Below are 60,948 nucleotides of genomic sequence, written 5' to 3'. Positions count from 1 at the left end.
GAAAGAGGCAGGGAACTGCTAGGAAGACTGGGCTGGGCTTCGGAGCCACTAAGATTCCTTAGCTCCGGGGGACTCGCAGTTAGGAAGCCAGCCGGACAGTTATCATCTCAGGTTAGGTGCACAGAAGGTTTCCTTCTCGGGTGGTTGCGCAAGACGCGCAAGGTTTTATGTTCAGTCAAACGAGCCAGGTAATAATAAAATGGAACTTCCTAAAATTAGCACTGCCCCCGCCTCTGCCAGTCCTGAGGGGTTTGGGTCCGGCTGTTTTTGTTTTTCAAGTGCCAGAGATCAATACAGGGCTTCCTGCATGCTGAATAAGTGTCATGCCCTCTGACCTATACACCCACCCTAATTTTGGACGTTTTTTCAAAGAAAAGAAAAAAGAAAACTTCACTTTTCCTGGGCCTCTTTGATATTTATGGAAGTCAGCGAGTTGCACGCATGTAGTATATAAGCTTGCATCCTGGTTCCAGATTTTGCAAGTGTTCATTCAGAGTCCATCACAGGAGAAACCTCTATGAGCCCCCTATAGTAGAACAGCTAAGCAGGTTGTCGGGTCAAACAGGTGCCTTTAGTAAAGGGACACGGCAGGGAAGGGAGGGTTTAAGAAGGAGACAGGGGAATGAACCAGGGAAAAGCAAGAGCAGAAGGTCAAACGAAGGGTTAGCGGGACTCCGGGGAAGAAGGGGTTAACCCAGGGCTCGCCCCTAATAAGTCTACGGTAGTTGGCGACGGGAGGCGGGACTTGAGCACAGCCCTGGAAAACAACAGGCCTTCTCCAGCACCTTCACGGTTAAGGGGGTGGGCCCCGAGGAGAGCCACGTGTCGAAGCGCAAGGCTATTGGTTCTCCCGGAGTTGTTTGTGCGCGACCATTGGCGACGTCGGGGCGCCAGGACAAGCCGATTGGCTAGGCGTTGGAGGCACCGCCAGGGCAAGGGTAGGGAGGAGGCGGCCGAAGCTTGTCTCCCGGCTGAGCTGGGCTGAGCTGGGCCGTGCGGAGGGCCGGTGCCAGCGCCTCCAGTCCCGGGACAGCAGCGGGAGCCAAGCCCGAGCCGCAGGCACCGTCGCCATGCGCTGGGTCCGGGCGCTGTTGAAGAATGCGTCCCTGGCAGGGGCGCCCAAGTACATCGAGCACTTCAGCAAGTTCTCCCCGTCCCCGCTGTCCATGAAGCAGTTTCTAGACTTCGGTACGGAGTCGGCGTAGGCGGGCACCAGGGGCGGTGGGCGCGGGGAAGGAGACCCTGGCAATGAGAGGTTAACGTCTGAGGAAGAGGTCCTGGGTGACAGACGGGTTGGCTTGGAAGAGTATGAGCAGGAATGGGTAAACGGGCGAGGCAAGCCTGGCTTCCCACAAAGAGTTAAGAGTGCCCACTTCACAGTTAACTAAGAATGGGGGCGCGGAGAAAGCGTTGCGGGGGGGGGGGAGGTTCGTGGAGTGTAAGAGGCAGCGAGGGTATAGAACCGCATCCAAACATGATAGAGTTAGTCGGGGATCTCGGCCACTGAGAGTGGGCGGCCAGGAGTAAACAGGGGACATGCTGCTGGGAGTGCTAAGGAGATTCAGTCATGTGGAAGACCTGTGTTGTGCACGAAGGGTGGGGAATTTCTGGACACAACAAGGGAGAAATGCCGAGGCAGGTGGGAAGGGGGGCCCTTGAGTAGGAGGTGCTAACAAGAGGAGCTCCCCTGACTGGTGATCCTCCACCCCACAGCAGCTGCCCACTGGGCAAGGACACTTGAAGATCAAATCTGGTCTGGCCTGGCAGCAGTTCCAAGCTGGGCAAAGCCCAACTTACCATGAAGTAGTCAGGTGGCTTGCACCCTCCCATGGCTATCCCTGGCTTTCTGAAGATCACCTACTCAGTGTTCTGAGAGTAGAGGTGGCATTGGGGGCAGAGAAAGCTGTGCCAAGTGGTGGATGGAGACATTGTGTGGCCATGGCAGTCCCGTGGTGCCAGCTAGAGACATTGTGTGACCATGGCAGTCCCGTGGTGCCAGCTAGTGATCGGGAGTGGGTCCAGGTCTTTCAAAAGTTGTCTGTGTCACAGGACAGGGAGATGGCAGACAAGACTTGGGCACCTGTTCTCTAGGATGTGCCTTCGTTTCTCCCTGTTCGGTTAGAGTTGTGAGCTTTGGGTATGTAGGAAGTCCTCTAGGGCCCAATCCAAGTCACAGCAAAGGCACAGCTAGAAGGAGCTCACAATAGTCCAGTCCCCATGTATGGGAAAAACTGGTGCTGATCTACAGTAAATCTCAGAAGTAAGGCCTAGTTTTGATCATGGGTCTCCTGTCTCTAGATTGACACTGCTCATTCCTCTACTTCCTTATTCATCTTGACCCTGGACCAGCGTCTCCATTTGCCTCACAGATGGTCATCAACATGGCCAATTCCACATTGGCATTCATCTGTTTCCTCAGCCTGGATGACAGGGCCTGCCTCAGGGATAATGCTGAGTTCCTACAGTCCTGGGAACCTAGTCCTAGCACCCCAAGGAGGGAAGGTTTTCTTAGGTATCCCTGTGCCCCAGGCCAGTTCCCTAGGATCAGTGCCTACCTACAGAGATGGACAGTGAAGTGAATTAGGCCAGAGCAGTTTACAGTGAGCCCTTGGAACATCTTGTTTCCCTGGTTAAAACGAACAGGGTTTTAACTGAGGGTCAGTGGGTGATACATTCTGTTCCTGAAGTACCATCCTGATGACAGGATGTCTGGGGAAGGACTACAAGTGCTAGGAGGTCTGCCTTGCTGTATGCCACAGATAGGTCCTATGGTCATTTCAGCCCAGTCTCCACGTGTGCAACAGTTCCCACGGTTTGCAGCTATTGATTGACCTCTCTTTCAACTCTCAGGATCCAGCAATGCCTGCGAGAAAACTTCGTTCACTTTCCTCAGGCAGGAGCTGCCCGTGCGCCTGGCCAACATCATGAAAGAGATCAACCTGCTTCCTGACCGGGTGCTGGGCACCCCGTCAGTGCAACTGGTGCAGAGCTGGTGAGGCCCCTCACATTCCACCACCCTTCCATCCTCACCACATTCCTCCGTCAAAAGCTAGGACAGAGGCAAGGCACGGTGGCCCCAAGAGGCTGCTGGAGAGTTACCCAGGATCACGTGGACATCCTCAGCTTGAGCAGGGACAAAGGTCAAGTTCAGTCTGTCTCACCATCCTACTTTCTCTGGGAACCTAGGGTCCATCCAAGAAAGCGCAGCTTTTATAGCAAGAGCAAAAGTCATGTTGACATCAGCAGTAATCCATGGCCTGCTCCTGGAGCCCATGGTCCTGTTTGTCAAAGTAACTTGGGAAAACAAGGGAAAAAAGATGAAGATTCAGTTGTCCAAGTGACAAATCTAATTGTCTTGAATTAAACACAGATAATACAGTCCTTTCCCAAAGAGTTCAGAGGGCAAGGGTCAAAAGTTTATTACAGGTAGCCGTAGTAGGCATGGAGCTGAGTAATTGGAGGCCACTAGCCAATAGCCTGACATGAAACGTAAACAAAGGCGTATCTGTCACTGGGCATGTCCCTGGCTGATCAGCAATAGACTTTTGTGACAATTGGCCAGGAGTCTAGTCATCAGGATTTGTAACGTGGAACAACTGAGGATTCCCTGGGGTTTGGGAGTTTGTGTCATACCTTTGGGTCCAGCACTGTCCTGTGTCTCAGCTGATGGCAGCGGCTGACCATGCACCTCCGTGATAAAAGCTGCCTTTGCCCTGGGCTCTTCCTCAGCAGCTGAAACCATAGATAAGGCAGGACTGTGGTACCAGCTTCTCATCCCAGCTCAGAGGCTGAGGTTGGACAATCATGATTGTAAGGGCAGCCTGAAGAACTTAGTCTCCAGATGAACAAAGGGCTCAGTGGGAAAGCAGATTCCTGGTATAGATGAGGCCCTGTGTTCAAGTCTCAGACACACACACACACACACACACACACACACACACACACTCACTCAGCATCGGCAACAGTTTCCCACAAGGAGCCCAAGGCATTTCTGGGAAATGGCCAAGATGGGCTGAACAAAAAGCAGTGCAAACCTGTGGAGGAGTCATGATCAGGGAAAGGCTGATTTATTTAACCAAATGACATTATAATGTCTCCCACTTACACAAGTGCCACATGTTCACTTTGACGCTTGTAAAACACAAAACAAAAAAAGATAGAATGTGTTCTCCATTATTTTCTTTTATACCAGCCCCCGCTAGGGTGTCCTGCAGTTTTTTTGATGGCCTTCCAGCATTGTGTCTGGGCATGGATATGTCTCTCTCTGTTTTATTCTAGAGAGACGGGCTCCAGTAAGGGATAGGGCTGTACACACCAGGCCGGGAACATTGTAGGTGTGCGGTGCATGCTAACTGACAGCACGAAGAAAACTGAGCAGGGTGGAGGCAATTCCTGTCTTCCTAGTGGTTGGCAGGTTGAAGCAGGAGGATAATGTGTTCCGGTGTTCACGACCAGCCTGCGCAACATAGTGAAACATGTCTGAAGACAAAACACATGGGAAAATTGAAAAGAATACACTCAAGGGCTTGGATACTCAGAACTAGAAAAGGAGGGGCTACAGATAGACCTGAGAAGGTGAGGGGTAGGTGGAGGGCAGGGTTTGAATTTTAGGTGGCCCAACTAAGTTACCTGTCACTGAGCCCTGCCCTAGGAGGTTCAAGACCTCTGAGCCAGTCTGCGTGTCTTCCCACAGGGTGGCAGGGCTTTGGGGAGGAAACAGAAGGTACCATCTGTTCTCCCAGCCCTCCTCCAGTCTGTCCAGCTGACTGGCTTGGCTGACTCACCAGCTGGTCCCTGACACCATGACAAGATTTCTTAGACCCCTCCCAAGAAACTGTTCTAAGGCAGCCGGGAAGGTTGACAAATAGAGGGCTGGAGGAGGGCAGGGGTTTGCTGGACTCCCACCTGTGACACGGAGGTTAGTTTGACTTATTCTTCTCTCCTCCCCCCCACCCCGCCCCACACACAAATGCCAGGGCACAGCAGAGGGGTCGAGTCAGAGAAAACACGTCTCCAGCAGATGATTCAGCATGCAGGAGAGCATGCCAAGGGGTTCCTTGTCATGCACTAAAGAGAGCCACTGAGGGGGTTCGCAAAGCCAGTAGGCCTCAGTCACAGCAAGGGACGCTAAAATGGTAGAGCGGGAAGGCCGTGCTGGCAGGACTGGGTGTTTTCTATGACAGACTGCAGTTTTCTTCTGGGATAAACTCAAGGGGGCTGGGGTGGTGGAATGGTGGAGGTGAGCAGGGCCTTCAGGAGAAGAATGCTTGACTTCACAGGGAGCCTGGGAAGAGGGCCACTAGCCTGAGTCTGACGAACAGAGTGCAGAACCTCTCCTTGGGGATGTGGGTGAGGGGTGTGCAGAGGCAGGGAGCTGTTGGTAGCACGGTAGTTAATACACAGTCATAGTTAATGGAGCGCTAAAGGCCTGGGCTGGCGCTCAAACTGATGACTTTTCCCAGTTCAAAATAAACCAGATCAACTCTTAGCTGCTCAGACTTGGAGTAATGGGCCATAATTTGGGGTTTGCTGGAAGTTGGGGCTGCCCCCTAGGCTTGGCAACAGCATGTCTGTGACATATGTGACTTGGAGTCTTGATAGGTACCCCTCCAGAGCAGTAGGCCTTTCCTAGGCTCAGCTTCCTGGCCTGTATAGTGGGGTCTCACTATATGCTGTTTCTCAGAGTCCTATATTACTGAGAGTATGAAACACATTGTCTTTGTTAGGGTTACCATTGCTGTGACCATGACCAAGAGCATGAAGAGGCAAAGGTTTATTTGGTGTGTACTTTCACATCATACTCCATCACTGAAGGAAGTCAGTACTAGATTGCTTCCTGTGGCATGCTTAGCTTACTTTCTTATAGGACCCAGGACCACGAGCCCACGGCTGGCACCACCCAAATGAGCTAGACCCTCCTGCATCAACCACTAATGAAGAAAATGCTCTATAGACTTCCCCACAGCCCAGTGTTCTGGAGGCATTTTCTCATTTGAGGGTCCCTCCTCTTTGATGACTCTCATTTGTGTCAAGCTGACATGAAACTAGCCAACACACATGTCAAGAGCAGTACCAGCCGAAGCCCCATGCTTCTGGGCAGCTGTACCTGCAGGTCAAAGGTGCTGCAGTGATCTCAGAGGTCTCAGAGGCAATGCAGCAGTAAGAACCAAGGATAGACTCCTCTCAAAGACTAACACACATGAGGGCTTGTGGAACATCAGGGGTCCCTCTGTTTGCTAACACAGATGGTCTTGTAATCTTTATGACTTCCCCTCCAAGTGGGTCTCCTCCTCATCTCCAGATGAGAGATGGAGGCTCAGGAAGTAGAAAATCTTGGCTAAGGTTGGTTAGGGAGTCCTGGTGCATGTGGGATTCAGGTCCAGGCCTTGGGTTCTGGAGACTGTATTTGAGGGACAGGAAGAAGGATTTCTATGGGGTCATGCTGCAGGGCAATGATCTTCACGTTCCCATGCAAGTAAGTAGGCCTCACCTACAAAATGGAATGTCTCTTAGTGCTACCAGGGTGCCCAGGAGTTTCCAGTGGACCCCATCAAGAGGAAGACTACCTGAATAGGTGTAGGCAGGTGGGAGGGTGCTTCCCCAAACACAGCCAGTGAGCCACTGCTGTCACCGGGTTTTGTAGAGTTGTAAGGGGTGTGTGGGAGTGGATGATTCAGCAGGTACGTGTGTATGTGTGTGAGAGTGAACATCCTCCTTCCTGGCTTGTCCACAAGGTATGTGGACCCCAGGCCCTGCCTGTGACAAGTCCCACTCCTACCCCACAAAAGCCAGCCAGCCCCTGTCTCAAACAGAATGAGAGGCAGAAGGTCCACAGACAAGAGGTAGAGTCTGCATTAATACTAGCCTGTCCCTCAGTCCAGCAGCCCACCTGACCCAATAGTCTCACAGGGAGGGATCCCCAAGGTAATTTTAAAGCTAAGCCCTACCTGACCCTGAGCTTCTAGCTGTGAACCTCATTTTACAGTTGGGCTGGAGGATCCCAGTGGCCTTCAGTGAATAGCCAGTGTCCAAACCCAAGCCTGCTGCCCATTCAGAGAGTAACACAGATGTGGGATATTTCTGCCCTCTCCCTCCGTGCAGGTGGCCACCTTCTGTGACTGCCATCTGGTTCACACCATTGTCCTCAGCAGCTGTTGATGCTGGTACACACCCACAGACGCTTACTCTTTAGTATACACTTACTCCTGTGGCTCAGCAGTCTCTTTACTCCCACACTGCAGGTGGCCGCATGCCCTCCTCCCTCTCCTGGTTCTACTTCCCGCCTCTCCCCTCAGGCCTGCATTCCACTTCCTGGAGGGTATTAGCTAGGGAGAGTGTGTCTCTGTGTTATCTTGGGGCATTGGATACACTAGATTTTATCAAGGAGGAGGAGAGTAGGTTAGACCCTAGGCCTCCCTCTCTCAACCTGAACACACACCGGGTCCTTAGCTCTGGAGAAGGGCTACCTCAGAGCTAACATACCACCCCAATGTCTCTCTCTGGAGGATCCAGCTGTATCCTAGGGTGACATGGAAGGCCAGGCCCACTGGCACCTCAGGGCTAGAACCAAGGCCCCTAAGCAAAACCTCCCATGTTCTTCCCTGGAGAACCAGGAGTATACCCAGCATCATTTCCCTATGGAGACTAGCCCTTTGAGGAGCAGCCAGGGATGTGAGTCCCCAGCTGTCCCCTCAGTAACCCCGACAGTACTACCTTTATCAACATATCCAGGTGGCCCTTGCTCCAATGTCAGTGGTCATGTAACCAGTTTAATTTCTTGAAAGTTCACTGTACAGTCCTGCCTGGGCTTTGAGTGGGACCCTGCCCATTCCTGCCTCTGGGCATGCACAGAGCCTCCTACTTCTGACCCTCTGTCTTCCTGCCCCTTACCATGGATCTTGTGAAAGGATCATGTGGCCCACCCTCCAACTGCTCCCTCACCTCTTGCTGCCTCCCCACATTCACTTGTAGCCTCGCTCCCAAGTCCCCCTCTCCTTCAAAGCCCCTTCGGCTATTTGTGATGAAAGGCCCTGTGTGGGCCTCTGAGCCCAGGTAGGCAGCAGTGGTCAGGCCATAAAAGTAGCTCAGTGAACGTCAGCTGTCATGCCTCTCTAAGGAGACCAAGGTGGTCCTGATGCAGATTTCCAGGGGGAAGGCGGTCGGTCAGGAAGCCCGGTCTCTTCATTAATCCTCTCCACAGCTAGCCTGAAAGAAGAGCAATTCCAGTAGCTATTGTGTTGGGTTCTGGCTGGGAAGAACAGGAAGGAGCCCCAGACCAAGCCTGTTCCTGTTCCTGGTAGTGGAATAGCCTAAAGCAAGGCAGTAGCGGAGCTGAACAGGTGTCCTCAGCTGGTGGCAGGTTTTGAGTGACCATTGCTCAGAGTGTTCTCCGTGTAGTGAGAGGTAAGGATAAGAACTCCCACCTTTCCTAGTGAGGAAACAAGCCCAGAGTAGGTCCGTAGCTAACCCAGGGCCACACCGGAACCCAGGAGACCCTGAAAAAGAGCAGTTTGCGGAGGGTGTGGTGAGATCCGGAGCAGTGGCAACCCTGTCAGTGGTGGCAGGAGTTCTGGAGACCCACAAGGCTTTGCTGTATGCCCACACAGTTGGGACACTGCTCCGGGACTCACTCCTTCCTCTCTCTTCAGAGCTCTGGATGCTTTGGCATAGGTCCTAACCTGGAGTCTCCGAGGCAGCACTGGGCCTCAGGAGCTCACCATGACAGGACTCCAGGGCCTCAGACCAGAAGTATTTCTGCCATAGGGAACAGAGGAAGGCTGGTCCTTTCACAGTTCCAGAACAAGATACAGGCTGGGCATGCCTGTAGGGAAAGTGAAGTCATGGCTCAGTCCGGCAAGGGGACAGTGACACTAAATTGGCGCCATCTAATGCCTCAGGCAGACTTACCTCACCTGCAGAAACTCAAGGTACAGGCCCCATGGTCTTTATTCATTAACCTTTCCTGGTTGGAGAGGAGACCTGCCCCTCCCACCAGGCCTACAGGGGGAACACACAGCAGGGTGCATCCACTCCCACTCTGCTCATTGGCTTTGCAGGGCAGAATGAGCCTCCCAGGTCCTACCCAAGGCACAGGGAGTGCTTACTGTGGCCACACCTTTGTAAACTGGGGTCTTCCCTAGATCACCCTGGGAGAAGTCCTGTGCCAGTAGCTGGCCTGCCCGCTGAACCCGTTGTCCGCTAGAAGCCTTAGCCCCTATGGGAGATACCAGGATTTGGTCAGGAAAGGGGCTCAGCAAGGCAGGTAGATGTCTGAGCCCTCTGTTACTGTCGTCTTTGGGACAGCTGGGCCTCAGACCCCTGTTCTCTCCAGCCTCTAGGAGGGAGTGATTTCCAGACCCTCCTAAAGTTGCTGTTAACAGGGTTCTGAAGCAAAGACATGCACTGTTAAGGGAACTAGCAAATTCGAGGTTTCTTTGTACAACTTTCTGGGCTGTCAGGGTGACCCAGAGCAAATGAAACAGGGAGTTGATTGTCAGCCAGTTCAGCTCCATGTGCTACCTACCATAACATCTGCGGGGCTGAGAGGGAGCATTGTGTAGTCTCAGCTGAGCTCACAACCCCTCTGCTCTCACACAGGTATGTCCAGAGTCTGCTGGACATCATGGAATTCCTGGACAAGGACCCTGAGGACCACCGGACCCTAAGCCAGTGAGTGAGCACCCTCTTTAGGGACAAGAAGGCAGGTACAGGCAAGGACAGCTTGGTCAGGGCCCCAAGGATGGAAGGCCAGCTGGGTGCAGAAAAAGGCCCCGCTTTTAGGGATATGCCAAGAAATAGGGAAGACAGACTACTTCTGGGAAATTCAGGTCTGCTGGAAAAGATGAAGATACTAATTATCAGTATGCCAAGAGGATGTGGGGGAAACCCTGCCCTTGGGAACAAACCCTCGGAGGAACCGAGAGCTCTAGCTGTGAACAGGAAGATGGACGGACATCTGGGACAGTAGGGGTGGGCTTTAGGCGGGCAAGCACCATGTGTCTATGGGGCTGGGAAAGACAGAAAAAAGAAGGGAACTGATAGACTATTGGGAAGAAAGGAGAGCCGGGGTGTCCCCAAGCCTGAGGCTGGGCAGAGGCAAATGTTTGCCTTCTCTGAAGGTTCACTGATGCCCTGGTCACCATCCGGAACCGGCACAATGACGTGGTGCCCACCATGGCGCAGGGAGTACTAGAATACAAGGACACCTATGGTGATGACCCTGTCTCCAACCAGAACATCCAGTACTTCTTGGACCGTTTCTACCTCAGCCGCATCTCCATCCGCATGCTTGTTAATCAGCACAGTGAGTTCTGGCTGCTTCAGAGAGGGCAAGGGGCCCTGGCAGGGCATGCCAAGTAGGGCACCGCCCCCTGACAAGGAAGCAGGGGTTCCCCACTTCAGCCACTGCGCCCAGAGGCCTAAGTGGCGTTCAGAAACTGAAGAGTGTGGCTTAAGTCAGGTGTGGTAGCGTATACTTACAATCCTAGCACTTGGGAAGCTGAGGCAGGAGGGATCATACGTTTGAGGCCAACCTCAAAAAAAGTAAGTAAATAAAACTTTTTAAAAAAGTAACTGGCTCCTAAAGTAAAGTACAACATAGAGTTGAAATATATTGCTTTAAATGTTTGTAAGTGAAAAACATGCTCTGTGTTCTGAAAACAGTTTTATTATTGTATTGGTTTATTTATGTATTTACTTGTGCACATGTGGTGGTCAGAGAACGTCTCTCCTTCCATCACCTGGGTCTTGGGGCCTGAACAAGTTGTCAGGCTTAGCGCAAGTACCTTTACCCCCGAGCCATGTTGTCAGACATTTACACGCCACCACCTACCCACCCACGTCCACGCCCAACACGTTAAAAACTCCATTGTATTAATAAAAAAAGTTTGTGGTTCACCATTCCTATTCAGAGTTTTCAGTGCTGGCTGACAAAGCATGGCCGTCTTAAGGGAGGTCTTTATGTTCAAGGAAAAGCAAGCTGGTGAAGCTTCTAGTGCTGTGTGAAGATAAGAAAGCAAAGTGTACATTTAAAGCTGGGCATAGTGGCGCATGCTTTAGATTCTAGTACTTGGGAGGGAGAAGCAAGCAGATCTCTATGAGTCCAAGGCCAGCCTGGTCTATAAGGCATGTTCCAGGACAACCAGGACTGATATACAGAAAAACTCTGTCATGAAAATACATACATATATACACACAACACACATACATACACACATACACATATATACTTACACATATGCAGACATACATACTTACACGTATACACACATATGCACATGTATATACACATATACATACATATACATATATACACATGTATACATACACACACACTTAACAAGGTATAATGTGGAAGGAGCCTATGGAAGGACTACTGTAGGACTCAGAGGCTCTGGAAGGCCTGAGCTAGGGGGAAACAAGACTTGGGGGGCACAGCATGGAACATACAGAGGCCTGCAGATGAGGTGAACGGGGGTGTTTAGGAAGACGGAGGATTAGCTCCTGTGAGCTAGCCGACAGTGCCATTCCCTCTGCCCACAGCCCTCATCTTTGATGGCAGCACCAACCCAGCCCACCCCAAACACATTGGCAGCATTGATCCCAACTGCAGCGTGTCTGATGTGGTGAAAGGTGAGCCCCCCACCACAGGCCTGGCCCATAAAGGAGCTTCAGGAACCCCTCCCAGATAACCAGGTCAGAGGGCAAGCCATTCCCAGTGGGTGGGGGGCCATGTCCCCATGGATTTCACATGTTAGTGATGTCCAATGTCAGTGTCAAAGGGACTGCTGCTGGGTCAGCCACCTTTGACCTGAGTGGTCCCGTCCTATCTTCTCTCAGATGCCTATGACATGGCTAAGCTCCTGTGTGACAAGTATTACATGGCTTCCCCTGACCTGGAGATCCAGGAAGTCAATGGTAAGCTAATGAGTGTGTGTATATGTGTATGTATGTATGTATGTGTACATATATGTGTGAATGTTTGTGTACATGTATGTGTACATGTATGTGTGCATGTTTGTGTACATATATGTGTGCATGTACCCATGCATGTGTTCAGAGCAATGGGGACAGGCCAGAGTAGGGGAGCTGTGGGTCAAACTCCCCTAGAGAGGAGCTACTCTGTATTATTGATTTTTTGGATAACTGCTCACCATTTGGCATATGCATCACGTAAAGAAAGCAGTCAAGACCCCTGTCCTTGCAGAGCATACATTCTTGGTGCTAGGAAGGTGGGGACCTGTGATAGGTGACCTCTGAACATGCAAATACACCAGCTAATTTGAAAACCTCAGAAGTGGCAGGAGGGACAGGGCCAGGACTACGGAGTGTGAGGAGGGACAAGATTACCTCCTCAGAACCCAAGAACCAGCAGCTTCATCAACAGATGCCATTGGGTGGTCAGAGCCGGGACCCACTCTCGGGCCTCCCATGCAGCTACAAGGAAGAAGCTGGGTTGAGTTGGGCCTTCCAAGGGTGACTAACTGTGGCGGCTTGGAACGGGTGCAGCCACTTAGCCACCTAGGCTAGGTACAGCTGAGGAGAGAGGGAAGAATATGAGTTGCAGGGTTGCACTATAGATAAGCTTGTGGGAGGTGACCTTGCTATGTGACCCCCGCTCTTGGTCTTCACTCCCACAGCCACCAACGCCACCCAGCCCATTCACATGGTCTATGTCCCCTCCCACCTCTACCACATGCTCTTTGAACTCTTCAAGGTAAGAAGGTTGCCCTTCTCAGGGGAGGCCGGCCGGGCAGGTTAGCCCTCAGCCCCCAACTTCAGCAGCACCTTTGGGGCTGGCTTCTCTCATTGCATCATCCTTTATTCCCTTCCCAGAATGCCATGCGGGCCACAGTGGAAAGCCATGAGTCCAGCCTCACGCTCCCCCCCATCAAGATCATGGTGGCCCTTGGTGAAGAAGATCTGTCCATCAAAGTATGTGATCCTTGGCTTGGCCATGGGAGGCTGTAGGGTGGGGGTGAGAGTAGAGTGAGAAGTGGAACAGATAACCTTGGAGGGTAGCTCACATGTCCCTTGTCTCCCAGATGAGCGACCGAGGTGGGGGTGTCCCCTTGAGGAAGATCGAGAGGCTCTTCAGCTACATGTACTCCACAGCTCCCACACCCCAGCCTGGCACTGGGGGTACCCCGCTGGTGAGATACCTTCCTCCAGTCTTTTGGCTCAGGCTTTTTAAACTTCCAAGCACACTCCATCGTTCCCGCCCCTCCCCCCATGGCTGTGTGACAACAGTCTCCTGTTGTGACTCTAGGGCTTCCCACCTCTCTGCCGCTTGCTAATAGCCCCCTGCCTGCTGATCATCCGCCCATCTGCCTAGCTGTCATTTATCTTCAGTCCTCTCTCCTCTCCTTCTCTACTGCATTGCTAATTGCTGTCAACTCTGTCCCTGCTCCTGTGGAACATCCTGCTTCTGTGGAACAGGCAGTCCTGAGCTTAGGGAATAGACTCTAAGGAGCTTTTAACCACCCAGGCCTCTGGGTAGAAATCTCCTGTCCAGCGTCTCTTCTTGCTTCCTCCAAAGTTCCCCTGCCTGCCACCTGCTCCCATCTGCTTCAGAAATGTCCCTTCTTCACCCCTACTCCAGCACTCCTGTTTGTCCCCAGTCCAGCATCCCTGGCTCACTTTATGACCTGTGGCTCCTCTGTAGGCTGGCTTTGGATATGGACTCCCCATTTCCCGCCTCTACGCCAAGTACTTCCAAGGGGACTTGCAGCTCTTCTCTATGGAGGGTTTTGGGACAGATGCTGTCATCTACCTGAAGGTGAGGCCTGCCAGGGATGAGCTTGCTGCTTGCAGGTTTCTACCCATCCCTCATCCTTCCTGGCTCCAGACACAGAGCTGAGCCTTGGCTCCTCAAGCACTGTAACTTTAATGTGATAGTCTGCTGCCGGGAGTCCAAGGTCTGCGAATAAGGCACCTCTTGTAAGGAACCATAGGCTGGAAGGAAGGGTACTTACAGATCTTGAGCTTTGGTTGAGAGGAATGCGCCTTGGTGTCAATAGGGATCACACAGCCCAGCCTCCTCCCCCTTGATCCTTTTTACCTCCCTGACCTTTGAGGGAACAGCTTCATGGAATGGGCCAGGGCAAGACACAGAAGGCTTTGACCCTTTTAGGGGCTTTTCTGGGTCTAGGGTAATGTCTCAGCTAATGTCTGGTTATGGGGCTGACTTAGACCTGGGTTAGAATTCCGGGGATGGAGACCGTCGGGGCCTGGGTGGGGAAGGGCAGTAAACTGGGACAAAGGCCAGCATGAGCCTGATGGCATTTCTTCCTAGGCCCTATCCACCGACTCAGTGGAGCGCCTGCCTGTCTATAACAAGTCTGCCTGGCGCCACTACCAGACCATCCAGGAGGCTGGTGACTGGTGTGTGCCCAGCACAGAGCCCAAGAACACATCGACGTATCGGGTCAGCTAGGAGCCTTCTCTTCCTGGCACCTGGGAGGATGCTGCCACCTTCGGATCCAGCCACCACAGGGACCTTCCCTTTGTATTCCCTGGGGTACAGGGGTGAAACTGGGTCTCCCTGATGGCCAGATCTGTCTTCATAGAAGTCTCAGTGGCCCATTTGTGGTGGTCCCTAAGTGACAATATGTCTCTATGGAGAAACCTAGGGGGTTTCCCTGGAGCCTGGTCTCCATGGTGATGCTTGAGGGTTTGGGATGGCTCTACCCGGTGGGGTGCCCCAGAAACACTTCTCCCAAGACCAGAGCTGTCCATTTTCTACCAGACACCCTGGGTCCCCTTCGCTGCCTGCATAGTTCTGGCCTTCTAAGTGTCTGCCCTTGCTTGCCTTATGCCCACACCCTGTACAGGCACATTGGGCTGGCTTCTTTGTCAGTACCGAGAAGGATGGAGTGCCCTCAAGTCTGGAGAGAGACTGGGGAGATAGGGTCCACCCCTGACTCCCATCCTTCAGCCTCTCTCTGTCTGTACTCTGGACACTAAAGTTGCAACTGAGAACTTGAGCGTGGGTAACAGTTCTCACCCAAGGCCCATGGAGAAAGCCTAAGGTAACCTGCCCCGAGGTGATCTTAGTAATGTTTATGCCGCTTCCTAAAGCCTGGCCTGGCATGTCCTCACATTCATACCTCCCCTGCCCAGTCTACACCCACCCTATCCTGCCTGAACTTCAGACCCCAACTGCCCTATGCCCACTATGTGTGCACAGGTGACTCATCCCTAGGACACCCTATGTACATAGCCAGTTTTGTAATCTCGGACGCCTCGCCCTTCCCCTCCGCACACAGGGGTTAAAGCCGTGTGCCCCTCCCAGTGGCTGGGATGGTGACAGTGACATCCACAGTAAATAGATGAAATGTGACTGGTGTCCGGCTTCCTTGCTGGGGGAGGGGATGTCCACACACACACACACACACACACACACAGCGCCTGTGAAGACTGGTTCTCTAGGACTAACCATACTCAGGACCTGGCCTAGCTGGCAAGCTGAGCATGCCACCAGGCAGGGCCACCTGCTCACCCACAACACCTGGCACCCCACCATCCAATGGTACTCAAGGCATAGTTAGACAGAAAGGTCACTGGTGTGTGGTAAGTATTTATTGAAAGAAGTTGATAACCATCTTCCCCCTTCACATGCAGGTGGGCACACTTGGCTCCTGGTGGCTTCAGGGACAGTCCGGCCTCCACCCTCCCCACCCAGTCTAGGAAGTGCCAATGCTCCCATACCTTAGTTTCCCTCTGAGGCCCCACTCCCAGTGAAGATGACTGAGCCCAAACACAGGGCCCTGGCCTTGAGCCATTTTCCTGGGCAGGAGAGAGGGAGTTAGCATGCAGGTCCTGCCCACCCCTCCAGGATACTGGGAGGGGTGGGGGTTTCTCATCAGAAACCTGGGCCCAGTAGTTACTGACCAGCACCCAAGAAGCTGGGTCAGCATGACACCTGGACCCTCTTATCTCTGAACATGTCCTACAAAGGACATGTGCCAGTCCCACCCAGGGCTGGCCCAGTCCCCTTCTGTAGCCTAGCAAACCTAAGCCAGCAGTGTATATCCACTCTAGGCCCACTGAGGCCTTGACACACCCACGGCACTTGAAAAGCCAACAAACCAATCTGGCAGTATACAGACCACCTTTAGTTAGTGCCTCTTCACCATCTAGGCACTAGTGGGGGAATGTCCTGTGTCCCCAACAGCTCCCATTTTTTCCTGTCCTCAAAGAAGGCTCAAGTACTCTCTAAAGTGGATTCTAGCTTTGTGAAAGGGTCAGAGACCCACCCCTGACCCACTGGGAGAGGAGCAGACCTGTGCACTGGAACCTGCAGGGTAGCGAAGGGGAAACAGAGCGAGCTCCCTTCTCCCCCTCTGCGGTCCCTACAGAGGCCAGCTTACCCTTCCCTGCTCACTTTTCTCTCCTCTGAGGAGGTATCTGAAAATCCATCCTGAGTGCTACTGGCAGTGCCCCTGGCCTTTCTGGGGAGAACCGTTCTCCAGCACACAGCCACCTTCAAGAGCCGAGGAGACACAGCTGTCTCCTGTCTCCAGTCGGGTTGCCCAGGCTACACTCAGCCTAGGAATCCTGGCTACGGTAGGACCTCTCCTGCTAGATCACTTCCTGCTCAGTGCCACTTTAGTCAGAGGGCGGAGGTTCAGCCTGAACCAGGTTCCTCTGGGCTCCACGTTTGCTGCATTCCTGGCCTCTGCCCTCGTCATCTGCCACCTGCTTCCCCTGGAAGTCTGCGCCAAAGAAGTCCTCAAATTGGGTTTATTACTGGGCCCTCCCCCTGGGGTCTCCCACCAGAGGACTCAGTCCAAACAGGGTGAGAGGGGGCCACGTGCTCCAAGAGCCTGGTGCCTAGACCCTGCCTCCCTGGTGAAGCCCACGCAGGTGGCTGCAAGTGCGCCGGGGTGCCAGCCCCGCCAGCCAGCCCTAGCTCTTCTTGGCCTCGTGCTCGCGGCGCCGCAGCTTCTCCCGCTGCCGTGCGGTCTTCTCCTGTGCCTTCCGTTCCTTCTCAGCAGCCGCTGCCAGCTCCTTCAACTTCCGCTTCACCAGTGCCCGGTCATGCGAATTGCTAAGCCCCAGGCTCTGGGAAGAAAACCAGAATGAAGGAAAGAGGCCCAGAGCACTGCTCAGCAGACCCACTGGAGTCTGCTCTTAAGCGTGGCCTTTGCCTAGGGATTGGGCCCCAAGCTAAGAGGAATGGCATGCACTAGCCATTTGCAACCCCATTCTTGCCTCTAGGTCCTCAGAATAGAGAGTGACTTGTTCAAGGTCACATGGCTAATCAGATAGGTCCTTCCCCACTTCAAGATTTCTTCTGGGGCTCTCCCTACTTCCCAGGACCTGCAGATGTTGGAGGTCACCTCTCTATACTGTCCACTCAGTACAGCACAGCCCTCTGGTAACTGGGCCCTGAGAATGAATATGGGATGGAGCTGACCAAGAAAAAGGCCTGGCTTCTCAACACCAGATGATAGTTCAAAGGTCAAGGTCAGCCTGAAGTCCCAGGTTGGAGCTAGAAGGTCAGATGGAAGTGGTGGGTTCGAGTTTCAAGTCAGACTGAGGTGATGCACTACCCTGCAAAAGTGGTACCTTACATAGAGGTCAGACAGGAGGTCAGAGGCTAGACAGGGAAAGGAAACCCCGGGTCAGTCCAGGAGGTAAGTCAGGGTCAAAAGTCAAGACGGGGCAGTCTCTATCTCAGTCTGGCTGGTCATCACATCACCTCTGCACTCTGACCCACCTTCAGTTTGCTTCCGTCCAGCTGCAGGAGCTGCGGCCCATCCACCTGCCGGGCAGCAAACTCGGCAGCGTACTGTTCCAGGCTGAGGCTGTGCAGCCACTGGCCCACCTGCTGGCTGGTCCAGTGTTGGACGGCAGGGAGGGACTCATCGAGGAACTGTGGTAGAGACGGGGAGAGTAAAGGGAGCCCGGGCCTGTGGCTTCCCCCATCCCACCCCCAGCAGGGACAAAGCCAGCCTCACTCACCTCATCTGAAGACTGGGACAACGTGTGGTAGGGATAGGAGCACTTGGTCTCCTGTCGAGGGCCACCGGGGATCTTGGGGCTGCTGCTGGGAGGTGTGGAGTCATCGCTCAGGGTAGATTCCTACACAGTAAGGGATGTGTGCCGGGTAGTGAGTTTACCTCCCACCCCCAAGCCTATCACCTGACCAGATGGGGCTGAAATACTGCACTAGCCAGCTGCTGTTCAGTGTTCCAGGACTATGAATTCAGAACTAGGCTGCCAGACACAGGCTCTGAGGACTGAAGGAACACATCAGAACCTGAGCCCTCTAGGAGGGAGGTGGCTACCTAGAGGACATGGTCCTAGCCTTAAGTTAGGCAGATGAATTATCATCAATGGAGGGGTCTAGGTGCTGGTTTCTGTAGGCAGCTAACCAGGATCCCCCACCCCCAGGCTGGAGTATGTGTCCCTGTAATATAAAATTCTTCTCCTGGGCTGGAGAGATGGCTCACAGGTTAAGAAAACTGGCTGCTCTTCTAGAGAACCAGAGTTCAATTCTCAGCAACCATAGCAGAACACTGTCTACACGATAAATCTTTAAAACAAAAACAAAAAACCAATTCTTCTCCTGGGCCCCTTGCATCCTGGTTAATGGGTACACCCATTGGCCTTGGATCTCTGTGAGGACTTGGGCTGTGTCTCACTCAGCGTGGTGTTCCCTGGGACCAGCATAAAGGGAGGGACTGAGAAAGAAAGGTGGTTAAAGTATAAAGCTGCACATCAGAAGGGCCCCTCCCTGAACCCCACAATTTCTGATTCTCCTAAGCCCTAGCACCATATGCAGCTGCACACATCTGTGGGCGAGTCGCATTTTCCTGAACCCCATTTACTCATCTGTACAGCGCAGGTGATGATGGTTAACGCCACACACAGCAGTGGGCTTTGTAAAGTACAGCGGTCTTTGTGGACATAAAGAGACTTTAGTATTGGTTGTGTCCATGGTTCTCCTTTCCTAGGGTCTGAAGCTTTTGCCCATCCCCTTATCTCCAAAACTTCCCATCATGCATGTGGCCAGCTCTTGAGGGTGCAGCCCAGACCTGACTCAGGCAGAAGCAAGGGTTCCTCAGACTGAGAGAGTGGGTAAGGGGGCTCAGTGTTCCCACAGGAGTGCTGAGCGTCAGAAGCACAATAAACAAACACATGAAATACAAATGGGTATGAAAGCATGAGCCATGAATTATGAAGCCAGAGAGTAGGTGCAAGTCATGAGTTACTGGGTGGCTCTGTGGAAGGACACTATGGGCCCCCCAAAAAACCTGGGTCCCAGTCCAAGCCATGATGAAGTATGTCCTTGTCATGAACCTAGAAGCCAGTGTGGGGCAAGAAAGTCCTGAGGTTACACACTGAGGAGGAAGGCACACTCTTGCAGTACCAGAACTAAGAAGGTTAAGGCAAGAGGATTTGTAGTCCCAGGCCAGCCTGGGCTACAGAGTAAGACTGCCTCAGAAGGGAAAGAGAAAGAAGGGAGGGAAGGAAGAATGGATGAGAAGGAGAAAAAGAATAAAGACCCAGGCTTACCTGGGAAGCTGACTTCTTGGGGCTGAAGCCCTCATGTTTGGGAGAACAGGTCGGGGAGGTGGTGCTCCCTGAGGAAGCAGAGCCCTTGCCGCTGTCTGTGAACCAGGAAAAGGGCAGGAATGGGGAGCCCCCTGTCCTTCCAGAGCCTTCTACAGACTCCCTGTGGAGAAAGCATCCAACGTGATCTGGGTGTCCAGGAGGGAATGGGAGCTGGGGGTAGGTGTCTTGGGTCCCTCTCACCTGCTGCCCATGGACAGGCGGTTGCTCCCCTTCTCCTTCCGGCTCTTGCTAGTGGATGCCCGGCGGAGAGTGACCCTGTAAGGAGGCAGGGAATTATATAAGTAGGGCATACCTGCCCACTTGGTGCTCTGACCCCAACAGCTCCAAAGACTTGCGAAACATGCCCCCACTCACCCTAGGTCCAGGAATTTCCTGCGAGTCTTCTTATCCAAGCCGATGGTGGGGCTGGCAGGCTCAGGGGGGCTGGCATCCCGGCTGTCATCTTTGAAAGAGAAGGGGAGGAAAACAGCGAACACAGTCATCTGCTGGCCTCCCGCTGCTGTCCGTGTAGGGTGGTAGATATTTCTTGACTTAGAACTAGGCCATTTGGCTCTAGGGTTCTTCATTAGCTGTATGACTGACTGTGCGTCTTATTTCAAGCAGAGATGCACCAATTTTACAGTATCTAATGGGAGCTGATGCCCCTCCCTCTTACAAACTGCAAAAGCATTGTACATCTAGAAGGTAGGACTTTCTGTTTCTCATCATCGTTGTTGTTTTGAGACAGGGTTTCTCTGTGTTGCCTTAGTTGTCCTGGAGCTCACTCTGTAGACCAGGCTGGCCTCAAATTCATAGAGATCTACCTGCTTCTTGCCTCCTAAGTGCTGGGATTAAAGATGTGCACCACCAACACCCAGCCAAAGGCAGGACTATTAACATTAATTAGTTCTTTTCTGAGATAGGGTCTCAATGAAACCCAAGATGCCCTGGAACTCCCTATGAGGCCTTGGCTTCTGATTCTCCTGTCTTCACCTCCTGAGTACTGGGAAGCCAGGGTACATGACTATCTGGTATTCTGCTGTGATATTCATGCTGCCTGCATGCTAGGCATACTACTGATTTTATCTTGGCCATTTTCTAACCAACCTTTTAATCTTGGCTCAAATGTTACCTCCTCAGGGAAGCGTTTCCAGTCAGGTGAGGACTGTGCATATTTCCTGCATAGCTTTTTATTACAGTTTGTACGTTAATTACGGGATGATTTGGTTGTTTCTTTCCTAAGCTACACGTCCCCAGAGGCCAAGGACTGTCTTTACAATCTGTTTGGGTCCAGCGACTCTAGCATACAGTAAGCTTCTTCTGTAAATAAAGAACGGAACCCCTGCAGCCACCCAACCGCCTGGCCTAGCTGCGCCTCCTATGCTCGTCGGCAGGGGGCGCTGCGCCCACCGGGCTCACCTTCGCTGTGGGGCTCTGCTCGAGGGTAGCGACGCACGAAGCTAGGGGAGCTATCAGAGGAGGGTGCGGAGCGCGGTGGCGAGCCGGAGGTGGCGGCCAGGCCCTCATGTGAGGCGGCGTTATGCAGGGGCCGGTACCGAGCGAGTGGCGAGGGCGGCGGCTCGTCCTCATCCAGACTGCGCCTCAAGCCTGGTGGCTCCAGGCAGAAAGAGCCGCTGGCTGGGGAGCCTGGGCCCGAGTGCAAGGGCGAGCGCAGCCGGTGCAGCGGGCTACCGCAGCCGTCGGTCACCTGGAAGAGAGGCAACGGTTCAGCTCCCCCTCCTCACTTCCCAGGGATGGAGGCCAGTTTCCCCCGTCGGCTGTACAGGAGCACTAAGGAAGCTCTGTTTCTTGGGGTCTGGAGAGCGGGTTTCCTCGGACCCGGGGCTGGAGAAATGGATGATCACATGAAGTGAAGACATACCGCTTCATTTGCACATCCCACAGTTAATGGGACTTCCCGAACTCGTCTAGTCTCACCTTTTCCTGTACAAGAAGGTACAAGAGCCAGAAGTGAACTGCTAACTGACCTTTGTCAGATCTCCAGGGGCACATTTCCCCGGAAGCACGAGGGAGGAAGTATAATCCAGGGGTAGGATGTGGGTGCGTGTATGTTACCCCAACCTTGCCTCCGGGCCCATCAGAGCCTTCACCGTCCTCAGCGGAGCTGGCACTGCCACGTAGCCTGGAGCGAGAAGGCCGGTGTCTCCGGCCCTTGGCCAGCAGCTGAGCTCTGGCTTTGTGTAAGCTGCTGTCCAGTCTGGTGGTCTCTGGTACAGCCAAGTCCAGGTCTGCAAATGGAGACCAGAGTCACCTCAGATGGGCCATCCTGACTCAACATCCCAGACACTTAGCTGGTGCTTGGGAGTACCACCCACTGTGCCTGTAGGTTGAAATTCGGGTCTCCCACAGTTGGGTTAGTCTCCTCACCCCACCTGCTATCACCAGCCTATGTGCAGACTCTCACAGAAGCAGGGGCAAAAGGAAGCACACCATGTGGACCCTAGAGTTAGAGTAAGAGTCGTCAAGCATTGGAAGTAAGTGGGAAGTAGGAAGTAGAAATTGAATCTCTGGGTGGTCAAGAAACAGCTTTGTAGGAACAAGGACTAGGAGAAAAGCTGTGGAGACCAGGGGGATGAAGAGGCATCTGCCCTGTACCCAATGCCATACACCTCACTATCCTCCTTAAAGCTACCTGGATTGGGGGTGAGGGCCACAGCATCTGGGGAGGAGCATTACAGCATCTGGGCCACATTTTAGGATCAAAGAAGGCAAGTCACAATTGGAGCCACTGACTAGTAACAGTCTGGCGTCTGAAGTGTGACTCTAGGAACAGTCCCTCCTGGTGACACTGCCTTGCTGTGCCACATTCAAGACTGTATTTAAGAACAGCAGTGTTCTTCATAACCACACACCAGCGTCAGACTCAGGAGCAAATTTCCCATAAGCCCTGCAGCTTCTTTCTTGGGTCCTGGGCTCTGCAGCCCAGTGCCAGGTTCTGCTAGGACTGGAAGGAAGAGTAGGCACCCTGCTGGGAGTGAAGAAAGCACTCACTTTTTGTCCACCTGCCTAGTAGGGCAGCAACATTCTTGGTCTTTCCCTGACGTAGGTACTGGGGTCTCCCCAGGCTTCAGGATGGGTCAAGATGTTCCTGTTCCTGTTTGCTTCTCTCTTAGTATCTCTGGGACCCCACTCCATCCTTCACACCTTCTGTCTTGCCTGCTCCTCTCTCATCTCTTGACATCCCAAAGGCACCCCTACTGAATGGTCACTTTGCCTATTCCAAGCCCAGACTACTCCACTAAATGTCAAACCTAAGCACAGAAGCTCCCGCCAGGAAACCTACAAACCACAGCCCCCCAGTGCCCCTCCCTCCCTTCTTCCCTCATTGGCTTGCTTTAATCAGACATCTTTCCCCCTAGACCAATGGTCTATCTACCCAAGTCATCCAGGTTGGGCAGCTCTGAGCTACACTTCTCTCCTCAGCCCTCCTAAATCCTGCTCTGAGAGCAGGCCATAAGGTGCATTGTGTTTTTCTCTCTGCTTCTGAGGATGTCTGAGGGTATTATTATTATTATTATTTAGCTATGTGTACATGTTGGAGGGCATATATATATTGGGATACAGATAGCCTCACAGTTCAGAAGAGGGTGTCAGATCCCCTGGAGGTGGAGTTACAGGGCTGTTGTGAGTGGGAACCTGCTCCAAACTGCCCGAGCTCTTAGGTGGTGTCAACGAAATATTGTTTATGAGTGAGCACACACAGGAATACGTGTGCACACACAGAGAGGAGTGGGGGAGGGGCTGCAGGGCGGGGGGGGGGAGGAGAAGAGAGGTCTAGATCTCTGCCACCTCCTCTCCCCTTTCCCACTTAGAGGATTTTTAACACAGCAGCCAGAGTGATCTTGATTTGATGTGTCAGCTCTGTCAGTCCCCTGCTCTGACTGTCTCATGCAGAATCAGACCCAGAGTTCCCCAAGTGGCCTTCTAGGTTCAGTCTGTGCCCCACTTACATCTCTGCGAGTTTGCCTCCGCCTCCTCCTCCCAGGCTTCCTCATAGGGACCCAGCCTGCACCTCAAAGCCTTTGCACATGACACCCCTCCATATACTCCAAAGGACCTGGTGTTCCCTATATCATGGGTCACCCTCTGGCATCCTAAATGTCTTTGTTGTTTACACTTTTTGCCTCTTTCCATCTGTTGACTCCATTAGGACAGAGTTTTCTGTCTGTGACTAGTGCAGAGCAGGTGCCTAGTGAATACTCTTTTAAAGGAAGAAGAGGGGCCCAGTGGTGGCCTGTATGCCTTTAATCCCAACACCCAGGAAGTAGAGGCAGGTGAATCCCTAAATTCAAAAGAAAGGGAAAAAGGGAGCTGGAGAGATGGCTCAGTGGTTAAGAGCACTAACTGCTCTTCCAGAGGTCCTGAGTTCAGTTCCCAGCAACCACATGGTGGCTCACAACCATCTATCATGGGATCTGATGCCCTCTTCTGATGTGTCTGATGATGGCTACAGTGTACTTACATATAATAAACAAATAAGTCCTGAGAGAGAGAGAGAGAGAGAGAGAGAGAGAGAGAGAGAGAGAGAGAGAGAGAGCACATCAGGAGCTACCCATTCAGGGAAATAATACAATACAGACTAGGGCTAGTAAACAGAACCGGGAGATTTTTCTAAGGAGAGGGCATGGCATAGCTCTGGGTGTGAGGTGTTAAGGGATAGCCTGATTGAAGAAGTAAATAGGCTCAGAGGCCATGCCGACTGTCCAAGGGTGTGGTGAGGGGCTGGGAGGGGACGGCTGATATCAAGATTACTCTTTTGGATCCAGATGTGACTCCCTTCAGTTCTGAAGAACTGCCTGGTGCCTCTGGAAGCAGCCAGGAGCCGGTAATAGCTCACACTGCTCTAAGTGCCTCACAATTACCGGCCATTGAAACCTCCTACAATCTTGGAGGATGGGATTTGGGATCCCCAGGGCAGCCTTAATTTGCCCAAGAGCATAAAGCTGGCAAGAGCTAGCTAGGGTCAAAGACAGGCAGACTGACTTGTTTGGAGGCAGCAGACAGATCAGCTGTGAACTTTCTGAACAGAGAAAGAGGCAAGATTGCATCTAAGCTGTCATTTACTGGGTGGAGAAACTAAACTCAGACAGAGAGGTTTGATCAGCTGTGTGGAGGAAGTCAATGTGGGATCCGGGTCTCCTGGTCTCTGGGCCAGTGCTCTGACCTCCTCTCCGCTCCTGGTGCCCAGCCACGTGGACCAGGGTGATGGGTCATTGCTTCACAGGCAACATGCTATCATCCACAGTGTGGACAGCAAAGGGTCTCCCGAGGCCTTTCGGGTCCAAGGCAAGGTGCAGCAGGTCTCACCAGAGCCCCTCAAACCCTTTTCCCATCTGTTCCCTTCCTTGCCTCCCCCCTCTGGGTTCTGGGCAGTGGGAGAGATGAATATTTAATTGTCTTCATATGAGGAAGCACTCCAGGCAGCGCCCAGCTACCTCAGCAGACGGGGAAAACAAGCAAGGATTGGTGAGGAGCCTGGGGTAAGAGGTGGGAATAGAGGAGAAAGAAAAGCTCCCCCCCCCAAGGGAAGCTCATCAAGGTTGGGATGGACCTGTGTAGAGTCAGCCTCAGAGATAAGGAAGTGTTGTGTGTGTGTGTGGGAGGGGCTACATAGAGGCTGTGGTGGGAAGCAGTATTCCCAAAGGGCCTGAGGTAACAATACTGGCAGGGACCAGGACTAGTGGTGATGACAGGAGGGAAGAGAAGAGGGAGGGAACAGAAGAGGCAGAGACTGGAGAAAGCTAGAGAAGCTGGAGCCCTGTGGCATCCCATGGGTAGGAGCCCCTTGGCGTTGTCCTCAGGAATCATCCACTCAAATCAAGATGGGGGACAGCTTTTCCACAACACAGCCACACAGCCTGCAGACAGCTCTGTCCTGGTGGGGTGATCTCCCAAAATGGTAGTGTGTACATGGACACCAGACGACGCTAAAGGCATGGAGGTGTGTGTGTGTGTTGGAGAAAATGTATGGCATCATAGGTGGAGTTAACAGAGGTTTAGCGCAGTGACCAAGGATGTGGGGTTCCCGATTCTGCCACTAATTTTCCATGTGCTTTATGTTTATTCGTGTGTGTATGTGTGTGTGTGTGTGTGTGTGTGTGTGTGTGTATGAGTGTCTGTGCATGAATGCATAGAAGCCAAACGTTGGTGGCCTCAATTCCTCTCCATCTGAGATTTTGAGACAGGGTCTCTCACTAAGCCTAGAGCTAACTGATTTGTTTATAAATGGCTAGGCATGAAGCCCCGGAGAATCTTTCTTCCTCTCTCCAACACTAGGGTTACAGGTGTGCACTGCTCAGTCATCTTTTATGTATGTATTATGTATGTATGTATGTATGTGTATGTATGTATGCATGCATGCATGTATGTATTTATTTATGGACAGGATTTTTCTATGTAAGCCTAGCTGTCCAGGAACTCTCTGTGTAGATGAGGCTAGCCTCAAACCCATAAAGATCCAGATCCACCTGCCTCTGCTTCGCAAGTACAGGAACTGAAGGCATGCGTCACCACATACACCTTAGGCTCAGTTTTTAAGTGGGTGTTTGGAACTGAACTCAAGTCTTAATGCTGTCATATTATTTTTAAAAAATATTATTATGATTAGTGTGTACTTGAGAGTGCGTATATGAGTGTGCATGTCAGAGCATGTATGTGGAGGTCAGAGGATAACTTTGTGGAGCTGAGTCTCTCCTTCCACTTTCATATGAGCGGGGATTCAAACTCTGGCTACTCAGATAAAGCCTTCAAATGCTGCACCACCTCACTAGTCTCCACATGACCTTAAAAGCAGGTCACACCAGTATCTGCACCTTACACACCCTTGTCTGTACATCTAACATTATTTTGAAAATTAAACGATACACTGCCTATGAGATCACTCATTCACCATGGACTGAAGAACCCTAGGCATCCTATCTGTCCCCTCCCACCCACAACACAATGGCCACTAGACTAGAAGGAAGGGCTCCATGGCTAAGGCTAGAGGCTAGACACAGAGTCACACAGTACTTACCAAAAACTTCATCCACAGGTTCTCGGAGCTTTGAGGAAGCCATGACTCAAGAGAGCTGGGAAGGACAAAAAGGAGAGAGAGGGAGGGAGACAGAGAAAGAGAGAGAGAGAGAGAGAGATTCTGCATAAATGGCTCCAGTTGGCTAAGGCAGTAAAGATTCAATAGCTTTTAGCTTCCTGCCCACCCACTGTTTTCCTTTACAAAGTGCTCTTCCTCTGGCCCTTGGAAGAGAAGCCTGTGGGGGCTGAGGCAGGAGACGTTGTCAGGAAAGCCTTAGCAAAGCCAATCAGGACATAGCCAGCTTCGGTGAGCTGGGACCAGCTACATCAAGGCCCTCCAATCACTAGCCTTCAACACCACCAACTGTCCAACCTCAAACCTAGAAGTCACTGAGACGATTAAGTCCAGATCTCTTGTTTTATACAGAAACAGAGGAGGGAGTGGCTGGCCCAAGGTCTCCAGGCAATTAGTGGCAAATCCAGATTTAAAATGCAGCTTCTTCCATCCGTTGACCTATCTTTTTATCTATCTGCTTGCCTTCCCTCCCTCCCTTCCACTGAGTACTCCAGCTACCCAACATTATTATGTCTGTTCCTCTACCCATCTTTGTATCCAACGGTTCTTCCTCTGTCGCCAGTCACCAGGGCCCTCGCCACCTGCTGTTTTGAACTAATCAGGAAGCCAGCACCACCAGCAGGGCCACTCAGTTTCAGACAGAACCCTAGTCCTCATAGTTCTGGACTTGCACATGGATCAGGACATTAAGTTTTCACAGCAGAACATCTCTAAAGCATTCAGAATGTTCTGGGAAGGAGTGTGGATGAACAGAATTGTACTGTTTGGTTTGGCTTGTGGTTGGAAGCAAGAAGAGCAGGCAGGTAAGGAAGGGAAGCAGGGGAAATGCATCAGAAACACCACACCACACCACGGGCAGGTTTACTAACAGGTATAGAAGACACAGGATAAGAAAAGAGATGGCTCAGGGTAGGGAGACACTGAACAGCTGAGACATAATCTCCAGTTACTTCTAATACTTTAGTCCCTGGGAGGAGGGCAGGGTACTGGACCACATGCCCTCTAGTCTCCTGTTGCTGCACAGACATTTCTCTGTGAGCTGCTACACTTGGCATCTCGATATCCCCACTTTACAGATGTGAACATTAATATGCAAGAGCTAAGAGGTAGGCGATGACCCGTCGACCGTCTCCTGTTTCTCAGCTCTATCCTGGAGGCATGATCTGCAGTTCTGGCGCTGCTCAGGAGGAAAGGGTACTCTCAGGGGAGGGCTGGGATAAAGGGAGGGGGAGTTAGCTGGTCTGCACTGGCTAGGATTAAGGCAAGCATTAAAACCACCTCCACTAGGCTAGAGGGATGCTTGGAGCTGAGCCAAACAAGGCCATATGGGAGAGGTTAAGGATATCTCAGCAAGGGACCCCTTTGCTGTTCTTGAACTCTGGGAACTAACAGCCCCCTGGATATCTAGAATAGTCTCTCCAGGCCTGAGAGGTCAGATTAAGGTAGGTTGGTCCTCAACAGAAACTATATCTCATCACTGGATTGCAAAGTGTTCTCTGATTAGGATCAGCTGTCCTTTCTCCAGATCTCTGCCCGAGGTTGCCACCCCTATTTGTCTAAAGCTACTTCTCCAATTCCTGAGAAATGGAGACCTTTTTATACCTAACTGGTTTTCTATGTGAGTCTTATCTCTCCTTGACAGATGAACCATGTGCTCTCCCTTCAGACTGGAGACTCAGGATAGTAGCTGCTTCTCCTGCCAGAATGGCTGCTCTCTGTAGACCGTGGTGACACCTCCTCTCTTAAACAGAGCAGGACAGTCCATGTTCTTTATTCATGGTCCCAATCCAGGGGTGAGGGCCGGTTGTGCACTAAGGTCTTTTTAGCCCCCTTGGGTAAACTGGAGCCTCCAGCTCAGACTCGTAGCCCATCCTGATTCAGCACAAACCGCTTCATCTCCGTCTTTAACAGCCAGCTCCCATAATTGTGGGGGAGCCTTCCTGCACTATCCCATGTAAAACTCTATGGAGGTATAAAATTCACGTCACCTGCCCCTGTCCCCAACTCTCTCCTCCCTTGGAAAATTAGATACCCACCTGCACCCTGCTTCTGCCCACAGTCTTACGGGTGTTCAACTGCACATGAAACCTGTTCCCTCGGACAACCTTCGGGCTCCCTTGACACCAGACCACTCTCTTCCCCAACAACTACCAATTCCTGGAGGACCACTAGTGACCTCTGACCTTTCTCTGGGAAAAAGGAAGGCAGGTGAGTCCCAAGTTACCTGGTGCCTAAGGGAAGGAGAAAGCAAAACAAAAGGTATACAACCTGGGGATGGAACAGAAGGAGGGAATAGCAGATTGTAGAGATTGGCAGTGTCCACAGGGAGCTGAGAAGAAAGATCAAGAAAGAATAGACCCAGGCGACTCAGGGAAAACAGCCTGACGCCCCACCATGGGGTGAGAGAACAGAACAGAATGCCTGCCCCACAAGCAAGAGGGGAAAAGGGGGCCCAAGTAGGAGAAAGAGAGAGAGACAGAGATAAACAGAGAGATATAGAGACAGAGAGAGAGACAGACAGAGACAGAAACAGAAATAGAGACACACAGAGATAAAAAGACAGAGACAGATAGAGAGACAGAGAGAGATGACGCTGACAAGCCCAAGAAGTGGTTGATGTGCAGGCTGGCACTGGGGAGACAGTTGTAGAGCTAAGGAGCTGAGCCCCTCCCATGCCTTCAGTCTTCAGCCAGCACCAGGCTTGGAGCCGTCCACAGGAGTTTGACAGCTCATCCAAGCATCCTAGAAGATGGGGTTGGTGGACAGGGCACCTACTCCTATCACAGAGTCCCCTCTCCTTAGAACAGTTTCTTCAACCCACAGGTCTAACTACCGGAAACGAAGGAGTTAAGGCCTCTCCCCCCTGCCCCCACACCAGTTTTTCTTCTTTTTTCTTCATTCTTTCTTTTTCTCCTCTCTCTCCCTCTCTCTCTCTGTCTCTCTCTCTCTCAAATTAATTTCTTCAGGCAGGAGAAAGGGGATTAGGGACACAAACCCTATTTCTGTCCCCTCCCAACAACCCAGGTCCCCAGTCCAGTGAGGTCTCCCTAGGGACAGAGAAAGAAAGGCCCTTGTGGCTTAGATCCATTTAGTCCTACTGAGGGTCCCATCTTGAGTCCAGTAGTCTCTGGTTAAGCTTCCCCTTCTACCCTAGGAGACCCGGCCCCTCACCTCCAGCATCCGTCATTTTCAGCGTCCGGCGCCCCAGGAACCCCTCAGGCCCATGGTGTTGGGGCGAATGCCGGGCAGGAGAGGGGCGAAGGACTTTCACCCCGGTCGCGGGGGGCTCCGGGCTGGCTGGAGTCGATCCATCCCAGGGTATTGTGGGGTATCGGCGGGGGAGTCCCGGAGCCGGAAAGAATGGAGAGGCGAGGTGTGTAGGGATGCAGGGAGAAGGTCTGCGGGAAGCAGGAGACGCGGGCGGGGCTGGACCGGGAAACCTGACGGGAGGATGCTCCGTGTGTGCGTGCGTGTACGTGTGTGTGTGTGTGTGTGTGTGTGTGTGTGTGTGTGTGTGTGAGAGAGAGAGAGAGAGAGAGAGAGAGAGAGAGAGAGAGAGAGAGAGATTGGGAGAGAGAGAGAGAGAGAGAGAGAGAGAGAGAGAGAGAACCTGAAAGCCACCTCCCGCCCCGCCCCCGCCAAGCCCCGGGGGTCGCGGACCCTCGCGCCACCGGCCGACTCGTGTAGCGTCGCAGTGGCTAGGTCCGTCCGTGGGGGTCGCCCGGGATAAGGCGATGGGGGGGCTTGTGGGGAGGCCGGGCGCCCCGAGACAAAGAGCGGTAGGGAAGGAGGGAAGAGGAGGGCGGGAGGGGCGGAGGCAGCAAGGACCAAGGGGAGGAGGCGGCGGGTGCCCGCGGCCGGGCCGGGGATCCCAGTCGCCGCTACTTCTCGGACCGCGGGAGTCGCGGCGCTTGGGAGTCTGCGCGCGAATGGCAGGGAAGCGACCAGGGAGGCGGTCCCGCCTCAGGACGCACGGGGCTTTCCATCTCCTCTGCAGGGTCTGTGAGGGCTTCTGATTCTCTTTTATTCAACAAGCATAGGCGGAGCGGCCAGCCTGGGGCGCTGAAGCAGAAGGGGACCACCGTTGAACAGAAGTGGTCCAGTGCAATCAGGATTAAGCCAAGTGGGATTTCCCCAGCCTGAGAGCTGTGGGTCCAGGAGCGAGAAAGACACTAAGTTCTGGAGGGGGCGTGCACCCGAGGCACTGGAGTAGGGCACAGGGAGGATTCCTAGAGATGTGTGGCTACTCCTGCTGGCCAAGCTATGGGAGACTTACTCCTGGGCATTGCAGGGTGGATGGACCAGCAGAGAAAATTGAGGTTGGAGGGTTGACACTTCATTCTACTACTTTCTCCCCCTCCCCCGCAAAAGATTAACCGAGAAGGGAGGTGTTCCAACATAGATTTAAGGAAGACTCGTTGGGCACCCCAGTGGAGAACGGACTGCAGAGGGCAGCCGGAAGTCTGGGCGCTGGCTTCAAGGGATTGTTGAAGGATGACAGCAGTGGGCATGAAGATTATAGATCAGGCTGAGAGCTATTCTGGCTATAGAATTGAAGACACAGACAGGATTTGGAGCCAGCTGGACAAAGTACTGAGAGAGAAGGAGGGGCGTAGGATGGCTGTGGGTCTTGACTAGGGGCCTGGCAGTTCTGATGCTAGGGGTGGGACACGGAGTGGATGAGTTCCATATTAGCAGGTCAGTGATGTGTCAGGTACTTCTCAGATTCTTTAACACCACTCTCCCAATAAACATCTAAGCTAAAGGCTTCTCCTGTCCTCTAAGATGCCCAGGCCACACACAAAAAGAAAACGACTTGTTTAGGAGTAAGTGGTGATCTTGGAGAAAGCCCAGGACTTAGTGTAGTGGAGTCTGGAGAGTCAAGAGTACTCATGACGGCTTGTGGGAATGGGCCACTGCCAAGGGCCCGTGGGCAGCAGCATGTTGAGCCAAGAGTTCCCAAGAACTGTGAGTGGGGACAGCATCAATGCGGCTCAGAGCATCCCAGAGCTGGAGGACCTCTGGATAGATTCAGAATCTGCTGAAAGTCTGGTTGGACTGTAGGTTCGTGCGGAGCAGGCGATACCTCTGGTGACCACCTGTGTAGACAGACACTCTCTAAGACAATGGTTCTCAATCTTCTTAATGCTGCAACCTCTTATTGCAGTTCCTCATGGTGTGGTGGCTTTTAAACATAAAATTAGTTTTGTTGCTACTTCATAACTACAATTTTGCTACTGTTATGAATCTTAGTGTACCTATCTCTGCTTCTAGGTCATCTTGGGTGATCCCTGGGAAGGGGGTTAACGCCCACCGGTTGAAAACTGCTACTCTAGGGTCATTATAGGGTGTGTATGTGTCTTCCACTGCTAGAATGGAACCCTTTTCCTAACCAGGCCAAAAGTGCTGAGATATGGGGGGAACCTACCTGACCTCCTCTGCAGCAAATGCTTGGGTTACGGCAGATCTCATCAAACTTCCACAACTCAGCAGATGATGTAATGGATTATCCACTTAGGTTAATGGAATTAATATGACAAACCACAATCTCCCCAAACCACTTGGCAGACCCTCCAATGGACATATTTCATGGGTAAGTCACAGTTCAGGCCAGAGAAACTCCCAGAAGAGACATACACATATGCTCAAGCCATAGAACAGACTCAGTACTTAAACATGAAGAACCATTCAACCATTCCTTGGGACATCTAGGAAAGGTCCCCCAGATGAGGTAGGTATGGGCACTAGAAACCCCACATTTGTCTCCCCACCCAGGAAGGGCTAGCTGCTTCATTTCTTGGCAAGGATTCCTCAGTAGGGAGGGACTTGGTGGTTCTGTGGTTTAGGTACTTCTCACCAAGGCATGATGTCCTGAGTCTTCATGTTTTGGGAAGCTGTTACCATGGTATTCAGCCATACCTGGATCTACCTGTATGCCCTAGACTCCCAATGTTCCAAAGATGATCCGATGAGAGGAAATGCACTGACAAGCCACCACCATTGCTACTTTTCTGATGACTCTAAAGTAGGTGTCAGAGCTGGACAGGTCCTACATGGCCCTGAGATGCAGAACCAGTTTTGAGTGGAGATAACAGGAAGCCATTATTTGGCCTGACAGAACAAGTTCTGCAATGGAACTAGCCACGAAGGAGTGGCTCCCTCTGGGGCTGTTAGCGGTATTCCTACAGGGACCACTCATCTCTGTGATTGTCAGGGGCTAACCAAAGTGACCAGAGCCTGGAGACTGGGGCTTTTGTTTCTTATCAGAGAAGGAAGATGAGAGATATCCCCCAACCCCACCCTAAGCGACCGAACACATTTGCCTCCCAGGATCTGTACAAGAAAAGGCCGTGCTGTGCACTGCAGAAGTCTCATTACAGTTTGTCCCTGGAACTGAGAGCTAGCAAAGGCGGCAGCTAGGACTATATGAAGCCTCTCAAGCTAGCTCAGGAGGGCCTTTGACCTTGAGGACAATGTTCTAACAAGTTATCTCCTAGGAAACCTTTGGTCCTCCCAGAACTTCATAGGAGACCTCTGGGGTCTTGCAGATTGCTTGGTTCTCAGGGGAGGAGAGTTGCTTTCGCTGTATTCGGCCCATCCTTTGGCTTAAAGACCTAGTAAAAAGCAGACTTAAAGACGGCGTCTAAAACTGGGGAATGGTGGCGAATGAGTTTGCTGGCGTTGGAGAACTGAACTAGCATTAAGATCCTCTCTAGATCCTGTGCAAAATTAGGAAAACGAGAAGACCTTCTGGCATCCCTTCCCCTCCCCACTCCAGCGCATTAAAGAAACCAGGCGGCAAGGTTCTGGGGGCTGCTTTTATGGGAACGACCTGACAGAGGGCATGGTCCGTACAAAACCAGGAACAATACATACATATATATATTATATACAGAGACGGGGTCCTCCAAGGGCGGGGCAGGAGCGCTGCCGGTCAAAACCGGAAGTACGTCGAGGGCCCGCCCACCCGGCTCCGCCCCCTCCATCTGCCTGGGTGAAGTGCAGGGGCCGGGCACTGTGACAGCCAGCTCTTTCCGGGGAGTCGGGGAACGTCTAGGGGAGGAAGAGAGGGGCAAGAAATACTGATTGATGGTATGGTCTATTTACAGGGGACTAGGAGAAACCAAAAAGGATAGAACTGGGTTCTTTTAAAAAGAAGGAAAAAAGGGAACAGAAATTTAGGCTTAGGGCAGGGGTGATATGTGGAAGTGGCAAGAGATGGATTCTGAAAGGGGAGGGTACCTGAGGGGGTCTCACCTCCCTTGGTCCAAGCCCCAATTTGGGGTTAAAGTGGGGAAACTGAGTCAGTCAATTTCACTTAGAAAGCAGGCTGACAGCAAGCAGCCCTGGTCTCCAAAAAGATGAGTAGTAAAATTTTGCCCTCCAGTGAAAACATTGGAAAACAGTGGGGGAGTGGAGGAGGGGAGGCTGAGTCTCTTAGATGTTAATACAAGGCTTCCAGGTGTGGCCCCGAGCAGGGCCTAGCTCCCCAGTGAGAGCTCTGCAGGCACACTACCTAAGCGGACCTCCCTCCCTCCTGGCATTCCTAGGCTAGACCAAGGAAACCCCCAACCCCAGAGTGGCCTCAGGGCAGTTCCAGGAGGAGGCCTATGGCTGTTTGGCACCCGGAGAGAGGAGGCACTCGGAGAAGTTGAGGGCTGCTGCCCTTCCTAGGAAAGGGGGCTGGATTCCAGGTGTTCTGGACTTACCCTTTCCCCTACTCCCATTCTCCTTCCCCCTGAAGGATACAAGAGAAATCAGTGCAGGACCAGGCCCAGCCTCCGGCTCAAGGGTGGGCTCTAGCCCTCCTGGGGGTGGGGAGCAGGGGTGGGAGATGTTGAGGCAACCCCTCCAAGCAGGAGGCCAGAATGCAACAGACAGCACAGTGATGGGGAAGAGGAAAGGGCCAAGAACGTAGAATCTCAAGTCAAGAGGCCCAGGGGCCATATGGACCCTGTGGGCAGGGAGCAGCCTCCAAGTGGTGAGATGCTGGGAGAGCCCCAGCTCCACTCCGGTCCAGAGACACAGGCTGGAGGTTATAAAGTCTGGCAGTTTGGTCTGCAGGTCCTTGTGTCCATCCACCACCCAGGCCAGCTCTTAGCTTCTCTCGGCCTCTGTGCCTCAGCCCCACAGGGCAAGGAGGCCGCTCTTCCAGCCAGCATTGTCTGCCCTGGCCACCCTAAAGGGGCTTGTAATATGGGCCCTCTGGTCCCTGAAGCTGAGGGAGATGGGGGTGGAGGAGTAGGGGAAGTCGGGGCACCTGTCCCCAGGCTGGTCGGGGTGGGGTGAGGATTGAGGACAGGGGGTGAGGATGATGGGAGGGGATTATTATTGTCCGGTCAAGGAGTTATCCCTGTTAAGTAGAATTGGAATTCCTCAGTGTTTGCAGATTTCCTTCCAGTTCTGAGATCTGGAGAACAAAGAGAGGAGGCATCAGGCCTGGCCACTGAGCACAGTTCCTGCAACTTCACCCCCACCCTAGGCTATGACCCTGAGCTCCCAGCCAGCACTGCAATCCTTCCCAAACACCCCATTGAGTGAGTACTGGATTCCAGCTTCCATGCCGCTCCCTCTGGGCTGCCCAGGGCTCTACCTTGTCCAGAAGTTTGTCCATTTCCTCCTTCCTGGCTAGCTCCGACTCTTCCAGTACCCGACGCTGGGCGGTCTCTTTTTTCAGGAACTCGATCTCCCTGGAGACAGGCGAGGAACAGATGGTGGGTTAGGGTGTAGGGTGTGGCTTTGGTCCAGGGAGAAGCAGGTTTTCCTAAGGCCTCTAGGGCCCGAGTCTGGTACCCCATTGTGGTGCCCCCTAACTTCCTTCCATGTACATTGTTTCCCTACTCGGCTGCAGGAAGGCCGGGGTGGAGACTAAAGGCCTCTCCACCTGCCCGGGCCCAGACCCAAAGCTCTTGCTTGACACATACTTTTGCTGGTAGTCCTTGATGAGACGCTTGGCCTTGCTGTACTTGCGCTCCAGGGCCTGATACTGGGCCTGAGTCTCCCGAAGGTGCTCATCCACAGCCTGGCACAGGCTCTGAGCCTCACCCCAGTAGCCTTCTAACTTCTCCATCCGCTCCTTATTCTCCTCCACGCTCTGCTCCAGCTGGGCCTTCTCCACCCGCCAGCGCCCTTTCTCCTGCTCCAGACTCTGCAACTGTGAGGAAAGAACAGCCCTGGGTCGGAGGGGGCCCGAGTGAGCCCCTGGAGGTGACAGCCTCCACGGATTCCTGTGCCCGTGGAGCCTACTGGTCCCCAACTTCTCTGAGGCTGACCTGAGAGTTCTGCTAGGGGTGGTAGCAGGCACCTGTGAGTCACTGTTTAGCAACTTCTACCTTATCCAGAAGATGGGAATGACATGCCTCACGGCTAGTGAGATGGTAGATACGAAAGACAGTCACCACCAGCTCTGCGCCCTCTGCAGCCCTGGTTTGCTGACCAGTCCCTATCCCTGGAGATTCGTGAATAATCCAGTTCCTTTCCCGCTCCCAGGGGACTGTATTCCTGATGGCTCAGTCTGCATTCTTCTCTCTGTGTCATTCAAGACAGCACCACCTCCTACAGCACCTCACAGCACCTCACAGCAGAGCCCCAAATCCTGAGTTCCTGCCAGATTCTGCACCTAATCTAGCCGCGCCTCGCAGCCTTTCAGAGGTACCATGCCTCAAGTCACACAGCAGCCCCAACTCTGAGCTCCCAGTCCTGGTTATACGTCTTACTTGCTGCAATACCTCAGGCCTTCCTACAGACCCTCACACTTGCTACAGGGCCTTTGCAGATACTGTTCCTTCTGCTAGGAGTGCCCCGCCTGCTCTCCCTTGTACACCTGTTGTCTATCAATTTCCCAGAAAAGCCTGGCTGGGAATTCAGTACGGCACTACCCCCTGCCCTACCACTGGATGGGTTCCTCCTGATCTGGAGGCTCAGAAACTCTTCAGGTAGTAACAACAGTTAATGGTGTGCAAACTCAGAAGACACACAAGGACCAATTCTGCCTTTGCTCATAACTGTGCCTGACGTGGCGTAAGCTGCCTAGAAGTTACCTTAGCTGTCAGTTGAATGCCTCTTTGCTTTCTGAGCCTGAAACCACCTGTGACCCGCCATCTGCTTTGTGCCCCGAAAACATCCCCCCATTCCTTCCCATTCCTGGCCTGTACTCTGCTCTGACAGCCTCTGCCAGGGTCTCTAAGCAGTTTGTCCATATCCAAGTCTTTCTTACTACTGTACCCCCTCTCCACCCTCACACCCTCACCCCCATTTTCTAGGTGGTGAACTTGCAACAACAACAACAAAAAAAGCTAGGGTCTACAGCTCCATGCCTGTAGAGCCAAAACTAGAAGGGTAAGGTCTGTACAATGATGTTTTCTAGCTTTGTGCCAGAAAAAAGCTTCTTCTCCTCTCCCAGCAGGGACCACTACCATGCACTGCCTAGCCTGCAAGCTCCCACCCAGACTCTCATGCTCTGCCCGGACACCCATCCCCTGCCCTCCTCCATCCACGTGGGAGAAGACACACGTGTTGCTGTTGTGCCCCATCTTCACGGCCCCTGGAGATCGGTTTCTCCTACTATCCCGGAAACCCCGTGGGAGTTGGGACTCCTTCGATATATAGAAATCTGTGTGTCTACAATGCCCGGGAGAGTGTGGGTACCCAATGTGCTTGTAAGCATCTGGTCTGCATGCACAGTAGCCATGTGTGTTACCAGCTGGTGCTCTTAGTACCAGCATGTGTACTGCTGGCCCAGGTAAAAATGTGCACGTCCTCTGACACTCTTCCTGGGCCAGGTAGCCTGAATAGTGGTCATGTTTGTGAGCTTCTGTGACCTAGTCAGGCCAGTGCCTCTGGCAGAATCAGTCACGGGTGTCTGGAAACCATATCTGTGCAGACGGAGTGTGTAGGCGTCTGAGTGAATGGGGCTGTGGATTCAGGCTACCATGTGTCACTATGTGCGCCGCTGTGTACGAGGGAGTAAAAAAAAAAAAAAAACCCTGTCTTATCTCAGGGCCTGTGCAGAAAACACAGACATCAAGATTAAGACTTGGTTCATCAACACCGAACTGCTGATACTGACTTCTGACTGAGCACCGACCCCAAAGCAGGCTGCAGATATCCTGTATCTGCTGTAGGATTTCCATGCATCGTCTCACTGGCTTCCCACCTACACAGCTCCATGCTGTCAGCTTTTATACCATGTTTTACATATGAGGGGAAGAGACCCAGTGAATGAAGAGGGTAACAGATGAGACAGAGCTCTTGGGCTCTTAATCCTGGTAACCCCCTGGCCTCACAGTAGGCCACGGTGAACTGTCGTACGTTAGGGGGCTGCGTGTGTGAAGGCAGAGCGCCTTCCACCAGCCCTCAGGCTTCAGTACACACTCACACGCACACTCACATGCACACATGCATGCACACCCTCACCTTCCGTTTCAGCTGCTGGATTTCCGCTTCAGTGACAGCATGCTTGATCTGGAGCTGTAGACACAAGGTGACACTCAGCTCCCAGGGCCGGCTACCCACCTGCCTTCACCCACTGCCCCAGGGCCCCCCTTCCAACCTCCTTGAACTTGTGCACTAGCTTTTCAGGCTCCATCTCCACAGGGGACAGCGCATCCTCATTCTCTGCTAGTTCAAACACCTCGATGGCCATTTCACCCCCTGGGAAGGTCGGGCTCAGTTCTTCATCTTCATCGGTGGCGTATTCTCCTGTCTGTGGAAGGATGCAGCCAATGTGGGTCCATCTACCCCACTTTCCTCAGCAACCCCACTGCCGGGCCCGAGATCAGCAGCAGCATGCTCATGTTGGACTGGGGACAAATCAGGGAGTCTCTATGGCTAGAATAGGGACACTGTCAACTTGCAGAAACATCTTGTAAGGTTTTCTCCATCACATGGCTTCCTTGAGGACCCATCCCTCCCCTAATCGGGTTCCCTAGACTAAGGGCTCTACCCTGCCCCCAGAGTAAGGACTCAGAGAGGACTGTTTTCCTTCTAGTTACAGGGAGACATTAGAGTGGGACTCTTCTCTTTAACCAGGGGTTCTCTGAGGGGAGGGTCTGCTTCTCTCTCAGACCATAAGCTGCCCTGGAACTTGGGGGTTTTGTTGTTGTTGTTATTGTTTTGTTTTTGCTTTTTTGTTTTATCAAGCCTGGGAAAAGAAGAGGCAAATGGCTGCGCTGCTTCATCTAACCACCAGAGGGCAGTCATGGCCCTACCTCCTCATCATCTTCTCCATACTGGGCGTATCTCTGCTCCATCATTTCCCGCTGCCATCTCTCCTGCTCCAAGGTCTGCTGAATTAGCTGGGCCACTTCACTCTGTTCTCCAGGCCGCTCCCGGCCAATCATGAACCTGCAGGGGCACCAGAGTCATCTGTCATTCTGGCGTCATCCCAGCCTGTCTACAGCTGGGAATGCCACTGCTGCCCTCCTTGTGTGGAGCCCTCCCTCCAAACCTAGGCTCTCCCAGGGGAGGTGAACTGAGAGCCTGGGTCCAGAAGCTGTAGAATTATTAATGAATAGGGGAGCTGGGGCTCTCACATGGCTGCCTACCAGAAGCAGGAAGACCTGCTAGCCTTCCTGGCCAGCTGTGGGAAGAGGATGCCAACCAAGCTTTGGGCTGGGCTACAGGGAACGTGAGCTCTGGGGCTCTCGGCATAGAAGCTGTTGCCACCAAAAAGAAAACAGCACAAAACCAAACCAAACCCAAAGCACAGGAGTGGCTAAAATGACCCATCCTAGGGGAAGGGTGACAGACCACAGAGGTGTGTCTTGGGTGCGCTCCAAGCCCCTGGCCAGGAAGGGGCAGGATGATGGCAACTACAGATTACCATGGGGAGGAAACAGTGGGACTTCCAGGCACCAGCTCCTCCTCCCCCAGCCACCCACATCCTGTTTCTCTCCAAAACCCTTTCCTGGGGGCAGTGCCCCTCTACAAGTGGGGCAGGGAGCAGTCCCCAGGTGAGCTGTCAGAGATGCATGCAGACTTCTACTCCACTTAGAGGAGCAGCCTTACCAACAGGACATGGGGTGGGCCTGAGAAGGTCTAGGTGGGAGAAGCTAGTTTGGTTTTCAATAGGTGAGCCAGAGACAGAAGCAGGGAAGGAGACTAGACCAAGAGGAGAACATGGAGGCATATGAGCCTAGAAGCCTGAGTCCCAGTGAAGAACAGCAGGCAGTGATCCAGGGATGGGAAGGCAGGCCTGGCAGGGGCTGAAGGCCTAATTCCCCAGGCAGGGACCTAGTGCCTAGAGGACTAGCTTTCTGACTGTTCCCTTTCTTGACTCTCACCGCACTCGGCCTTTGGTGTTCCTAAGCACAGAGGCTGCAAAGCTCTGGGTCACTCCCACCAGGCTTGTTCCATCCACTTCCACCAGGAGATCGTTCACTTGGATCCTAGGGAAAGTGACATTTGTTACAGGGCCAGGAGAGGAACAGGACCTGTGCTAAAGGTAGACTCTTCCCACTGGAAACTCAAGGCTCAGCTCCCACAGGGTTCCCAGAAAAAGATAATGGAGAACAGAAAGAGCCAGGTAACACAGATACACTTATCCAGGACCAGGGAAGGTGGCAGGTATACTTCCTGTAACAACCATCCTCTTGCCTCCAGTCATACTCAACAGGGTGATGTGACATGCTCAGAGCTCATTTTTATACATGGTATATGCTACCACTCCAGTGTCCACTCAAATGCCTTAGACCCAAGCCTGCTCCTCCCCTGCTCACACACCAATCCGCACCCGCAAAGTTGTACACCCCTAGCTGCGGGGGTGTCCTGGCCCCCTTCCACAGGAGCGCAAGATGAGGTGGTAGCCTAGCTTGGGAGGAGATACAGAAGGTGGGGGAAGATTTGGATACCTTCTTCCTCTACTTCAACCTCCTGGGAGGCTCTGAGCCTCACAGGGCTTCAAGTGGAAAGGGAGACAGTGCCTGAGGAGAGCAGGTTTCTCCCTTAGAGCTTAGCCCATGATGCTCACACTCCTGATTTGCTAGCGAACAGGCAACAATGGCCACGCTCTAGGAAGGAAGGGAAGTGCCAGGCAGGATTCCATCCTTTCTGTTCCTGCTGCTTTTAAGCCACCTATGCCATAGCAGGCAAAAGCCCTCTGAATTGGGCACCCATGCCTCTAACAACATGACCCTACTGTAACTCAGTCCTCACCACTCATCCCTGTCACATGGAGGGGGTGTGGGTGTCAACCCTTCACAGCTTTCCTGAGGGAAAGCCTTATAGCAGTTCCTACTTCCTCCTCGGTAACACACACGACAGGAAATCTGGCAAGAGAGGAGGAACCTGGGTGCCGTAGCTCTGGCGCCCTTCGAGAGCTTTCAGATTTACAGAATCCCAGTCATCTGGCCAGAGATGTTCCACACAGACGCACACCTATGTACATACAATGAGCAAACCTCAGCTCCAGAACACGGCCACAACTAGCCCAATCCCATCCATCCCTGGATCCCTGGTTATCTACACTCCTGCCCCATTGGTTTTCACTCAGGCTGGGGACACACAGCTCAGTTGGTAAAGTGTTAGCATTGCATCCCCATGTTCACAAGGAACCTTTTATTTCTATTCATCTATCTATTTATTTATTTTCCAGACAGAATCTCACTATGGAATCCTGGTTACCTGGGCGCTCATTATGTAGACCAGGCTGGCCTCAAACTCAGAGATCGCCCTGCCTCTGCCTCCCTGGTGCTGGGACTAAAGGTTTAAGCCACCACACTTGGCCACGAGAGACCTTTACAAACTCACTCGGCCTTGCTAGTTCCTGCCTGGCCTTCAGCTCTTTTCAGTATCACTTCCTCCAGGAAGCCCCGGGTGGTCCAGCCCTCCTGCTTTTTGTTTCTTTGTTTTGTTTTCTGAGATAGGGTTTCTTTGTGTAACAGCCCTGGCGGTCTGGGAACTCTCTTTGTAGACCAGGCTGGCCTCGAACTCACAGAAATTCCCCTGCCTCTGCTTCCCAAGTGCTGGTATTAAAGGAATAAGCCACCACTCCTGGCTAGGCCCTCTTACTTGGGGCCTTTCATATATGGCTCTCCATTCACCCAGTTTGTTTGTTCTGTCTGGTATCTGTACTACTTTACTACGCTGCTTGTTTTCCAAGGGTAAAGCCCTCTACACTGACCGCCAGGGCCTGGCACCAACCCAGCGAGAGTCAGGCCCTCGGTATTTGTTAAGGGAAAGAAATTCAAAAGAAGCTTTATTCCAGACACACAGTCCGAGTTCTTCCTACTAGGGCCAACACACACCCTAAGCCGGTACGCACCGTGCTAGGTACAGCTAAACTTCACACCCCTCCCCCACAGAATGTGTGGAGCCCTGGGGAGGGGTTCCATCTGTTCGTGGCTGTCACCCCAAAGCCTGGCACAGCACCTTCACAGCGGTGCTCCGTGAACATCCAAAGACACATACACACAACACACACAGGCCTCCCAGAGGCTGCCGCCCCCCACCCCAGATGATGACTTCTAAAACAGACTTGGGGAAGGGAGTGGAAAGAGGGTGGTACCTGCCATCCCGATGGGCTGCACCACCCTCAGTCACAGTCTTGACGAAGATGCCCAGCTTCTCCAGGCCCATGTCGGCTCCGGCGCCCATGCCAATGATGCTGATGCCCAGGCCCTCAGAGTCTGTGAGGCAGAAGGGGAGATGCCATGGCTGACAGGGATCCTCTACTCGATACCCATTCCTTTTAATAAGCAGTCCCCAAGCTCAGGAGTCACCCCACAATGGAAAAGAACCATGGTTCAACCCATCTCCCTTTTCCCGGGCTAACTCATGTGGGTTACTTCCTGCCCTTTGCCCTATCCAAGCTGACAAGCGGCAGGGTGTGTGTGAGGGTGGGGTGTGGCAGATTAATGTGTATACAGATAAGGGATTGTGGCCGGGATGGGGACTGAGCCAGGACTTAGCCTGAGCCTTTCAGTCTCTCGTCAGTTACTCTCAGCTAAGCCCCAGCTTCACTAACCAAACATGGATATCCACTGCCTAGCTACACTTGCACTGCCTGTCCCATGGACCTCAAGCATCCAAACATATGACCTTCCCCATGAACACTCCCCGAGGACAGGTACCTATATCCACTAGATGCCTGGGAAGCATCCAAATTCCTCTCTTCCAGTTCTGGGCTCTGCTAAGTCAAGTGACCACCAGGCACTGTTAATTGTTCCTGCCTGGTGCATCCACTTTCACTAAGCAACTGCTGACACCGATATGGGAGGCCATCGGCCACTGTGACTCCTCCCCTTATCCATACCACAGAGATCTTCCTTTTCTTTTTTTTTCCTCTACCCACCCTCAAGCAAGGTTTCTCTGTGTAGCCTTGGCTGTTCTAGAACTCACTCTGTAGACCAGTTTGTAGAACTCAAGAGATCCATCTGCCTGCCTCTGCTTCCCAAAGGCAAGTGCCACCACTGCTGGGGCTGTGAACTTTCTAGAACAGCTTTCCCTGTCCCCACCACAGCTCCCAATCCCTCAAAGAAATGACCAAGCTCTCCATGGTCCATGCCACCCTGGCTACGCATTCATCCTGTGCCGAGTGGACCTCCCTATTCAACCCCACTTTCCAAACAGCTCTTCTCTGAACTCCCTCCCGAGAGCTCACTTTAGAGGGTACTTCCCTGGTGAGGCTCTATCAAACACAACCTCTCTTTCCTCCTAGCACATATAATGGCACATAAGTCTCAAGTCAGAGGAGCCATCTCCCTGGGAGCCTCCTTTTCCCTGCCCCTGAGCCTCCAACAGAGCCCAGGATCACCTCCACAGTACTTAGGAGATGTGTCCACCAGTATCACCCCTTGGCAATATACTGGAGAGACACCAGTGGCTACTGAAGGAAGGCCAAGAAAGTCAAGTAGGTGCTGGAGTCAAGAAGTCTAGCATGTGGGTACACAGAGGTGGCAGGGCTAGCACCACAGAAGATCCCAGTGTGTGCCTTAGATTGGCCTGGTCGCTCACCCTTCTCCAGCTCAACAGGAAACAGCTCCAACCTCTCCACTCGCTTCTCTAGCTCATATTCCGCAGAGGCTGCCATGGGATCCACATCCTCATTGCGTCGGTCGTAGTCCTCGTTAGAGTAGGTGCTGAATACCTGGGGGATGGGGAAGCGGCTCTCAGAGGTGCATAGGAGCACAAGAACACATTGGCAGAAGACCCGAGGGCCGTGGGCCGGCTGAGCTGCCTGAAGCCCCATGTCACTCCTTCCAGAGGCCCTTCCCTTGCAATGATCTCGAAAGGAATCCAGCTCTCAGCAAAAGGGCTTCTAGAGCCCAGGGTCAAGAGAGAGAAAGATCCATTCCATATGGTATAGTCTGGGTAGGACCAGATGGACACTCAGGGAGACGGCAAGGTCTGGGAATCTCCAATACCAGGACAGAGGGAAAGGAAGAGACAAGACCTAAGAGCCAGACAGCGGAGGGTGGACACAAAGACACAGATGAGGAACAGGCTGAACAGAAGACAGAAGGAGGAGGAGGGGAGGAAGGATGAAGAAGACACTGGAGGGTGCCAGATGGGGAGGGGGAGGGGAGTCACGGAGCAAAGAGGGAAAGGCACCAGGACCCTTCCCTACCCAGCTGCTGAAGTAGATGGCCATAGAGGGGTGGGGAGGAAGCAGAGAGGCTCCTTTTACTTCCTTGGAGAAGGGAAGGCCATTAAATCCCAGGTAGGCCTCAGAGAGCAAGAGTCAGGGAGAAAGTGGAGCCCCTATGACACTTCCGTTCACCATAACTGTGTCCCTGAAGAACAGCCCTATCTGCAGGTACCAGAAGAGCCAGGCAGAGGCCCCAAGACTGGGGCCCTAAAGGGACCAAGGATCACGTGCAGTGGCAGTCTGTCTGTCCTTGAACAGCATTCCCTGTGCTTCTCTGCTGTCTCTCTCCTAGGTGTCTAAGTCTGACCTCGTCATAAGATCAGTGAAAAGGAGACAGGACTTTGTGGGTACCGATGAACCACGGTGGTTTTGGGTTTTTTTTTTGTTTGTTTGTTTGTTTTTGTTTTTTGTTTTTTTTTTTTTTGGCTTTACTGCTAGCCATGACAAGTTGGCATCGCTTCAAGTTAAGTGGAGGCAGAAGAGGTAGAGGCGGCTCTTATCAGCTGGATGGGCCAGAAAGATTAGAGGAAGACAGCGTCTCTAGCAAGATCTGTGCCAGGCCCTCCTCTGCTCTAGGAACGTGCTCACGGGCACCCTGTAGGCAGGGTTACTCCTCACAGAGGCGCAGTGCCACAGTGGGAGGTGGAGAGAATACTTCTAGGACCAGACGGCGACACAGATGGGGAAGCAGTGCTCACCTAGCTAACACCCCTGACTCTACGGTATCAGACACTCACATCAGTCCTTTCATGCCCATCCAGTGGCCAACAGATTGCTCCCCAACATCTGGCCAGCAGTCCCAGCCTTGAAGCAACAGCTCTATTCTACATATACTCTATTACCCAAGGTCATAGGGGTTGCTTATCCAGGAGCAGGGGCGGCACCAGATTCTAGACGGGCTGCAGCTGGCGGGCGGTGACTCAGTTGCCTATTGTAGAGGTGTTCCAAGCTTTAGGACAAAGACTGCATCAGCCTGGGTCAGCAAACTGGCCTTGTCCCATCTCTTCATCTGAGGCCTCTGGCCTTTACCCTGTACCCAGAGACTGTGTCCCCCAGCCCTCTCCTAGTCAGCCAACCCATCTCCACTTGCCATGACACACTCCACTCTGGAGGCCTGATCTGGGCCTTTTCTTCTGTCCACAACCTGTTCACCCTCTGCATCATCTTGCCCTCTGTGGGAAGCCCATTCAGACCTCAGGCTCAGACGCTTGGGACCACTAGTCCTTCCTATCAGAAGGCCCTCGGGTTCAGCTACCTCCTCAGCTGATAGTTTGGAATCACATCCTCTGCCCCGAGCAGATACCCCGACCTCCATCCCGGTGACAATTGGGTCAGTGAGGGGCATAGAACCCTGGCTTCAGAATCAGTGTGGGGGTGGCAGAGGAGAAAAGCCTGGGGCTCTGGCCAGGCTGAGGAGAACGAAAGCCCCAGTAAGGCCAAAAGTCAGACACGTGGAGCCTCTGTACTGCCTTGGCTCTCACGCTAGTGGCCAGCTTGCTTCAGAGCCACCAGGGAGTCCGGAGCACTGCTCCAAATCATGTGCTATTTTTTACCAAAAAAATCAGGGTAAGGCGTCAGATATAGACAGAGGCCCAGACCACATTCCCTCTCTGCTCAAAAACCCCATGGGCAACTACCCCTGACACCCTCCCAACAGCCTTCACTTCTTCCTAGATCCCACTGCCTTCACAGGGAACAGGGCATGGAAGAGTCTTCCAAACCCCTGGGCAGGGAGGGGTGAGAGGCCAGCCACCCTTAATCTTCTGGACCTCTGCTGGCCTGGGGGAAAGGAGGAGGCGGAGTGAGAGAAACTTGGGCAACTTTGGTGTCTAAGAGTAGCTATGGAAACTGCAAGCAAACATGGAGTTTGGCTTCAGAGGGCAAGGAGGAGCAGGGTCTAGGCCAAGAAAGTCCTTGGTGCTGTATACTCCCACTGGGGCAGGCCAGGTGCTAGGCTCAGTAGAGCTTGGGTAGGAAGGAAAAGACCATCAAGGCTGGGCTCACAGGGCAGTGGGAAATGGGAGTGGTCTCCTGTTCTTAATTCTCCCCAGGGGACATCTTTTCTCTACCACCACTACTCAGAGGATCTCAAAGCAATGACTGGCACAGTTCACAAACCAATCACCAATAGTGGTGTTAGAGAAAGGGAGGGGGGGTGCTGAAGTCCCTCTTCCCTGAGCAAGCCCCCAGCCTCTTTTAAAGTAAATCGAGAATACAGAAAGAGGAAGGATTCCCAAGGCTATAGGCCTGCACCTTAGGGGAACTTCCAGACTCACCGCCTTCTTCCTGTAGGGCCTGCTCCTTCAAGGACCACATAAGATGCCCCTTTCCAGTGCAACCCTGTATATGGGAAGCTGGCCCAGCACAGACCCTAAGATGTAGTCTTTTCCCCCAGCTCCAGTCACATGGCCATGGACCAGCACATCCTTGAAGTCTGCTTCTTTCTTTCACTTCTGCAAAGTTGGAGTGGGGGTACTGGCAGGGAAGAAGGGCAGTCTTCCTCTGTTATCTTTGTTTTGGGAAGTTCCTAGCTCCCCTCTCTCTCTCACCCTAGACAGTGCCAGCCTCACACATCGAGAAGCAGGAAGTGTCCCTAAGGTCCCCATTTTACTCTTCCTGACAGCAGGGCATATGTAGGAACAGTATCCGGAGGACAGGTCCCACACCCCTTTGGGCCAGCCAAGTCCCAGCCTCTGGCAGCCTCTGGAAAAAAGAATGTCTGGGGGAGGAAGAGAAAGCAGGTGTCCCAGAGTAGGAGTGGAACTGGGAGGGATGCTGGGCGGGGTTAGGAACCTGAGGGCAGGTCGCAGCAGGCCACCTTCAAAATCACAGACCCGAAAACCTTCCCACTCTGACAAACAGCTGGAAGTTCCCCCACGCCTCCCTCATTGTGGGAACTTCTGGGAACCCGGCTGGGTGGCAGGGGCTGACTCAGCCTGCCAAACACGGACGTCTGGGCGGGAGCGACCACATGCACGTGGCAAGGGCAGCTCGGGGGCCTAAGGGGCACCACTCACTTGGATCGGTGCGGTGCTGAAATGGATCTTCCGGCTCGGGGCTGGGTCCTCTTCCTCTGAGAGGCCGGGAATCTCCACACACCCTGACTCCGGCTCGTAGGGGGGCTCCCCATCCTCCTCGTCTTCTTCATCGTCCTCCTCCAGGGCACTCCCCCCAGAGTCCTCCCCGAGTCCACTGTAGGCGCTTACGTCCACCAAGTCCGCTTCCGAGAAGTCCTCCTTCTTGGATTCATCCACCTCCTCAGGTGCCATGTCTGGGGCCCGGCCATTGTCCACCCCCCTCTCTAGCGTCGCAACAGACGCGGACGCCTCCTCCTCGGGGACCGCTTCGGCCTTGTGTTCCTCGGGTGCAGGGCTGGCTGTGGTGGCCGAGGTGCTGCCATTCTCCAAGGCTGCATGGACGGTCACCTCGGCCTGGATCACTTCCCCAGGAGCCGACTCAGCCTCAGACTCCCCACTTTCCTCTACCTCCACAGGCTTGATCTTGCGCACCTCCCGCGGCTTAGGCGGAGGTCGGGCAGGGGCCACCCGGTGCTGTGGGGGCTGCTGCCCTCCGGGGCCACGCTCCTTCTCGGTCGCGGCATCCCCCGACGGGGCGGGAGGCGGCGGCGGTGGCTGGAACACCCGGGACCGCTTAGTGACCAGCTTCGAGTTGACCTGGGGCGCCCCCGCGGCCCGAGGGGGACCGGGTGCACGGTGAAGGCCGGTCCTCGAGTCTGCTTTCTCGAAGACCGCACTGAGCTGGCTGACAGTCGGCGACACGGCGTCAGCATCCAGCTTGTCCAGCGCCTCGGTGCTGCCGTTAAAGCGCACTACGACGTCCAGCTTCCGGTCCTGCAGGCCGGCGCGCTCCTGCCTCAGCAGTCGCCGCGCCACGGCCTCCTTGTCGCCACCCGAGGCCGCGGGGACGCTCCGTTCGAAAAGCTTCCGCGTCTCCTGCAGCCGGGACGGCGGGTGCGGCGGCGGAGCGGGCTGCGCCGAGGGCGCGGGCTTGGAGTCGAAGCGGCTCACGCGCTCCGACACACTGGTGCCCAGCTTGAGCAGGGCACTGTGGTCCACGTTCTCGTTCAGGCTGCTGGCCCGCGGCAGGGACAGGCGCACGCCGCGATCGGACGCCCGTGGGGCCTCGGCCATGCCTGCGCCGCCGCCTGCCTCACCCGGCGGCCCCGCGGTGGTGCCCATTTGCAGGAACATACTTTTGATGCGGTGGACGTTGGAGCCATATTTCTTATGGTGGGCCGCCTTGGGTGCCTCGTCGGGCCCCGGCGCATCGGGAGGCTTTAGTGCCTGGATGCCCGCTTCGTAGGCGCTGCGATGCGGGGAGGCGCTCCGGAGGGGACCCCCGGGCCCCCGAGGCTCCGTCTTCATCATGATTAGGGAAGCCGGGTTCGCATCCCCCCGCTCCCCGCTGCTCCCCTCCAGCAGGCGGCTGGCCAAGTCGGGACCACCGCCCCCTCCCCCAAAGAAAGAAATCCCGAAAGGCCTTCTATAGAGTCCCCCAGAAACCAAGCTGCCAAAAAACCAGTTAACCCTGCTTTAAAAAAAAAAAAAAAAAAAAAAAAATCTCCGAGCGCCCTGTGTGGGTCGCCTCCCCCAACCAAGCTGCCAAAGACAGCCAGCCCCCTTCGAAAGCTCTAGCGGCCTGGTGCGTTCGCCCCCACCCAAACTGAAGAAGCGGAGGCTGGCTGGAGCCGCTGGGACCGCGCGCCCAGCCCGCGAAGCAGCGGCCGCGGTACCGGCTCACATCCTCCGAGGCGGTGTCAGCGGCGCTGGCGGCGCAGGCGCCCCCTACTCCGGCCGGGGGCCTTGGCTCTCGGGGTGCCCGGCATCCCCGCGCCCGTGGCTGCTCCGCTGACCCGGGCCGCTCCGCCGCGCCTCCCTCCCTCCCTCCCTCCCCCCCGCGCCCCGAGCCTCGGTCTTTCTCTAGCTCTGCCCGAACCAAGGCTGCCGGAGACCGAGCGGCTGCCCTTCTCGCCGCCGCCGCTGGGGGACTGGTACCGCTGGGTCCTAAAGGGATCGGATTTCCGGGGCCGGAGCCTGTGAGCCCTCCCCTTCCCTTCCACCCTGTCGCCTGGTCTCTCCTACTCACAGTTGGCAGACAGCCTTCCGCAGCTCCTCGGACCTTGGCTATTCTTCTTCAACCCTCCCATCCCCAGATCGGCGGCTTTTCACAACCCACATAGGCGTCCCCTCATTTAACCCTGGGGGCGGGGAACCATCTAGCCACAGCAGGCTCCGAGTTGGCCTTCTCCTCCCACAGAGTGAAGGGGTTCTGTGGGGAGGGCCCTTAATCATTTCCTTAACGCTCCTTAGAGTGTTCAGGGCTAACAGCATCAAAACTGCTAGGTCAAAGCACATATTTCTAGCTCCCTTCCAAAGTTGGGGAAGGGGAATCTCAGGGGCAGGACCTGGGATTCTTCATTTTAACAACTCTCCCTAAGATTTTTTTTTCTTTTCTTTTTCTTCTTCTTTTCTTTCTTTTCCTTTTCTTTTCTTTTTTCATTTTTGGGCACCTCTCAGGATGTAAAACTTTGGCCCAGCAACCTTTGTGGTGCCCCGTAGGGAGGAGAAATTGGGAAAGGGATAGGGTGGGGGTGGGGGTGGGGGTACAATCACCCAAATGGCAGCGATTACCAAAGCTGCTTTTTTGCCTTTGGAACTCTGAAGTTGATGTTTTTCACCTGCCAGCTTGGCGAGGGGTGTAGAATCCTGGCCTCCATAACCTGCCACAGAACTACCAAACAGGAAGGTTTGGAAGGTGATGCGGGAGGTTGGAAGGAATGATTTCAAAGGCCTAGGACCAACGTTTCCCTATGGAGAGTTCTACGTTGGGTCTCGGATTCAGAAGATTCTGATCATTTGTGTGCAAGTGTTTTTGCCTCTGTGTGTGTGTGTGTGTGTGTGTGTGTGTGTGTGTGTGTGTGTCCTACAAATCCCATCTTGGAAACTCAGCTCCTTTAGAGCTCCTTCATTCCTCACATACACAACAAGGGGTCTTGTTATTCCCTTTATCCTTCTCCAATAGTCTGGGACCTAGCAGTGAGGATCATCCATCCAATATTCAGGTCTAGATGAGTAAAGAGTCAGTCGGTAGATTCCCGGGAACTGAACAGGGTGGACACTAGGACCCAGAAAACAACTCATGCACAAAGCCTCTCCCCCCTCCCCAGCTGCTTCCTGCATCTCAGGCCTTCCTGCGGCCTCTGCCTCCTCCCCCGCCCTCTTCCCCTCCATCCTCTTCCTCCTCTTCCCGTTTTCTCAGTCTCTCCGGTTGGCTTGGCCAAGCTCATGGAGGGAACCCCCTACCCCTCCGTTCTCAGTGTGTGGGTTTTGTGGGACGCTAACCCATGGCACGTGCGAAAGAGCTCCGTGTATGGGGGATGGGACGTGGGGAAACCGCCTGGGAACCCTGAAGATTGGGATGGGGAGGAGCCAAGAACCACTGGACTGGCTCCCTAGTGAATTGTGCTTGGGGAGGGAAGATTTTTGGCTCTCATTTGGGGCCGGAGATGAACCCAGATCTTAGGCTTCCAGATGTCCCCTACATTTTTGCACAGTGGGCAGGAGACTTATCCCTCCCCAGTTCTGCATTTGGGAATATGTGCAGGGTAAAGAAGCCATCCAGGTGCCTTCTCACCTCCTGACCCATTTTACAAGCCCTCTTTCCTGAACAAGCTTTAGGACTTGTTCTCAAAGTCAAGTCTGGGGCTTGAGCCCTCGACCCTAACCGACTATGGCAGTGGGTTGCTTTTTTTTTTTTTTTTTTTTTTTTTTTTTTTTGAGAAAGGATCTGCAGTAACCTGTGCTTCATCAAACTAAACATTTAGCCAAGGATGACCTTGAACTTTTCAGATCCAACTGCCGCTACCTCCTGAGTGCTGGAATTACAGGCTTGAGCAGTCACTCTAACCCGGGGCTTCCTACTTGCTAGGCAAGCATTTTAGCAACTGTGTTAACATCCCCAGCTCCCACTGTGGCTGGGTGATGATGCCCTTCTGTTCACCCCATTGCCAGTTGGGAATCTGTGCAGTGTTCTTAGAGTTCCCTCGTGGACTGGGGGAGGGCCCAGGGCCCTGGGTGTTCTGCCCAGAATCTCCCACACCCTTTGTGGTGAGTCATTTTTAACTGGCCCCAGCCCAAGGGGTCTGTACCCACATTCCTGGCCAGGTGGGAGGAGGGGTTGAGAACCAGCTGTTAGCCTCTTTCCCAACACCCTTGGCAGGAATTTGGGATGAAATGGATTTATGGGTACCCTCAGGTCTCCCTTGTCTGGTGATTTCTCAGAATAAAACTCCTTTAAGGGCTTTGGAATACTGAGCAAATATGGCAAGCCTGGAGCTTGGGTGACTGCCGCTAATAAGCAGAGATTATTATTTCCTGGGCTCCTAGATGGCTGAGCAACACCCAAGCTGGAATTTCTGGAGAACCTTTAAGGGAGTGAGTGGTAACTGCTGTAACATCATTCTTTCCTGGGAGGTAGTAGGCACTAAACAATCTGCCTAAGAGATGGGTGGGGCATGGGGTGTCACCTCTATCCTGTCCCAGCCTGTCTAAGGCTGTCTTCCTGCGGCAATGTCCACAGGTTCTCGCCTGATTAGCATCCCAGGATAATTTGAAACTTTTGGTCTCCCCGGGGCTCATATGGAGGAAACCGTTGATGCCATGGACCAATGTATCGGGTGGTCTTAGGATGGAAGTTTTTCTTTTCCATTCCCTTGTACTGTATAGAGAGGGGAGTGGAGCGGTTCCCAAAGTCGAGCCAGGAGCCAGACTTTAGGCTGGGCTATACCACTTATTGTCTAGGTGACCTTGCAGAAGTCACATATCTCCTCTGTACTCCCAGGGGATAAACTGAGGCCTGAGAGAGGTACCAGCAGCCCAGAAACTTAGGGCCATGTGTAGGGGAAGGAGAAGCCTCCCCAGCAATGGCTAAGTGATAGAAACTGCAACAGGCAGTGATAACCCTCCCTCTCTCTCCTGGCCTGAGCGCCCTTGTTTCTCATGAGGCCTCTCTCTCAGAAGGTGCTCTTTGATGATATGCCTGGGAGGCTTGCTGGCTCTAAATGCCAGGTGTAACGGCGAAGATGGTGATGAGGACTGGTGGAGAGAGTCTGATGTGTGATAAGTCCCAGCCTTCAGCACCCTGGGCTCAGGCACGGGCTGGGTGCCAAGGCTGGCTGCTCTTCCCAGCCCCGGGCCTTTGAGACAACTTCTGAAAGCAGTTTTTGTTTGTTTGTTTGGTTCCTGGCCACTGCCATCGGTGAAGAAGCCGATCTAGACCCTGCCCTTTGGCTGTTCTATGGTTAGTCAATAACGTTCACCCCAGTTCCTCGCCTTTGTTGGTCAGGGCCTTGAGCTAGTTTTGGGAGCAAGGAGGATATGCTTGTGTACCCACATTACCAAATAGGGGAGCTCACCCAGCATGAGCTGTGCCCCGGTGGGGTGGTAGTAAGGAGTTAGAATCCTAGGGGGTTCCAAGTCCCTGGGAACAGGGAGGAGTGAGCAATGGGTCACACAGTTTTAGAGCCCCAGCTAGGGTTCTGCAGGTCTGAACTGAGTCCCAGCTCCTCCCATTCACTCCCTGACCTTGGGCTAGTTATTTTGGATTCCTCAGTTCCTAACACGCTCGACCTGAATGTCTGAAATCTTCTGACCACGGATGACCCTGGGTGTCTCCTGCTTCCTGTGAGGCACAGGCTGGGACGGGGCTTTGAAATCAGGTCATTTTTGTTAGAACACCTCCAAGCTGCCACTTCCAAGCTCAAGGTCTTGCCAAATCTCTTCATTTGTAAGCCGGAGACAAAAAAATACTAACCTCAAGGAGTTGCTGAGGGCACTAAAGAGATCCTGAATGCAGAAAGCACAGAGGCTGGAGCTCTGAGTGTGGGCTGCCTCTGCCACTGAAGGCATGTGTATTGGAGCATGTATTGGGGTGCGCATGCTGAGTGTGGGCAGGTCCAAGGCTGAGGGTGAGCTCCAGTGTCTACAGCTCTTGAGTCTATTTTCATGAGACACTGGGCCTCAGCTTCTTTTCAAGATCCATGATGTGAAATTCTGCTATAGCAACATTCCTGCCCATGGCTCCTCCAAACTCTTCTGAATCATCTCTTGTTGCCGTGGTAGAGGCTGAACCCAAAGCCTCAAGGATGCTAGGAAAATGTTACAACTCATAACTAACTACACCCCTGCCCTGAGATAATGTTTGAAGGTGACCTTTCTTCTAAACTCCCCAATGGGTCTTTTATTTCTAAAGTCTATCACTGCACCTGCAGAGAGAGGAACTCTGGGTCCCTTCTTCCCACAGCTGGGACATAGCTACCGCCTGTTCTTTCTTTCTTTCTGGCTACTGGCTTTCTCCCCTCAGTCTCACACTGTATTCTAGCACCCTGTGCAACCTTGTTAAGATCACATACTTCTTGGATACTAGGGAGGCATCAGTCTGGTGTGTCTGTTGTGGGGGATGGGGTGGGACACAGCAAAGATTTCTCCAAATCCTCAGGTGCTTGAAAGGAAAGCCTATATTTAGCTGCCTTAGCCTGTAAATATGTATTCTGCCACAGCATAGTTGTGGTACAGACATGCAGAGAGGTCAAAGGGGGAAAAAGAAGGAACAGGAAAGATTAGGCAATGTGTTTTGTCATCAGCAAATCCAAGGAACTCCAACTGCTAAGAATTCATATTTCTGTGTGTGTGGGGGGGGGTTTTTTTTTTTTTTTTGTTTTGTTTTGTTTTTTTTTTTTTTTTTTGTTTTGTTTTTTTGATAGGGCAAGGAAGAGACAGCTTTCAGAGCAACTTTCTCCCATAGGCCTTTGCCCACCATCTCCTGCCTGACTGGCTGCAGCAAGCTCTGCTGGGTCCTGTGGGACCTGGCACAGGTTCGGTCTTCAGAATGCTGTTTCTGCTCTTCCACCTTAGCCTCTTGCTCTTCAGGTAGCCTCCGAAGGGGTTGGGGGCAGAGAGAGTAGAAACATAAGCAATCGTGTTACTTTGGGGCACTCCTCTATCCCTGAACTTTTTTTTTTCTTTTTTCTTTTTTTTTTTTTTTTTGCTCTTTCTTTTCTTCCTTTTAATTTTTAGTTTGAAAATTTTCGTAGAAAATAAGGAAAGTTCAAAGAATTGCATCACAGTAGAATTTACAAATGCCAGTTGGACCATTCTGTCTGCTTCAGGTTTGTCCCTGGAAGTGATATTGGGAGGCTGGACAAACAACTTGGGTCAGTAAAGTACTCGCTGTACAAGCCTAAGAGCATGAGTCCCATCCCCAGAATCTAAGAGAAAATCATGCCAAGAGTGGTGGCTCAGGCTTGTGATCCCAGGGTTGGGCAGGCAGAGATAGAAGAATCCTTGGGGCTTAGAAGCCAGCTGGCCCAGCCTACCTGCCTAACTCCAGGCCAATGAGAGACCCTGTGTGTGGGGGGGGGTAGGAGAGAGACAGAGAGAGAGAGAGAGAGAGAGAGAGAGAGAGAGAGAGAGAGAGAGAGAGAGAGAGAGGAGAGAGAGAAGGAGGGAGGGAGGAGAGAGGGAGAGAGAGGGAGGAAAGATAGAGGGACAGAGGGAAAAGAGAAAAAGAGGGAGGGAAAGAGAGAGAGGGAGGGAGGGAGGGAGGGAGGGAGGGAGGGAGGGAGCACAAGCATCCAAACCAGACTGCAAAGGTGTTTCCCATCTCCTCCAGTGGAAACTGTCTCCGGGCACAGCACTTCCTAGCCACTCCCACTGCTGCCCCTGGCAACCACTTGTATCCCTGTGAACTTGACTCCTCTAGGTACCTTATGTAAGCATCATACAGAACTTGTTCTTTTGTAGCTGGCTTGTCTTGCTTGGGTTTACATAAACCGTGGCAAGTATCAGCCCATAAATTTACCTCTTTCCCGTGCATCTCCATGTTCACGACACAGCAGTGCTTTCTGAGTCTTTACAGCCTGTGTAACAATAGCAATGTCACGTATGCCATTTGCACCTTCCCCTCCCAAGAATTTTGACGGTGGGTCCCTGTCTCAGTTAGGGTTTTACTGCTGTGAACAGACACCATGACCAAGGCAAGTCTTATAAAGGACAACATTCAATTGGGCCTGGCTTACAGGTTCAGAGGTTCAGTCCATTAACATCAAGGTGGGAGGGAGCATGGCAGCATCCAGGCAGGCATGGTCCAGGCAGAGCTGAGAGTTCTACATCTTCATCTGAAGGCTGCTAGAGGAAGACTCACTTTCAGGCAGCTAGAATAAGAAAGAGTCTTACAACCCACACCCACACACCCACAGTGACACACCCACTCCAACAGGGCCACGCCTTCTAACTCTGCCAGTCCCTGGGCTGAGTATATACAAACCGTTACAGTCCCTATGTGGTTTGCTCATTTTAATTTCAACTCATCATTTGAGGAAACCACGGTGTAGTTGTTACCAGTTCACCTGCTAACAGTGTTTGGGTTGCATCTGGTTTTGTTTTGTTTTTCTGTTCTAGTCAGGGGTGCAGAGAACAACCTGGGATTTTATCCGAACCCATTCAGGATATCTGCCTAGAAGCGGAAATCCAGGTATTGGCTATAACTGCCAAGATGTTCTCTATAGCTGCTGAGTCTGCATCCTTCCTCCTACCAGCAGCAACTGAACAAGACCACATCTGGCCAACATTTGCTATCCTTTTTTTTTTTTTTTTTTTTTTTTTTTTTTTTTTTTTTGAGGCAAGGTCTCACAGTGTAGCCCTGGCTCACCTGGAACTCACTATCTAGACTAGGTTGGTCAAAAACTCAGAGCTCTGCCTGCACGTTCTTCCTAGGCTAGGGTTAAAGGGTGGATTATTACGCCCAGCTTCTATCCTTTCTTTTGTGTGTGTGTGTGTGTGTGTGTGTACATGAGAGGTGTGTGTACTGATGTAGAGCCTAGAGGACAACCTCAGTGTTAGCCCCACCAATGCCATCCACTTCTTTTGCTATAAGATCTTTCATTGGCCTGAAGCTCATAAGTTGGGCTAGACTAACTGGTCAGTCTCCACTTCCCCAGTTTGGATTATAAGCATGAGCCACCACCTCCTCTTTTTAAGTGTGAGTTTTGGGGATTGAACTCAGGTCCTCACACTTGCAAGGGAAGTACTTTGTTGACAAAACCAGCCTCTCCTGTTGGGGCTTTTTATTTGTCTTTTGCAGTGTCAGACATCAAACTCAGGATGAATGCTAGGTAGGACCTTTACCACAGAGCAACCTGGGATTTCTTATTTCTGCTGGTCTGTTGGATGCGAAGCAGTAAGCACTTTAACGTGTTTGCCCTGACTGAGGTAAAGCATGTGTACTGGGATCATTGTCCACTTGGGTTCCCTCTGGATAAATTGCTTCAATTGCTGTTCTATAGTTATGTTTGATGAACACTATCAAAAGCCCATGGAGTGGGGGGTGTGCATGCTTTTAACCCTAGTGCTGCAGAGGCAGAGACAGGCAGACCCCCTGGGGCTTACCAGCCAGCCTAATTAATAAATCCCAGCTGGTAGTGAGAGAGACACAGTCTCTAGAAAGGAGATGGCTCAGTGCTTAACAATAGTGACTCACAACCATCCATAACTCTCATTTCAAAGCCCTACTCTGACCTCTGAGGGCATGAGGCACACACATGGTGCATATACATGCAAGTGAAACATTTATCCACACGAAATTAAGTAAATAATTCTGAGGAAGAGAGTCAGAGACAGAGAAATGACTCTTGAGAACCAAAATTCAAGGTTCACCTCTGACCAAGCTTTACACAACACACACAAACTCAAGGAAGGAAAGAGGGAGGTTGGGAGAAACAGAAAATGGTTTGAGCAAAAGGGGTTATTTTTCATATCAAGAAATGCTAGAGTTGAAGCCTGGCAGTGGTGGTGCATGCCTTTAATCCTAGCACTCAGGAGGCAGAGGCAGGGGGATCTCTATGAGTGTGAGGCCAGCCTGGTCTATATATATAACTATATGGTGAGACCCTGTCTCAAAACAAAACAGAGAGAAAGAAAGAAAGGGAGGGAGGGAGAGAAGGAAGGAAGGAAGGAAGGAAGGAAGGAAAAAAGAGGCAGGCAGAAAGGAAGGAAGAAACCCTGGAGTTGGTTAATCCAGAGACTCAGCTGAGGCACTGGGATGCAAATTCTGCCCTCTTTCTTTGCCATGTCCCTTTCCAGAGGGTAAATGTCACTCATTTGCTGACACTCCACCCAGCCATACAGCCACCCCCACCCCACACAGTTCCAAGATTGGTGCCTCAAATCCAGATGTTTCGCCCAGGCACCAATATGGAGATACCCAGAGCCAGAAGAAACTAGTAGATGCTTTTCAACCTTGGATTTCTCCCAGATCTTCTGCCTCCCACTTCCCTCCTTCCCCCAATCAGATAATCTTCCTTTCTTGCTTGGTGACAAAATTCTATACCTGTCCATGCCTAAACCAATCACTGGACAGAGGAACAAAATCATTGGTATGTTTCGACCAATCATAGCTCATGGACGGAGCTAGGAAAGGGTCATCTCCCTCCAAAGCCTGACAGGCTCTCAGTCCAGTATTTGATGATGGAGACGGGAAAATGATGCCATTTAGAATGTACTCAAAATGTCTGCCCTTAAAAAAAGATAAAGACAATGTTTTACTGTGTATCTCTGGCTGGCCTTGAACTCACCATGTACACCAGGCTGACCTCAAACTCAGACATCAGCTATCACTGCGTTCTGAGCACGGAGATTAAAGATGTGCACCACCGTGCTGAACCCTGGGTCTGTTCTTTAAAAATGACTGTCAGTGCTGGAGGTTGTCTTGGCACATGCTAGGCAAATATTCTACCACTGAGCTACCCCCCTTTCGAGATGGGGTCTCACTGTATAGCCAAGGCTGGCTTAGAATTTCTGATCCTTCTGCATTAGCACCCAGAGGGCTGATTTCCGGGAGGTCCTTCCATATTCAGAATATTAACCTTTATCTCTATTATGAGTTTCCGACGTTGCCACCCAGGCTGTCACTGTCTCTTCCCTTTGTCCAAAATGCCATTTTTATAATAGAGTGGTTTTTTTGGGGGGGGTCAGTAATATAATACAAATCAATCTTTTCTGAATCATGTTCCTTACATCAGAACTGTTTGACTACTCTCAGCTTGCCCTACGTTTCCTCCTAATTATTTTAAAGCTCTGTTCTTCACTTTCAGATCTCTAGTCCATCTGGAATTAATATTTATGGATGGTGTATAGAGGCTACATATGAAAAGCCAATTGTCCCAACACTTTTTATTGAATAGACTGTTCTCCCTTGCTGAGTGCTGTGCCACCCCCTCCCCCATCATAAATCAAATCCCCACATATACTTGGCTCCATTTCTGGCCACTCTGTTCTATTGATCTCTTTGTCCAGCTCGGCACCAAGACCACATTGTTTTAATTACTATCACTTTCAAAGAAAGTCTTGGTATCTTTGGGTCAGGCCCATGTTCTTCAGAATGGTCTACCACTTTCCTGGTCCTATGCTGTGATGATGAGGTTTAGAATCAGTCTCACTCTGAAGCTTCAGCTGAGATTTAAAAAAAAAAAATGCATGGAGTCAATTGATAAAAATTGGGAGAGAATTGTCATTGAGAAGGATGGGGAAATTTCTCAAGCTTAACTGATCCCATGTCAACACCTCTCTATTTAGACCTTTTAGAATATAGTAAAGTGCTTCATTTATAAGTGTCTTGGAAGCAGGGCATAGTGAACCATGCCTTTAGTCCCAGCACTCAAGAAGTAGAGTCAGGCTGATCTCTGTAAGTTTGAGGCAGCCTGGTCTAGGTAGAGAGTTCTGGGACATCCAGGGCTATTCAAAGAGATCTTGTCTCAAAACAACAACAGCAACAAAAATGTAACATTTTAAAATGTAACATTTAATGTAACATTAACAATTGTAACTTTACGTAGTTTTTATCTTGATATTTTAAAAAGATTTATTTATTAGGTATATAGTGTTCTACCAGCATGTATGCCTGCAGGCCAGAAGAGGGCACCATATCTTAGTACAGATGGTTGTGAGCCACCATGTGGTTGCTGGGAATTGAACTCAGGACCTCTGAAAGAACAGTCAGTGCTCTTAACACTTAAGCCATTTCTCCAGCCCTTATCTTGATTTTTTTAAAAAAAGAATATTTTCTGTATAAATGTTTTATCTGTGGGTGCCCTCAGAAGCCAGAAGAAGGCATCAGATCCCTTGGGACTGGAGCTGCAGATGACTGTGAGCCACTATGAGGATGCTGGCAACCAAATCCAGATCTTCTATAACAGCACCGAGTGCTCTTAGCATCTGGGCCACCCCTCTGTCAGCTCTAGAATTAAAGATTGAAGGCATGTGCCTGCATAACTAGCTAAAATAATATTTTGAATTTATTGACTTATTGTATGTGTGCATGAGTGTGTGTGTGTGTGTATGTATATGAGTGTGTGTGTTTGCATGTGGGGAGGAGGTTGAAGGTCAAAGGACATTTTGCTGGAGTTGTTTTTCTTGTCTCAGCCCCTTTCCCAGTTTTATCATTGAGTGGTAGCTTTTAAGGCTGACCTTCCTGTAGGTCTCAGATCCTGCTGGTGGGCTGCCCTGGTCCTGCCTATTGCTATGCGCCGTTGGTTATAAACAGTAAACAACGCCACATACTCTGTGGAGTTTTACGGGTTACAAGACACTTTGCCCGCATTAGCTCATTGGCCTGCCTCTAGAGAGTGAAAATCTCAGCGGCAATGGCTGTGGCACCCATAACAGTCCCTCCCCTTCTCTGCTTCTCCAGGAGTAGACGCTTGGCCAAGAACAGCCTGGCACTCTGGTTTTGATTCTCTCGGGTGGTCACCCCTGAGGAGACCTGAAGTTCAGCCTGTGGCAAGAGGATGAACTCAGCCAGGGGAGTGCTTGCCTAGCATGTCCAAAGCCCCGAGTGTGAGGTGCAGGCCCGAAAACAGCATTCTGCTCCACCACCACAGGCAAGGCCGTCCTTAGTTACAAAACCAGCCTGGGCTCTACGACACCCTTTTGCAAAAATACGACGACAGAACAAAAATTAAAGAAGAGGTTCAGGAAGACGTACTAGGTCTTCAGGCTGGTGTCCTCAAAATATCTGTGAGGTTGGTGGGAGATCGGGAGATGCCCTTGGATACTGGAGTGCTGACAGGTGACAGGTGGGTAAGGAAAATAATTAGTATTTCCAATCATCCACCCCCTACATGGAGTCCTTCTCTATGTTAAAAAAAAAAAAAAAAAAAGTACTGGGGGCTGGAAAGATTGCTCAGTGGTTAGAGCATTGACTGCTCTTCCAGAGGTCCTGAGTTCAAATCCCAGCAACCACATGGTGGCTCACAACCATCTGTAACGGGATCTGATGCCCTCTTCGGCTGTGTCTGAAGACAGCGACAGTGTGCTCATAAAATTTTATACATAAAATAAATACATCTTTTTTTAAAAGTACATTTTCCGGACAGGGAAATGGACGACAAGCGCGATAGGCTTTTGAGTGTCCAGCACGCATGCCCCTTGGTCTTACTTTCCCAGCCTGGAAGTGGGCGCTGCGGAAAGCCTCGCTCCTCCCAGCTCTTCACTCACCATCAGCCCTAACGTTGCGCAAGCGCAGGGACGGCTGGAGGTTGTGATGGCGCCCTCTCGTGGTAGACTGACCCAGTTGCAGTCTTTGTTGTTGCTCTGGGGGCGGGGAAGAGGAGGGA

General features: G+C 52.4%; 3 protein-coding genes across 5 annotated transcripts; 1 reads left to right on the top strand and 2 right to left on the bottom strand.

Annotated features, from left to right (window-relative positions):
• Positions 1 to 942: 942 nt before the first annotated feature.
• On the top strand, positions 943 to 15,336 carry PDK2 (pyruvate dehydrogenase kinase 2). Its single transcript, XM_080924552.1, has 11 exons — positions 943 to 1,188; positions 2,851 to 2,992; positions 9,598 to 9,669; positions 10,119 to 10,303; positions 11,542 to 11,631; positions 11,839 to 11,916; positions 12,639 to 12,715; positions 12,835 to 12,933; positions 13,044 to 13,151; positions 13,664 to 13,777; positions 14,294 to 15,336. Exons 1-11 carry the CDS (start codon positions 1,071 to 1,073, stop codon positions 14,432 to 14,434), a joined length of 1,224 nt encoding a protein of 407 aa, XP_080780678.1. The 5' UTR covers positions 943 to 1,070; the 3' UTR covers positions 14,435 to 15,336.
• Positions 15,337 to 16,908: 1,572 nt separating this feature from the next.
• On the bottom strand, positions 16,909 to 26,642 carry SAMD14 (sterile alpha motif domain containing 14; the record flags this gene model as incomplete). 3 transcript variants are annotated; one of them, XM_080923022.1, is made up of 9 exons in its annotated part: positions 16,909 to 17,064; positions 17,723 to 17,878; positions 17,968 to 18,087; positions 19,525 to 19,684; positions 19,765 to 19,839; positions 19,939 to 20,026; positions 20,983 to 21,271; positions 21,640 to 21,812; positions 26,600 to 26,642. In XM_080923022.1, 9 exons carry the CDS (start codon positions 26,640 to 26,642, stop codon positions 16,909 to 16,911), a joined length of 1,260 nt encoding a protein of 419 aa, XP_080779148.1. The 3 variants fall into 3 exon arrangements, with proteins under 3 accessions (XP_080779148.1, XP_080779147.1, XP_080779149.1); XM_080923021.1 differs by having other exon boundaries at positions 19,435 to 19,684; positions 21,646 to 21,812; XM_080923023.1 differs by having other exon boundaries at positions 21,646 to 21,812.
• A 6,846-nt stretch (positions 26,643 to 33,488) lies between these two features.
• PPP1R9B (protein phosphatase 1 regulatory subunit 9B) lies at positions 33,489 to 49,141 on the bottom strand. The gene is made up of 10 exons (XM_080924379.1): positions 47,279 to 49,141; positions 43,628 to 43,760; positions 42,180 to 42,300; positions 39,958 to 40,062; positions 38,884 to 39,019; positions 38,226 to 38,378; positions 38,090 to 38,143; positions 35,599 to 35,828; positions 35,268 to 35,364; positions 33,489 to 35,084 (listed from the first exon to the last, which is right to left on the bottom strand). The coding sequence occupies exons 1-10, from the start codon at positions 48,647 to 48,649 to the stop codon at positions 35,031 to 35,033; spliced, it is 2,454 nt and encodes an 817-aa protein (XP_080780505.1). The 5' UTR covers positions 48,650 to 49,141; the 3' UTR covers positions 33,489 to 35,030.
• Between the last annotated feature and the right edge of the window lie 11,807 nt (positions 49,142 to 60,948).

Source organism: Micromys minutus (genome assembly GCF_963924665.1).
Source record: "Micromys minutus genome assembly, chromosome: 10".
NCBI lineage: Eukaryota > Metazoa > Chordata > Mammalia > Rodentia > Muridae > Micromys > Micromys minutus.
Note: the sequence above shows the minus strand (reverse complement) of the source record. Positions and strands in the feature narration are given on the sequence as shown.

Bases quoted from the DNA above. Each gene is read 5' to 3' on its own strand.
- PPP1R9B (XM_080924379.1), bottom strand. From the start codon at position 48,649: ATGATGAAGACGGAGCCTCGGGGGCCCGGGGGTCCCCTCCGGAGCGCC. The intron at 38,379-38,883 runs GTAGGGCCATGA...ATCCTTCCACAG, and splicing joins ATGGAGAAGATGATGAGGAG to ACAGGAGAATACGCCACCGA. The intron at 35,829-38,089 runs GTGAGGGTGTGC...CTTTCCTCACAG, and splicing joins TCCAGCAGCTGAAACGGAAG to TTGCAGAGTCTGGAGCAGGA.
- PDK2 (XM_080924552.1), top strand. From the start codon at position 1,071: ATGCGCTGGGTCCGGGCGCTGTTGAAGAATGCGTCCCTGGCAGGGGCG. The intron at 12,934-13,043 runs GTATGTGATCCT...CTTGTCTCCCAG, and splicing joins AAGAAGATCTGTCCATCAAA to ATGAGCGACCGAGGTGGGGG. The intron at 13,152-13,663 runs GTGAGATACCTT...GCTCCTCTGTAG, and splicing joins GCACTGGGGGTACCCCGCTG to GCTGGCTTTGGATATGGACT.